At 37.3% G+C, this 70878-nt stretch overlaps 9 protein-coding genes across 9 annotated transcripts; 8 read left to right on the top strand and 1 right to left on the bottom strand.

Moving 5' to 3' along the window:
• Positions 1–2536: 2536 nt before the first annotated feature.
• On the top strand, positions 2537–12956 carry LOC110376211 (pneumococcal serine-rich repeat protein). The gene is made up of 3 exons (XM_021334612.3): positions 2537–2628; positions 4164–4863; positions 6277–12956. Exons 1-3 carry the CDS (start codon positions 2620–2622, stop codon positions 12705–12707), a joined length of 7140 nt encoding a protein of 2379 aa, XP_021190287.3. The 5' UTR covers positions 2537–2619; the 3' UTR covers positions 12708–12956.
• A 15869-nt stretch (positions 12957–28825) lies between these two features.
• LOC110376234 (collagen alpha-1(I) chain) lies at positions 28826–33393 on the top strand. The gene is made up of 3 exons (XM_021334645.3): positions 28826–28905; positions 29269–30196; positions 31353–33393. Exons 1-3 carry the CDS (start codon positions 28897–28899, stop codon positions 33206–33208), a joined length of 2793 nt encoding a protein of 930 aa, XP_021190320.3. The 5' UTR covers positions 28826–28896; the 3' UTR covers positions 33209–33393.
• Positions 33394–42461: 9068 nt separating this feature from the next.
• On the top strand, positions 42462–43902 carry LOC110376227 (pupal cuticle protein 36a). The gene is made up of 4 exons (XM_064038183.1): positions 42462–42568; positions 42774–43240; positions 43329–43459; positions 43540–43902. Exons 1-4 carry the CDS (start codon positions 42560–42562, stop codon positions 43839–43841), a joined length of 909 nt encoding a protein of 302 aa, XP_063894253.1. The 5' UTR covers positions 42462–42559; the 3' UTR covers positions 43842–43902.
• Positions 43903–45744: 1842 nt separating this feature from the next.
• On the top strand, positions 45745–46962 carry LOC126055518 (cuticle protein 2-like). The gene is made up of 4 exons (XM_064038220.1): positions 45745–45809; positions 45894–46294; positions 46380–46510; positions 46594–46962. The coding sequence occupies exons 1-4, from the start codon at positions 45801–45803 to the stop codon at positions 46893–46895; spliced, it is 843 nt and encodes a 280-aa protein (XP_063894290.1). The 5' UTR covers positions 45745–45800; the 3' UTR covers positions 46896–46962.
• A 1781-nt stretch (positions 46963–48743) lies between these two features.
• LOC110376229 (cuticle protein 2-like) lies at positions 48744–49823 on the top strand. Its single transcript, XM_064038304.1, has 4 exons — positions 48744–48816; positions 48901–49301; positions 49389–49519; positions 49598–49823. The coding sequence occupies exons 1-4, from the start codon at positions 48808–48810 to the stop codon at positions 49798–49800; spliced, it is 744 nt and encodes a 247-aa protein (XP_063894374.1). The 5' UTR covers positions 48744–48807; the 3' UTR covers positions 49801–49823.
• Positions 49824–53038: 3215 nt separating this feature from the next.
• LOC135117899 (cuticle protein 2-like) lies at positions 53039–54099 on the top strand. Its single transcript, XM_064038331.1, has 4 exons — positions 53039–53108; positions 53193–53593; positions 53675–53805; positions 53897–54099. The coding sequence occupies exons 1-4, from the start codon at positions 53100–53102 to the stop codon at positions 54097–54099; spliced, it is 744 nt and encodes a 247-aa protein (XP_063894401.1). The 5' UTR covers positions 53039–53099.
• A 2374-nt stretch (positions 54100–56473) lies between these two features.
• On the top strand, positions 56474–57570 carry LOC126055521 (cuticle protein 2-like). Its single transcript, XM_049844990.2, has 4 exons — positions 56474–56540; positions 56625–57025; positions 57107–57237; positions 57328–57570. The coding sequence occupies exons 1-4, from the start codon at positions 56532–56534 to the stop codon at positions 57528–57530; spliced, it is 744 nt and encodes a 247-aa protein (XP_049700947.2). The 5' UTR covers positions 56474–56531; the 3' UTR covers positions 57531–57570.
• A 1577-nt stretch (positions 57571–59147) lies between these two features.
• Positions 59148–60277, top strand: LOC135117872 (uncharacterized). Its single transcript, XM_064038273.1, has 4 exons — positions 59148–59156; positions 59236–59648; positions 59726–59856; positions 59964–60277. The coding sequence occupies exons 1-4, from the start codon at positions 59148–59150 to the stop codon at positions 60236–60238; spliced, it is 828 nt and encodes a 275-aa protein (XP_063894343.1). The 3' UTR covers positions 60239–60277.
• A 4566-nt stretch (positions 60278–64843) lies between these two features.
• On the bottom strand, positions 64844–66505 carry LOC135117849 (pupal cuticle protein 27-like). Its single transcript, XM_064038185.1, has 4 exons — positions 66355–66505; positions 65695–66095; positions 65475–65605; positions 64844–65371 (listed from the first exon to the last, which is right to left on the bottom strand). The coding sequence occupies exons 1-4, from the start codon at positions 66361–66363 to the stop codon at positions 64953–64955; spliced, it is 960 nt and encodes a 319-aa protein (XP_063894255.1). The 5' UTR covers positions 66364–66505; the 3' UTR covers positions 64844–64952.
• Positions 66506–70878: the final 4373 nt, after the last annotated feature.

Here is a 70878-nt window from a genome sequence, read left to right as displayed (position 1 = left end):
AATAAATCGAAATCTTACAATCACCACCATAATTGCCGTGATCTTACAAAGTGTCCGTATCGGCGCGCGCGCACTGTCGGCACACGATAATTATGTAGTTAGCCGGTTGTTACCGCGTGTTACGCTACAATCGACGATCGCTAAGTATGTGAAGCGAGCTTATAATTAGGTGTGCTTTATTTGTAGTCTGCAAATATGGTACTAATATTGTAAGGTATGAATGTAAATGGATGGAGAGGGAGAAGAAGCACGAAGAAACATACCTAGATGGAGATGGCAGGAAATATAAGGGGATGATTGTTAGTCTGACAACAGAGGAACAATATATTGCACCCGTCTCTTGAATATATGGATATTATTGATGTGCATAACACACTTCATTTTAGGCAACGAGTCAATGCTTGACTTGAACATCAGCCTTTTTACAGTCCCTCTGCAAGGCAAATAAATACCTCTTCAGATATTGAATGAGCATCAATCACCGGTCGCTTGCTCAAACCTCATTGGCGATTGGTGGTTTACCCACTAGCCCACCATGACTTGAATGACATTAATTGGCAACTATCTAACAAGTGATAGATTAGTTTGTTTATATTTGGAAACTTTATAGTTTTATGACAACCGTTTAATTAAGTAGCAAATTGGTGCCGTAAATTAAATATTAAAGTTACGTTGTAAATTATGACTTATTTATATGCCATCTAACATGTAGTTAGCGTTTGATTTTAAGATGACCTTTCTCAGAAGTTTGAGCTTAAATCAAAATGCAATTTTGAAATTAAATACTTTTTGCTGTCTGTCAAAATTTTTGGTATTTATTTGGGATCCATTCAGCACCTGTTTATTTTATAAAGAAGGATCCTTATGTACATCATTGATACGATATATTAAACCTGAAAGATATTGACAGTTGCTGGGGAGTCAAAAAAAGTAATCAGTCTCAGAATTATCACAGCTGAATATTATAGTTTGTCACAATAAAATGCTGGGGAGTTTATTGCACCATGTCTTCTGCTTAGTGTAAACTTACAAAGTGCTGAAAGGCAGGCATTTTGGATGGCAGTCTTATGAAATTCTCAACGTTTAAACTTTACAATAGTTTTGCCTACTATTTATTTCAATTAAAACCTTTTGGGCCAGCAGAACTCTAAAATGAAAGTGTATCGTATAAGTCTGGCCTATTTATAAGTTTATTTACTAAGAAATGATTTCCTGCAGTCCTTGGTTGACGCCCTTACAATTCTTTTACGTATTTTTGTGATATTTAAAGACGAATTATTTCTGGTATTGAGTTTGTTGTCAGGATGCGGTAAGTCAACATAGGCAATCAAAAATGTGTCAAATTAAAATCTAAAAAAGTTAGTTGAAAATAAACGTTGGACATTTTATACATACGAAGAATCATTCAGAATTATACTGTGGTATTGACGAAGTACATTTAATTTGTATTTTGATGCTTTTATTAGTAGGTACCTATTATTGTGGCATCTCTGTAGCTCGAAATAATACATAGAGCAGAAACCAAACCACATAGATCCTGCAAAACGCCCATCATTTTTTATTGCAAACAAATGGCTATCAAATAAAAGGTTACCTTAAAAACAAAAGATTTAAAACCTGTATAACAATCTTAATTTAAAATCGAGCCTAGTCTCAATAAATTAACTTCTATACCATACTTTGTATAGCAGATTTATATTTCTGGGAAGTTGTAACTAGTCAGTGATTAATGTTCGCATTAGGTTCGTCTGAACGATATCTATTGAACGTCTTGTCTGACTCTATTGTCTTGACACTCTTTTGACTCAGGTATAATGTAATAGGGGTATTCACACGTTAAGTGAAAAGAATTTTGGCTAAAGGATGTTGATTTTATCTGGTACACAGGTTCAGTTCTCGCCGTGTTACCTTATTCCAGGATCTAGTTATGAAATAAAGCTTATAAGCAAGAAATAATATAACTTATCTTGGAAATATTGTATTATTTTCTAACACAGACTTCAGATAGATTTAAAATTGCTAATTTATTGTTAGTGGTATTTAATTAATGTGTTAGAATCCATTAATTAATCAATTAATATCAAAACTGCATAACACCTTCCGTATTAGGGCTGTATCGAATGCAAGTCATTAAAACATTGTTAAATATACATAAAAATCAAAACAAATTTGCCCCTGAACATTATCAATAGAAACAAAAGGTCAACTTCAAAGCCAGATACATAAATCCCTAATAAATATTATGTGAAGTTAATTGAAAAATGGCATAAAGCACACATATATTGTTTATTACATATATGGAATTTATAACAATCATATAAACGCGTAAACCACAAATTCGTTGGCACTTGAACTTGGAACTATATGCGCATCTTTGCCACGATAACTTTGCCTTCCAAAAAGTGTAGACCAAAGAAATTTCGACCGTATGTAGTTGAAAGAAGAGTTGCGAAAACAGTTGGAGGTGTTAGGGAGCGGTAAAGTTATGTATGTAAAATGATATAAGCACGTTTTTTAGAAGAGTTTTCAAACGCTATAAAAAGCAAAAGTTGCTTCATTGTACCACCAGTTTAAGTGGGATCAGCTGTGCACGCGCATCCCTCGAGAGGGATCAGGACGATGTTTTTGGTAATACTTTCTTTTGTGTCATTGTGTTGTGAATAAGTGCTCTTAGTAATTGTGTAATTATACAGTAATAACATATTGGATAATTAGGACTTTTTTAAGTTTAATTTTTTTTGTGTGTTTTCTGAATTATCCTGTGCTGCTTTCATCACTTTTACTTAAATTGTGTCAAATTGTTTTTTTTTTGCGTGTATATTTTAAATATTACTAATTTTTAATTAAACTTTTGAATGAGTAAAATAAAAACCATAATTTTGGAGTCAAAATCTTTATAATTAGCCATTAGCTCACAATAATGTTATCAAAAGAAGCCTTAACTGAAAAGCCGTTACGTTTAAAAATACTGATTCAGAAATTGTAAAAAAAGCCTTAACTTAGGGTTGATGTGATTTTTTTAATTGGTCTAAAAATATAGCTTTTGGTTAAGATAAATACCCCAAACATTGTCATGAAGGATGAACAAGAAATTGACATAGGATTTTCATTCTAAATATTTTATCGGCCAAAAGCTCCTTATTTGAAAAAATATAATAACAAAAACAGAATCATTTAATAATATTGGCAGATTCAGTGGTCTGTAATAATCAAAACCTATTTACATAATTTAATTCAAGAAAAACATGACTTAGTAAGAAATCAAAATATCAAAATATTATTGCTCTGCCAAAACATCTGAAAAAGTATAAAGTTTGCGTTTATGATTTGCGTGATCTATAGACATTACTAAAGAAATCGATCGCTTCCGACCAATTAATAACTGGACAGATCTACTCTATGCAAAAACGTTGCTCTTAATTGATAATACAGGAAACACTGATTTTAAAAATATTTCAAATCCAAAATCTGCACTACGCTCTTAAAAATTGAAAAAAAAAAATTTCTTTGATTAGAACTTATCTGCCTACCCATTTGACGAGAACAAGCTTGATGTTAGTTGCTATTCAATTAAAAACATCTAAAAATATTAATGGAAATGTCAAAGAAACGTATGAATATTCACTTAATTAATATGTAATCTAGTTTTTTCATTAAAAGCTTTAAAATTCCACCCACACGCATTCGTTACTTAAAACATCCATTATTTTCTCATTGTGATAAATTGCGTGAATCATGACTCAACACACTTATTTAGGATTCAAAGCTTGATACCGCCTTTTGCTATATTGACAAATATCTAACTTAAAAAAGTGGTAAAACAGGACTATATATTTTTTACCTCATTTACATATTATCACATGATGTTAACATTTGAACTTTAACCTTAACATTTTTCTTGACGTACGCATCCTGTCTGTGGGATAGTCCATCTTCAAAACTGGACACCTCGAGGTTGTCTTGAAACCTTTTTACACAGACTTACATACATAAAACTGCAAGCATGTTACGTTTTTTTCACGTCGTTTGATGCTATCGTATAAATCTTGATGCAGTGACAACTGGCACATTTTATTTTTAGCCAAATTCCGTAGAATGTTTCACTTATATTTCAACATGTATATATTCTTCTATGTGTATAATCAACAATGTTTTGTTTACAGGTAATATTAACCGCTTTAGCGGCGGTATGTGGCGCAGCGAAGCTCGACACGGGCTACCTGCCGCCAATCTCAGCCAGGACCGCTGGAGGTAGCCTCGGCGATTTGCTGGCTCCCTTAGACGGAGCCAACCAAGTCGCTGGTGGACTTCCCACTGGCAGCTACACTAATGACGTCCAAGGCGTGATTGTAGATGCAGCTAACCCTGGCAGTAGAACGTCAGGCCCTGAGCCTACTGGTCTAGGAGGACCTAGAGCTTCCTACGGTTCAAAAGACTCTAAAGTCGGAGATGCCGCATTCACTGGTTCTGTTACTGGATCGGGAAGCTTTGGAGCCAACACTAGAATAGCACCTGGCTTTGGATCATTTGTAGAAACAGCTGGTTCTGAAGCTGACAAAAAGAGTGGCAGCAACTTAAAGTTCACAAGTGACGTAGGATTAGAAAACTATAGCTATGGCTACGAGACCGACAATGGAATATCTGTTGGAGAAAATGGAGTTGCCTCAGGTGGTGTGCAAGCTCAGGGTGGTTATTCCTACAAAGGGGATGATGGCAAAACTTACAGTGTGACGTATACAGCTGATAAAGATGGCTACAAGCCACAAGGACAGCACTTGCCGACACCACACCCAATTCCTGAAGAGATCTTGAAGTCTTTGGAGAAAAATGCTAAAGAGGAAGCTGCCGGCCATGTAGATGATGGTAAGTGTTATTATTATTATTTTAATTTCTGTCATCCCTGGTTGATTCTGATTAGGTACCACGAACTGTAGCAAAAATTAGGCTAGTGTACCAATTTGAATTTTGATGTTTTGATATGCCACTTTTGGAACAAATGTAGGTACTATCATAGATGCACTTAATAGCGAATAACAACGTTCTACTATTTTTGGTTTTATAATCACAAACCGGTAGGTATGTCTAAATACCTGACTTGATATGTATAATTATGAATTTTAACTCAGTGTTTTGATGACTAAGTCTATTTTCGTGAATTTATTTAAATGCCAAACACACGTCTTCATTATTAGTGGTAAAATTGATTTAATTTAATTAATTCCATATCGGGTGATCTTTATTTTGCTTTTTCATTTACATAATTAGGAGAACCGGTTTAGCTTATTCTTCTTTCTCATCTGTCATTATTATTATTTATTGGGAATTTCCTAAATAGAATGTTTGTACACTTATAGATATTTTACATTCATGCCAGCATCCAGTACTTAATTCTTATCATTCACAAAATTAACATGAATGGGATTGTGGTTCAATTTATCCCTCAAGGCTAAAACCACCGAAAATACATAATATGCAATCTCAATTCAAACCAACAATAAAAGTTGATCCCAGAAATGTGTGATAAATTTAAAATTTTTATGCGCCAACTGACGTGACTAGACAATTTACATTATTACATCTTTATCTTCACGAATATTGCATAACAATTCGATTTTGTTTAAAACATATATTTTATTGAAATTCTTACTACTACTATTATTATTTATTTATTCATCTGTTGTTGGAACTGCATTATTATTTGAAGCACAGATATTAAGTTAACCTATTCTGTGATTGTTGTTAACATAACAATTTAAGTTCCTGATATCACGGAAGTTTTAAGCGGAAGATTGGCGTCTGCCTCAGATTGCATACCAGTGCGTAATATTTACCTCACCGCATCATTCAAAATTGAGGTTTACGGTTATTGCAATTTATATGGCTGTTTTTTTTTTGTTTTTTCCTGGTTTAATCTTTTCAGTTGATGTCTCGTTATTTTTGTATTCATTGCTTTTAAGTACATCTAGTTTTGGTTAGTGATAGTGACCTACATTATAATGTTTGTTTGTTTGTTAAAAAGTTCATTTTTCATTTTTAAAGTAGGTGTGAGTCACATGGACACAATAACATGTGTCAAAATATGCTCTCAAAAAGATCAGTTCAAATAATATGAAAGAGCCGACAAATCATTACGTCAATGCAGCTCACCAAAAAACTTTTCATTCACAAATTCGGTATCGTCACACATGTAAGGCTTTTGTGTGAGTTGATAAATGTTCCAGTGACATACGAATCAGTCATTGACAAATTGCTTACAACTTTCATTTTTATTTACAGGCTCGTACGATGCGCAGAAATACAATGATGAAGGCGATTACTCAAGCAATGGTGACAACAATAGTAGGCCGACAGCAAACGGCGGAGTCTCAACTTCTTCAAGTAGTGCGTACGCCAGTCAGTCTAGCCAAGCAACTAGACCAACATCTGGGGTACTCATTGGATCTTACAAACCCGAAGCAGGTTTGAGTCAGTCTGCACAAGGAGGCGTTGCCCAAGGGTTTGGCCAAGTATCTGGAAGCAAGGATCAAAGTCAAATTTCAGGACACAGCTCCTCTTTTGAAGCACAATTTGGACAGTCTGGTTCTCCTAACCTTCAGGCTAGCCATACTTTAGGAAGCTTTGGACCAGGTGGTGCAATAAAGTCTCAAACTGAATTTGAAAAAAAAACTGGAATAGGTCAACAGGGTGGTCAGAAATTTTTAGAATCAGGATTCGGTTCTCCATTAAGGATACCTAATTTTGACAACTCGCCTAACTCAGCCTTCAGTTCCGCGGTTGCTACGGGATCAGGTAGTGCAAGTGCTTTCGCTTCTACCGGTAGTGTAGGATCAGGACTTAAGAATGAATTCAATGCTCCGTCAAACTCTTTCGGATTAGCTGGCCAGCAAGCATATGGCTTACAATCCGGATCTCAGTCGTTTGCGGGTGAATCGCTCTCTGCGCCATCAACTGCTAGTGCGTCAGCGTCTGTCTCAGGCTCTCAGACTCAACAGCATACTTATCCATCATCTCAACTCTCAGGCAATTCCCCATCAGCTCACGAGCACGGTCAGTCACCGTCGAGTGCATCTGCTTCTGCTGTCGTATCTGGAAGCGAAAGTGGGCAATTAAATGGAGTTAACACAGGATTAAATTCAAATACTTTCCCAAGTCGATTTGGGGAAGGGCAACAATCTGGAAATTCCCCTTCAAGTGGCAAATATGATTCAACTGGTAAACTAAACCTTAATTCAAAACCCAATGGTTTTGATTCGTCATCTGCTGCGTCTTCTGCACAAGGAGCCCAACCCTTGAGTTCAGTAGCTTCAGCTAGTGTTTCCGGATCTTCCACTTTCGGGGCTTCATCTCAACAAAGTGGATTTGAATCCCAAAAGACTCAAGTCGGAAGCTCTAACACTCAATTCTTGGGCGTTAAACCTACTAAACCTTCTTTTGGTTTTGAAAGTAACCTAGGTTCAGGTCAAGCTTCTGCTTTAAGCTCTTTTGGATCCAGCAGCGTTCCTGCTTCATCAGCAGTTGCCTCATCATCATCCCAAACTGGACCAATTGATGCCGCATTCGCGTCTAGTACTCAGAAACCCTCTATTACCCAACAACAGGGTGCAGATGATTCGTATTACTACAACCAACCATCGAAACCTTTTGTAATCCCAATCTCTAATAACCGCCAGCCAAATATCCCCGTGAGTTCTTCTTCCCCGCAGGGATCAAAATACCCCAGTACTCAGACTACGTCAATAACTGGACAATATCAAGGCTCGAGCTTTTCATCAAACAGCGGTATCACTCAAGCTGCCGTATCTCCTTTTGCGTCCGGTACTTCATCATCGTCTGCGCAATTCGCATCCCAGTCTAGTCAACTTGATTCCAAACCAGCTCAATCAACACAGTTCGGTCAATCATCATCTAGTCAACAAACTACTGCACAATTTGGAGTCACTGGAGCTCAAATAAGCCAGAAACCTATTGTCCAAAGTCAAGCACAGTTTTCCCAGTCGTCTACAAGTCAAACTACTGGCAGTGCTCAGGCACCAACACAGCAATACCAAGGCACTGTTTACCAATACAACAAACCAGAAGTGACCCTGTCTCCCCAGGCAAACAAAGATAGTTCTTCTGCATCTGCACAAGTTAAGCCAGTCCAGGTATCGAGCGACAACAGGTTTGGAGCTCAACAAAGTACATCACAATTTGGTACTCAGTCTTCGTTCCAGCAGACGCAAACAAATGTAGGTTCTAATGTTTTAAGTTCCCAAATTGGTCAAAAACCAATAGTTAGCTCTCAAAGTACCGGATCAAATTATCAACAGACTCTGGTTAGTTCCGGATTACAGTACAACCAAAAACCTCAGACTGTTCAATCTAGCTTCACTTCAACCACAAACACACAAAATCAGCAGTTTACTAAACCACAATCTGTTGCTTTTGGAAACGCGTTCGCTCAAAACCAAAATCAATTCGGCAAGAAGCCTTCTGCTACCACACAAACAGGTTCTGCTTTCCAACAATCGCAGTTTGGGTTAGCTAGCTCTCAATTGGGTCAGAAGCCTCAAACTCAAGGTTCCAGCTTCTCTTCGACCCAATACCAACAAACACAGTTTACGAAACCTCAATCAACGGTAGGTTCTAGCGCCACTGCAAATGCATTCTCTCAAGGCCAGACTCAGTTTGGTAAAAAGCCCCTGTCAACCACACAAACAGGATCCACTTTCCAACAATCACAGTTTGGATCTGCCGGTTCTCAATTCAACCAAAAGCCTCAGAGCACTCAAGGATCTACCTCCGGTCAAGCAACATTTGGTCAAAAACCAGTTGGTACTACTCAAACTGGTTCTTACCAGCAATCACAATTTGGATTAGCTAGCTCTCAGTTTGGTCAAAAGCCCCAAACTCAAGGGTCTAGTTTCACTTCGACTACAAACACACAATACCAACAAACTCAGTTCACAAAGCCACAGACATCTGCTGGTTCTAGCTTAACTGGTAACACATTAACTCAAAGCCAGACTCAGTTTGGTAAGAAACCCTCTGGAACTACTTTTGGACAAAAACCTGTCGGTACCACACAAACGGGATCTTCATTCCAACAGTCTCAGTTTGGATCAACTGTCTCTCAAGTCAAGCCTCAGACAACTCAGAGTAGTGGTTTAGCATCTACCTCGGGTCAAACAACATTTAGTCAAAAACCAGTTGGCACTACTCAAACTGGTTCTTACCAGCAATCACAGTTTGGATTAGCTAGCTCTCAGTTTGGTCAAAAACCTCAAACTCAAGGGTCTAGTTTCACTTCAACGACAAACACGCAATACCAACAAACACAGTTCACAAAGCCCCAATCAACTGTAGGTTCAACTGCAACTGCTAACGCGTTTTCTCAAAGCCAGTCTCAGTTTGGTAAGAAACCCTCTGGTACTACTTTTGGACAGAAACCTGTTGGTACCACACAAACGGGATCTTCCTTCCAACAGTCACAATTTGGATCAACCGTCTCTCAAGTCAAGCCTCAAATAACTCAAGGTTTAGCTTCAACTTCGGGTCAAACGACATTTGATCAAAAACCCGTTGGTACCGTGCAAACTGGTTCTTCTTACCAACAGTCACAGTTTGGATCAACTACTTCTCAGTTTGGCCAAAAGCCGCAAAGTCAAGGTTCTAGTTTTACTTCCAATAAATACTCTCAAGGCAGCACATTCCAAAACAAGCCTGTTGTAAACACTCAAACAAGCACAACATCACAGCAGACGCAATTTGGTTCAACTGCGTCCCAATTCGGCCAGTCTCAGACAGTCCAAGGTTTTGGTTCAACTACAGTTAAACCATCATATGTACAAAAACCGTTCGGTTCTTCATTCCAACAAAGCCAGGTAGGATCTACTGTCTCTCAATATGGTCAAAATTCTCAATCTACCCAAGGTTCAAGTTTGACATCCGTTAATTCTCAAACGTCATATGGCAAGAAACCTGTTTCATCACAAACACAGTTTGGTGTAGGTAGTTCCCAGTTTACTCAGGCTCAATCTACTCAATTTGGCAACAAACCCAGCACCACACAAACTGGATCAACATTCCAGCAAACTCAGTCAGGGTCTGTTAGCTCACAATTTGGTCAAAAGCCACTGAATACTCAATTTGGATCAACTTCCTCACAGTTCGGTCTGAATTCTCAAACATCTCAAACCGGTGCAGTGTCAACTGCCTCTCAAACATCGTTTGGCTCGAAACCAGTAAATCAACAGAACCAATTCGGATCAGTAGGTTCTCAATTTTCTCAGACATCCCAATACGGTAAGAAACCGACGCAAACATTCCAACAGACTCAATCTAATCAAGGTTTCGGCGTATCTTCGACTACTGCCAAACCCTCAATTGGCAATCGACCTTCCCTAAGCTCTCAATTTGGTCAGAAGCCGCTAACTTCCCAATTCGGATCAACTACCCAGTTTGGTCAGAATTCTCAATCATCGCAAGGCTCAAGTTTGACTTCGACTGCGTCTCAAACGTCTTTTGGTTCAAAACCTGTAAACCAGCAGACCCAATTTGGATCAACTGGATCTCAGTTCTCCCAGACCTTCCAAAGTTCCCAGTTTGGTAAAAAGCCAACAAGTACCAGTACCACTAGTCAAACTGGATCCGTATCCCAACAGTCTAGCACTCAGTTTGGACAGAAACCACAAACAACTCAAGGCTTTAACTCAAACACTTTCTCCCAAGGCCAAACTACACAATTCGTTAATAAGCCTGTCCAAATTAGTTCAACATTCCAGCAGTCACAATTAGCTGGCTCTCAATTCAATCAAAAGCCCCAAATAAGTACCGGATCAACGTCGACTTTCGGTCAGTCTACATTTGCTCAAAAACCTTCAAGCACTGTGCAGACTAGTTCTTTTAACCAACATTCACAAACATCATCCAGTTTCAGTAGCTTACAAGCCGGTCAAAAACCAGTATCATCGTCCCAAGGATTCTCTTACACAACAAACACAGGATCTAAAGGACAAGCTGTGCAGACCTCACAGTCTGGCCTGACTGGTTTCGGTCAGAACACTCAATTCAGTAATTCGCAGTATGGACAGAAACCACAGTTAAGCGCAGGTGTAGCTTCTCAAACCCAATTAGGACAAACTTCTCAATCCGGTAACAAAATTTCTGGATCTTCATCAACCTCGGGGTCCGGCTTCCAATCTCAGTTCTCTAGTTCTTCTGGATCTCAGCTTGGTCAGTCTACTCAAGGTAGCTCTCAAGGTCAAGTTATTCAGTCTACTCAATCCGGAATAAAACCTGTAGGAAGTTCTCAAAGCTCTCAAGCATCAGCGCAGTTTGGTTCAACATCATCACAGTTTGGCCAGACATCACAACTATCTCAAGGTAATGTTCCTGCCTTAACAACAGTTTCCCAAAGTGTTAAGCCACTGAACATTGGTTCAGGCTTCCAGACCATTAGTACGACAGCTACCCCGGTCCGTTTCGGTTCCACACCAGCACACTTTGGGCAAAAGCCACAGGCTGAAGCAAGCGCATTCGCGTCTAGCTCAGGCTCGAACAACGTAGCGTCATTTGGCAACACGCAAACAGGCCAAGTCTCTCAGTTTGGAGTACAAAACCAAGCTGTTTCGACTACCCAAAAACCATTAGTAAGTTCCCTATCTCAAAACAACTACCAACAGTCGCAATACACACAATCTTCAGAAAAGCTAAATAGCCAATCTCAATTTGGTCAGGGTACACAGTCTAATGTAGGCACAGGACAGTTCGGTGTTCAGAGCTCATTTGGTTTAGCGTCTCAAAAACCTGTTGGGTTCCAATCAACACAATCTACTTTCCAACAAACTCAGTTTAACCAGCCCCAAAAACCTGTAGCCAGCTCTCAGGGATCTGCCTTCCAGGCCGGACAGTCAGTCGGAATCCAATCAAGTCAAAGTAGCGTTCAAAGTTCAAGTCTAACCACTGGACAAGGTTCCCAAAGCTTATTGGGTAGTGGACAATCTGGCTACAACTACCAACAACCACAATCTGTGTTCACCACCCAATTCGGATCCCAAGGTAATGCTCAGGGCCAAAAAGTGCAGCAAGGTCAATCAAACTTTAACTCAGTAGTGTCCACAGTACAAACACCTATCAACAGCGGGCCTCTTAACTCCTTTGGCATCTCTTCAACCCAGGGTAGTTTCCAACAGACCCAGGGCTCAACACAATTTGGTGTTCAGTCTACCAAACCAGTAGTCAATGGTCCAGTTCTATCGACTTTCAACAATGGTCAATCTTTCAAGCCAGCGAGTGCTGGGTCTTCACAGGGATCAAGTTCCCAGAGTCAGTCTTCAGCGGTCATTACTTCTCAATTCGGAATTCAACCGAGTCAGCCAAGTGGCTTAGCACAGTTTAATGGACAGCAGTTCCATTCTTCGTTCAATTCTGGCAGCCAATCGGTTGTAGGATCTACGCCTGAATACACTATTCAGCAAGCTCCTGGTGTTTTCATAGGCACTCAGCAGCCCGTTGCTTCTAGCTCAGCTCAAGCCAGCTTACCTTCTAGTGTAGGAGGTAATCTTAACGGTCAATCAGAGAGTTTTGCCGTTTCGACTGTTCAAACGCCTGTAGCTATCCAAGGGTACGAAATACTTAGCAACCAAGGATTTGTAGGTCAATCAGAAGAGTTCGGAGGTCCAAGGGATCCTCCTAGGTTCGATGATAAAACTGGATATCATTATTGAACAGTGCCATATAGACTGGATATTATGTAACGTTTGAAAACTTCAATGTGAATATGAACTGATAGAAACTGAAAATAATATAACAAGATAAATATGTACTTCTATTAAAAATGATATAATGATGAATGAAAATGATGTTTCTTTTTTGTAACATAGTATAATTCGGTTTTTAACAGTTCATAAATTAGATTTTAAATAATATAGTACTTTTTGTGAAATGAAGTGGACACCAAGAAATGAATTAAGAATTCAAAATAAATGTTATAAATAAATTATTAAAAAATGTAAATAATAAAAGGTTGTCGTTTCATTTTTGCCAAACATTATCCAAAAATAAAATTTAAGTGGTTTATCCGAGTTTGAAACAGACTGCAATATAATTATAGATCCGAAAATAAACTAGTATGCCAATACAATAATATAAAATGCACTAAGCTAAAAGTTCTAACAAATATGGCTTTACTGATAATAAGGAATGTAATACTAAAACCTGATCGAATGATTGAGTCAACCTTAGCAGAGGGTTGACGAGATCAGATAGGCTCTATGCAAAAGACTGGTAGTCAGCTCCTTTCAGCTACACTGGAAGCCGACCCCAGTATAGCAAGAAAAAGGCTAGACAGATGACGAATGATTGAGAGTGCTGAAGTTTCTTCAGGCTACAGGGAACATTACACAACTTTTTTTATCTACAGGAAAGTACATAACTATTGTTGACACCCACGCATTACCTGACCCTCCCGGATCTAAATTTCTGTTCATCCAATATAAAAATTATTAATATAAAAATCAAATTATTTAAATGTTTCTAGGTAAACATCTCAGACAAGTTTTATCGATCATCCCGGATACATAAATTATCGAACCGAAGATGAATTTTATGACAAGTTAGACAATGGTTAGCTAGTTAGTTTTAGCTAAGCTGCATCGTTTATTATTATTGCCATCTGAGTGAACTATGAATAATACTATGACCTTACATATATTAACTTTTGATCTGGTCTAATAAATAGATCTTGCTTAAAGCTACCCGACCATGTCAGAGTTTTTGAAGGACCGAGACAATTAAGATTCTTTTTCTATTGTTAATGTAATGAAATTTTACTAAAGATGTATTCCTCACACGAGAAGCTCTATGTAATCATCATCAGCCTTTATACTGCCCCACTGTAGGGCACAGGTATATTCTTATTCAGAGAAAGAGTGACCGTTTATCACCACGCTTGCTCAACGCTGATTGGCGAAATTACATTTTAAAGTCCAGGTTTCTTCAAGATGTTTTCCTTAACCTTCTCAGTAAATGTTCTATAAGTTATACATGGAAAGAATATAAACATTAGAAAACTCGTACTAGAGAGGCTGGAGATTTAACTATGCACCACGAGATTATTATTTTAATTGGTTTTAATTACCTCGTCGCAGTATGGATCGCACATAATTAGTCAACAAGGCTATATAGTCAATAATGATTATACGCCCACCATGTTCTTTTTGGAGCCCTTTGTATACCAGGGCTTCGGCCCGGTGCGAACTGGAATCGGTTCACGTCGATAGAGTTTGAGTTCAAACAAACTCGCGGCATATCTTAATTGGGTTATTGCCGTTTAATTTTTTTTGAAACGATACCCTAATACACATAGTTTAAGGACCCCTGTTACAGGCAAAAACGATATAAATAATCACAAACAATTAATAATTCAAACACTCAATAATGAAGATCACGGCTACACATTATAAACAATATTAATAACATTTGTCGAGGTTAATAACACCATGTCTTCTACATAGAGATGTAATCAGCGGGTGATCGATCACACCCAGGCTGTTCAGACAAATTATTACATTTCTGATAAAATCTTAAATAACCATAAATATGTCTTGAAATTATATTATTTTATTTATCTTTGAATCCAGAAAAATTAATTAGATAATAAATTAAAGTAAGCTTTTTCTAGCCATGGTCAGATAGGCTGAAGAGCCTGTGTCATGAAAAAAGGTAGCTGCCGAAAAAAAATAAGCAGTCATCGACCTTTAGTTATGGCTTGGCAGAGTTCACTATTTGATTGTAAATAAGAGTTTTCAGGACCTATAGTGTAAAATATTCTAAATATACATTCATTTTCAATAAGAATTAAGAAGTCCACCGCCTTTACCTACAGTCGATTGCTGAACGATTGTTCTGCTCACGTTCTTTGCACGTGCGTGCCCTTAATTAACGTAACTAAATCATACCACTTTGTTTCGTAAATATTCATGGACCTTATTATTTAATTAGCATTATTTATTGTTTTGTCAATCTTAAGTATGTACACCAATACTTTCACAAAATGATAAAAGTGCAGTGTACATTCTATCGAAAGCCAACAGGATTCTTTTAGGTAAACGAAATCACTGATAGAATGTATGGTTAGATACGATTTTGTCGTAAAATTACTGAACCGATCTAAATTGAATTGAGATTATTTTTTTAGATTTCATTGAGTTTGTAAAAGCAATATACCTAGCTACACTTAGAAAGCGCGCGAACTCGTGGTGACAGCATCGAGATATTGAAGCCTTTTAAACCTATCTTATCTCAGAAAGTATTTGTCAGCATAACATTACAATTAATAAAAGTTGTTAACTCTAGTACCTTGTCACCAATTACATAGAAACCCCATAATGATTCTATCGATCTTTCGACTTGCCAACACCAAATTAACATTATTATCTAATTTCCAACAAATAGAAAAAACTAAACAGAACGGATATAAAAAGTAAAAAAGGAATAATATAAATTGAAAAGAGTCGTTTCTTTGTAAATAACAGTTACTTAATTATTATTATAAAACAAACGTGATCTAGTCAGGGTCAAACTATCATCATTTATATTATGTTGATGATAGTGTAATAAAAATTATCGTGTCTGTATGTGTTGCAGGATACTAAAGCTTATTTTTCTTTGGGCTATAAAATCATCAAGTGAATACTGCAATTCTGGGTGAACAACCTTAATTATTAAATCTGTTTTTTATTCATAATTAAATCCGCTAGCGATTTCACCCGCATCCCGTAGGGACAACACGTAGTCTTCAGCCCTCCTTTATAAATGGACTAACATGAAATAAAATAATTGTTCAAATAGTTCAACTTCAGATATTCACTTTTTCAAATAAACAAACATTATCTAACTATTGCAGTGCTTGCTGCAGTGTTTTAATAACCTCGTAATCTCTTTTCCTTCTTAAATATTTTTCAGCGTCAGATATAAAGATTATACAGATATTTTTTTATCCACGAGTGCGATGTAGTAAGATTAGTATCCGGGTGCGGGACGAGGGTGAAGCCACCGGCAGAAGCTCGTTTAAACTACATGATAAAGTAGTCTAAGTTGCATCTCAACTAATAATACTTTATATATCTTAATATCAGTAAAGCACGTTGCGAAACTGGTTCAATAAAACTGATCTAGTTTCTATAAAAATATTCAGAGCTGTTTGGTGAATCCGCATTATGACATTTGAGATTTATATTTTGAAAACGAAGTATAAAAGTTACAACCGCTAGCTCATATCAACCCTTCTGGACAGTCAGTAAAAAATTGCATTAGAGCTACGAGCCTATAAAACTTTTTATGCAATTTTAGACGTGAAATGTGCGTTTATTACAAATTAAACTATTACATTATAGCCTAATTTGGATTAGCGTGTTTGACTGCAAATATTATAATGGACAGAGGTCTAATTAAAATAAAATAGCAATAGAACCTAAAACCTGCATCAAAATTACAACAAAAAATTAATAGAAATATCAGTCAGTTAATATTTTATCTGTCCATTTGGGCGTTGTCTGGGTGGGGCACTTCGGCCGTTCACTGTAGAGAACTTAATTGTGGAAACGTGCTCTATAAGGAACCCTGTGCTGGAAATATATTTATCTACGTAGATTTATTAGTCGCATTTACTTAAATATGGTACTTTTTACATTTCGCAATAAGTTACTCTAATTCAAATTCTTTATTGTGAACTAAGTGTAAAAGGATCTTACAACTAGGTACGTTCTTGGAACTTATTTGCCTTAGGTATTCACTATATTATCACCTTCATGTTTTGCCCTTATCGCAATTTTATTTGAGGTCCACATAGCATGTCTTCTTCCACATCCTTCTATTTGAAGTCATCTTACAAAGTAAGATGATTTCTTCCCTAAGTTTTAAGTAAGCAACTACATAGTAACGACTGCCAAAGATGCTCAAATGACAGGTCCGTTCCGACATAGATAGTCACTAATCCAAGAACTGACCGCACCAAACATTGCTTAACTTTACGATCGATATCGATCGACCTGTGCAGCTGTTACCGAGCACATGAACTTCCCAAAAAAGCGATGTAAAACCAAAAATACATACAAAAATGACATAATATTATTTATAGCTTACAACTCATTAAGTTCGTCGCTATATTATTTAAAAGTATTTAACGTCAGTTTACGAATTTGTGAATAGTCGCGAAATGCTATTAGAATATATTATTATTAAAAAAATACAAGTTTCTTTCACGTTTTTTATGTAGCCTTGGACTTGAACTTCAAAAGTATAAAGGCGCTCACTGATGTCTGTGAACTGCACCGACTGCGAACATACAAAAGTAGGTTCTGTGTTTGACTTCCATTTTTTAAATTATTTTTTGGCTTTTTTGTACGAAATTCTTATGTATACAAAAGCAGACTTAATTTTAAATTCGTATGATGTTTAATTAGTTGAAATGAACAAATGGACAACAGTTGGTTATAAATAATCATTTATTCAAAGTAGGCTGGAAATCAGCCCTTTTGCAGGTCAACTTTACAAAAGACAGCCCCCTGAAAACGCCCGCCCTTTACCACTTCTTATGTGTTTTTGCTGGGAAGAAGAATTGGTACAAAATGTTAAAAACATTATACAAAATGTATATACGAATTATATTATATTTTCTTTTCTTACAGCCGCTTTTGTAGAAAATCTTTGGTTTCTATAACTTCTACAATATCAATATTTATTAACCATTGATTTTAAGGCACACACATGACTTACAATATTAACTCATTATGTATGTGACGTCTGCGTCTAGCCGTTATAAAGGGTGAGTCAAATAATTGCGCCTGTTGCGATGCCGTCCATAAACCTTAGATAGATAATTAACTTGTAGAGCAATTAAAGCTGTTTAATTACATAAGACGTCATCCTTAAATAGTTAAGTCGAAAATATGTTGAATAGTAAAGTAATGCCTTAATAAAGAACAATTTTATTTCTTAATTTTGTAATTTATATTAAGGTAGGCGATGAAAAAGCCCATTGAAAAAAGTTTTGTGATGTAAGTATAAAAAAACTTTTAAAACGTAAATAAAATAAAAATATTAAACAATGTAAAATAATAAATGAAAGTCGACATCTGAGTGCGCCTTTACAACGACCCTGAACTTGGTTGAACTTTACAATATTGTTGATATTTTTGTTTCAAAATATTTCGCAAGCATTATTAAGAGCTATTTTCTATACAGACTAGACTAAAATTGACTGCTACAATTCCTAGATTTTAGACTAAAGTCAAGGTCAACGCAATTACGGGTCATATTGTACGATTTTATCCATGCAAGGTACTTATAATTTGCTGCGGCATTGTTCGAAAGAGTTACCGCGGTCCTGGTACATAAAGGGCTTAAAAAGGAACATGATGGGATTTAGTCAGCAAGAGCCTGACACTCCCTCACGCTTCTAACCCACAGCGGGAGGGGTCATTTGATTTCCCATCAAAAAAGCTGTATCTGGGTAGACTGAATGTCTCACCCAAATAACCAGGAAAAGGCTAGACAGATAATAGAGATATGTATATTCATTAATCAATTCAAGTATGACCGCTTGACAACTAAACTACTCATCTGCCTAGTTTTGTAAAAAAATCTAAAGGTAATTAGCATTTGACATGCATCATATTCTTTTTGGAAATAAACCCAACTTGCCAGCTCGCTATTTCGTGTCATTCGATTTATACTTGGGTCCATACATATTTGGACAGAGGAATCTGAGAATTTTTTAAATGTCAGCTTAATGATTGAATGGTTCTAGAGTAAATTTGCATTAATACCTTTTTAAGTAATGATGAGCTTAGGATTGTTGAATATTCTGTGTCAATGACAGTGCCAATAGTGATTTTGGGAGTGGTTGGAGCTCTGTGTGTTTGATTCGAATCTCGTGAGTAGCAAGTTGAGGGACCCATATATTCCTTTTATCTTTTTTAATTGCCTACTTATTGCCTTCTATTACTATTAATACTCATAGAAAAAAACAGGATCAATTAAAAAGAAATATTTTTATCTAGGAAATTATATTTTTTGCTTTAAACCTTATCCCTGAGTTAGCAGTTGTCTGTATCCGTAACTGAACTAGATAGATTGCAGACTGCGATAATAGTTCGATACCCATATAAAAACGCCTATGCAATAGAAATGCCTTGTCTCTATGCCAGTATTTTATATGAAAAAATATTTGTTTCCATACTACTAAAAACCGGCCAAGTGCGAGTCGGACTCGCGCACCGAGGGTTCCGTACAAATCCTGTATAGATAAAAAGTGAGTCTTGCGCCAACCGTTCAGTTTAGAACAAACATAGTTATGGTAATTTCGTGAGAGTCAAAATAGTTAATATTTTTTATTTTACAATATAACTAAAATAGTAGGCCAGTACCTTGTAAAAGTTATTTATATAAAACATTTTATTGTCATCATTCAGAAATCTGATTGAAAATAACTAATTATGTTTTAAAGGTCATTGGGCATATCTGACCCGCTTTGTAAAAAGTGGCGGACATGAATCAAAGTAGTTTTAAATCGTGGAGAATGGTATGACGTTTCTTTGAATATAAATATTTTATTAAAATTCCATGGAGACGAATGTCCAGGATCGTTTGAAAAATATAAAAGACAAGCAGTTTCAGAGGATTGTAGAGGTTGCAATGCTAGTTTTTATTGTTAAAGACTTTTCATAAAGAAGGAAGATGCCAATTCGGATGACCAGGATCTGATGAGGATCTGGAAACCCTGAGATATCGAGGGCAACTCTTGAATATTGTAGGCACGCATCGAATCAAAACCAGACATGTAACTGTATTTTTGAGGGTACTGGTAAACAGTAAAGGTTTGAAGCTGATTTGATTATGGAGACTACAGAGAGTCGAGGGAACTCCTGAACGGTATGTTGCAACTACCACGTGTTTGGGCTTATTTTATTCGTATTGACGAGAACTTTTCACAAAAGTTAAAAATAAAAACTTTTTACAAAAAAAAAAACAACTTCCAAAACAACAAGAAAACTGTTTATATGCATCGGTCTAGATCTAGGTGGTTAAATAAATATAGATGCATCCTCTAGACACCGACTTCTAGACCTAATCGCATTGGGGTTACCTGTAATGGTAAATGTATGTAGATAAATAAATAAATATGAGCCCAAACACGACGTAACTAAAACATGCCGTTGAGGAGTACTCTCGACTTTCTCACGTCTCCATCATCAGGTAAGCTCTAAACCTTCACTGTTTGATAGTATCACCAGACATACATCTGAGAATCAAGTTTTAATCCTATGCATGCCTACAATTTCTGATAGTTGCCCTCGATTTCTCAGGATTTCCATCATCAGATCCTGACCTGATGACAATGGAAATAAAAGGCGAGTATACTCTTTCACTACAAAGAAATGATTTCTCAAATCCGTCAAACTTGGTCGTTTAAATTCTCCATTGAAATGAGGAAAATATTTGATGTTTACACCTGATGTTTTAATGTTTTATGTAACTTCAAATTTATCATTTTCGCAATTTTTCCTTTAACTGTACTTTATAACGTTGCTTCTTGCCGAATTTCAAGATTCTGAGTTCACGGGAAGTACCTTGTAGGTTTTGATTCCCTAGCGTGTGACGGAAATTCGTCTAAGGTGTCGGTATAACTGCTGTATCTTTTGATCGCGTTAACTTAGAAGTTTGATTTTTTCACTACCTAAAGGGACAATAGACCTAAGTATTTGGTATAAATTTCAATTTGATACCTTTATTCGTTCGTGAGAAATAAGGTAGTAAGTTTCATTTTATTAAAATATTTTTTTTTATGTTATATAACTAAAAAAATGAGATTTTCGGAATTTTTCCTATATTTGCATTATATGACAATGCTTCATGCCAAATTTCAAGACTCTGAGTTTACGGGAAGTATCCTGTAGGTTTTGATTCCTTTGCGAGTGTCGAAAATTTGTTGAAAATATCGACATAATCGGCTGTATCTTTTGATTGGCTTGGCTTAGAAGTTTGATATTTTCACAGCTTAAAGAGGCAATAGACCTGAGTATTTCATGTGAATTTCAGCTTCAGATAAAGTGTCTTGACAGACAGACAGACAGACAGACAGACAGAAGGACAACAAAGTGATCCTATAAGGGTTCCGTTTTTTCCTTTTGAGGTACGGAACCCTAAAAAATGAAATAAGATTTGTTTGTTTACTATAGATATAGTAAGAAACCCAGCTAATACCCCAAATAAAAATTAAGTTCTGTTTCGAAATTCGTTTACATACCTGGTAATTTTTCATAGTGCTTTAAACTAGGTTACAGTTCTATTTTTAATAACATTAGTGTGAAACAGATGATTAGACTAATGATTATTGTCTTGTGATTTGTTATGCTCAATCTTGTTAAAATTACCTAACTATCCTTTCCTTAAAGTTATTTGTTTATTGTGAAATCTAGTGTTATAGATAATGATTACCTTTTTCTATTTAATTTAGCTGAGTTTAGCTATTCAAATAATATCAATGCATGGTACAATTTGGAAAAAAAAATAGTTTGCAGATTAAACGCATCAATGGCCTGACTAAATCCTTATATAAATCAAGTTTTAGAAAGATTAAATAAAGCTTTAATTAGTGATGATGCTTTTAAGACCAAATCCAGTTTAAATATGAAATAAATAATGAAATTCAATATACCCACTTCATGACGCAAAACGCTGCGGGATACAAACAATTTAAATGTTTTTTTTACAAATTGATTTACGCGTAATCTTAAACATAACCTGAGGGCAAACACATGTACACTACACTACCACTTAAATCTATGATATATTACTTACTCATATAAACCACTAGTCGTTTTCCCTCGGTTTCACCCGCGTCCCGTGGGAACCACTGCCCCTACTGGGATAAAATATAGTTTATGTTATTTGGGAAGAGTGTAGCTTTCCAGTAGTGCAAGAATGTTTCAAATCGGCCCAGTAGTTGGAGCGTTCAGAGTTCGCGCTCCCTACAAACTTTTAGTCGGCTGATAGTTGGTTTGGGCTCATAAATCAATATGAAGATGGATGCAAGTACACACGGTAAAACGATCAGGTATTTGGCCAGTATCAGACCGACTAAAAACTTTGGTTGTAACTACGACTGCCTAAAAAAAAAACCAACGACCGTACCTCCAATGTGCGCGTAGGCTTAAGGTACAAACAAACAAACAAAAAAAAATGTTTCCTATTTATTACATTAGTACAGAAAACATCTGTAATGATGATAGATGGCTTTATAATCATATATTTTTGCACTACAAAAATGAGCTCATTATATTTCACACATAGTTTCAAGGATGACACGACTTGTATTGCAATTGACGCATGATTGAAGGCTGAAGTTAATATTAACGTTAAATATTAACTAAGTCTTAAAGTAATTAAGTTTGCGTAGCTTTTACTACGAGGTCAGATGTTGTTTTTTAGGGTTCCGTACCCAAAGGGTAAAACGGGATATTGATTTCGCTCCTCTATCCGTCCGTCTGTATCTCATGAACCGTGATAGTGAGAGATAGAGAATAAAATAAATATTTGGAGGCTCCCATGATTTTGTCCGTTTAATAAATAATGGTACGGAACCCTTCGTGCGCGAGTCTGACTCGCACTTGGCCGGTTTCTTTTTTAAATATTTTTGATTGATGTGTTTGAATACTGTTGCGAAAGTTAAGTTTTATAAAATCTGTCTTGGAACACGATTTTATTCACGTTTTGAGGAAATTACTTCCGTATAAGAAATTAACAGGATGCTTTCCCGTATATAATGTGTAAACGATATATAGGTAAATGTTGTATGAAGTTTACTTCTTTTATATGCCAATAAATTAGATTACATCATCATATACAATAAAGTTATACCCATTAAGTATTTAGTTTCTGTGAAAACTTAACTGTCGTAACAATAGCGAGTAATAACATGAGTTAACTGTATCAATAACAATTAAGCTAAATACAGCAAAACGTTCTAATCTTTTAATTTGTATTTGTTCTTCATAAACTTATTCTATAGTAGGCAGTCGCTCCTTGTAAAACACTGGTACTCAGCTGCATCCGGTAAGACTGGAAGCCGACCCCAACATAATTGGGAGAAGGCTCAGCAGATGATGGTATCAATCAGTCTCTTATTCAAACTAAAGTTTTAGCAAAAAAACTGAAGCTAATTGTTTTGCAATTTGCGATAATTATTAAAGCATCCAAATTTCTTCTATTTATTGGACACGAATTTAATAATACCTAAGTGATCACGATTCTATCGTTTCAAAGGCAGGACATTTTATTGTTACATAAAAACATCAGACACATACAATTTCCTGACTACGCATAGTAATCATAAACTAGAATCGATTCATAGAAAAACATCAATTATGAAATATTTAATCGAAAAATGTCTAAAAATAAGTTTATTATTTCAGTCTGACATTTGAAATATTTAGACAAGAAAGAAGCCTTTCTTTTTATCAAATTATGTGGAATAAATCTTATTTTATGTTTTCTATGCAATATTTCCTACTTTGTACATTTAAGACTCTTCAATATATTTCTGTATTTGAACGGCAAGACTGGCATACTTACAATATTGCATATATTGTAAGTATGCCAGTCTTGATATGCAAAAATAAATTGGTCCTTTTTGCTTCAAACATGGAGAAAAAAATGAAGAGCCGAAATGTCTTAACACAAAATCTCCTAAGAAAGTAGGCAAAGCCCCGCTTTTTCTGTTTCTTAGGAGAAAAAGCGGGTGTTTGGAATATTATTTTCAAAATAAAATCACCAATCAATCAGGACCAATCTTTGACAGATTGATTTTGATTTGAGAAGGAACCCGAACGTCTCGTTAGTTCTAGTAATTGATCACGCCTACCGTAATCTACAAGAAGACGCTCGACCTACTTTCCTTGTGGCATCTCCGCTATCTCTACTCCGTGCCTTTAAAGGATTCTAGTAAACAGGTAAATTGACATTGTCAGCAAATGGAATAGGTATGTACGATCTCATGAAAAATCGCTATTGTAGAACAAAGGTCATAGGCCTATCAAATAGAGTCCGTCACTCTATTTCTTTGTCTATGTCTTTGTCAATAATCTTTTTGTATTGTAATTTTATCTTTTTGTGATCATTTTAAGCATTTGTTCGTTCAAACGGTTGCACCATCATTAATCACAATAACCTTTCTTTGAATACCTGAATAGTTAGAAACGTGATAATCTTTCTTTTGATTGCGATCAGACCAAATGTTGGAACTAGATACTTTTGACTGATAGCTCATTTTAAAACGAACATCAAGGTTGGTTATATATTTGCTGTTATAGATTTTTTTTACGGTGATTGATAGGGATCGACCATAATTTATTTTTCCACTTTTCTCCCCAATTTTACAGGGTTGACGCAATATATTTTGTTTCCCGCTTCCATTTCTGACTAAATATGACTAGCTAACTAATGACTGCGTATAAATTGTGGCTGACCTAAAAAAAAATTGTAATTTTTTGAGACATTTGACCAATTAAAATCTTTCATCTAAGATCGCAGAATATCAAGGTTTTACCTACACTTTCTTATAAAGAACAATTAGATCAAACGCTATTGCAACTTCATTTAAATTAAACTCTTTTAATGCAGCTAAAAGACAATAACTAAAATTAAACGGTAACATTGTTCCGATCAGTGTTGCCACACTATTGAATCCTCTGGACTAAACAATCAGTACTTTATAATGGCGTGTCAGTCAGATTTGACTGATGGCTCGCATTCAATTTGTCCACGTCTTTTGATGACTGACTAATGGACTTTGAGCTACCTTTTGACAACCTGATGACGTCATGAAGACTGGTTTGTGAGATAATTGTTAAAGCGCATGCGTGTCCGGTTTAAACGCATAGCGGCTTTTACGGATACAAAAGCTTGTAGGCTTGAAAGTTATGGAGGAAAAGAAATGGTATGACATGATTAATGTAGATCATCATTTGAGACCAGAACCCATAGTTGCATCTACTGAGAGAGTCGCAAGTTCATCGAAGTAAGATTTTATTTTAGGCACTTAAAAATTGAAAAAAAAGCATTTTATTAATTTAAATATTTTTTGTCAATGATGAAAAATTATAAAATTACAGTTTTATTTTGCAGTGTATTTTCAGAGTCTACATTCTCATCTTAGAGCTTACAAACCAAGGTCAATCGTCATCCTTCTACCCTTCCGAGGTCAACTTTGGTAAAAACAAAAGCTGATCTACAAACCACAATAAACAATACACATAGTAACCTTAAGAGTAATTAAACTCGATCATAATCAGGCGACAGGACGGCACAAAATCACGGTTTTGATAATCAAAATATAATAAAAAGAATAGGTACTTATCCACCGTCACGAAAATGCGTGGTCGTGGTACAAATGACCTGGACTGTTCAGATCAATGTATTGGTTTTGATAATACGATGGATGATTGAACTGAGGAGTAAGTGGTTCTGTATGTTATATTTTTTACCAACTGTAATAAAATATGTAAAATCCTTCACCGAGTCTGCCTTGAAAAACTGTGCTCAGTTTTTCATTTGTTTTCACCAACAGGTAAAGTGTTTCATGAGAAAATTGAAAGTAGGAACTGAAAGTAGAAAGTTACAATTATTTTATAGACAATTAAGCATATCAAATCTTCATCGCTCTCCGATTTTTTACTAACCTATAGAATGAACCTATATCATTTCATGAAAATAATGTTATGTTATCGCTAAGCTACTCAAACAAATCTAGAATTGTCAATTGATATGACTTTCTAAGCCGATTTTAGGCATTTTTAAAAGATTACTGAACCGAATATTTCAACACAAAGCTTGATAAAGAACATAGGCTACTTTTTATCCAGACGCGAGTAGTTTCTTTGGGATGCGAGTGGAACCGAGGGAAACATCTAGTCAAACATGATATTACCTAATTCCTTAATAGAAAGTCATTTATTCTGATTTCGAAGTGATGTACTCTTAATAGCCTAATTTACTTTAACGATCCGCGTTATTTTTCAAATATCTATGGTAAAAGGTTTTCTCACGTAAATCGTCTCGTCTCACAGTTTCTAAATGTGCCTGTACTCGTACTATTAACTCGTTTTTAAAAGCTTTTTTTAAGATACCTACAGATAAATATGTAGTTTTTGTAGGCATTCGTTTTGTAGTAATTATTTGGTAACCGTAATTATTTAATGAGTAGATTACTGGCAAGTTATATTTACAATACTGTAAATGTCTTTCGTGTTCCGTACACATAATACTTACCTACTTTACCACGGACTATAGCTATACTTTGTATATTCTTTCAAAATGAAAATACCCACAAAATTTAAGTTTTTTTTTAATAGAACTAAATAACTTTTTAACAACTTACCTTCAACAGTGTCTAGTTTAAAATTTAAATAGGTATTTTCGGTTTTACCAATATGATTCCTAAGTATTCGCTAGTTTTGAAAATAAAAAAAAAAGCTTTTAATAGAACTACTTATTAGTGCATTGATGCAGTTGATGCAGTGTTAAGAAATCGGCTGACACTCAAAATGCACGAATAATTTTCGTGACCAATAGCCGTTCAATGTAATTATGCTCTTATGCTAAATAGTGCTTACCACGGCCAAGACATGGGTGGTTCCTATCACACTTTGGAATGTTATAATGATAAATTCTGATGTATCAATCTATACATAATTTAGGTTGTATTTTTACCTCTTGTACTCTTATATAGTTTATTTATATTGTAAAATAAATATCAGTTAAATAAAATACTTAGTATACGCTGTAAAATTAAATAAAAAGGCGTAAAAAACGTACCCAATATGTCACAACAAAAAAAAAAATACTTACGAAAGCAAAGTATTTGTAAAACGAATTTTCTGACCTAAAAATTACATTTTACTATGTACTTACTGTCTATTTTATAGTTCAACACCAAACACATAATACCTACAGCTAGCCTTTTATTAAGGTTCTAGTAATATTCTCAATTATAAATAATGCATTTAATATCCACTGTTAAGCTGACTCATGGTATACAAGTACAAATTTCTCATGAACTCATCTATTACAAAAACCAGATAAATAGCGGAAATGTCTTAATATGGCAAATTGTCTACAATTTCAACTAACTATAATAAGATATACCATAATTTGCCTTTCGATAGGCACATGTGCTTTATAAGTATTTTGTAGGTAACGGCTGTAATTTCATATGATAATCTGTAGTTGGTTTTGGATTACTTTATTAGACGGATGTTAATTTCGATCCTGTTATTGTTGCTAATGAGCTAATTCGGCTAGACTTGCTACTTTAGGTACTATTAGGCACAAGTTTAAATATAACTTTGAAGAATAGATTTTTTTCTTTACATTTAAGGTAAGGACTGAAGTCTTCAACTGAAAAAAGGGATATATTATTATTAAAATTACTGTCTATTCGTAGTGACGATGGTACCTTTTTAGTTAAAATAATCACTTCTTAAGGGCACAAAAAGTTAGTAAATATGCATTACACAATAATAATTATTAAAGTGGTTAAACGTCTCTCTAGTACACTGCAGTAAGATACAAGTTTCATTTACGCACACTTTTTCAATTTATTCTAATAAAAATTTCAGTTGTTCACGCACACAAATAAAGGGCAAATTAAACTAAACAAATGACATTACACGTCTAGTTATTTATCAAGAAAGAATTCAAATGGGAATCGTGGTTCTCAGTACATTAAACTATTAAACCCGGATGCCGACAGTTCTATATTACTAATAATCTCGCAATTAAAAACAATAATTAAAAAATAAAGGAACCCAACAAGTACCGACAAGCAAACACATAGAGTGTGCACAGCAATTAAAAAAAAATCTGTTTATATGTATGTATGTTAAATGTTATTAAATTGTTTTTTATTGTTTGTAATTATACTTAATATATACATGTTGTATATAATTTGTATATGCTGGATGCGTAATGAATATATTTAAGTTACGATTTGTCCGTGAAAACAAAACCTTTAGGTAAAATATAGTGAAGTTAGATATGACATCATTATGGTCAAAGTATGTATTATAAGCCTACAGAACTTTACTAGATATAATTATAGAGCTCCATATGCTTTATCTTTAAATTGTGTAAATAAGTCCTATTAACTTACAGTAGGTAATTAAGTTTTTACTGAAACTGAAAAGTAATTTTATTTCTAAGTACTAGTAGATACTAATGTTGGTGGCCCTAAGTCATAGTAATCTTAATTAACAATAACCTCTTAACCAGACATTTATGAGAAATAATTAATTCTTAAATGATAGCAAATTAAATTGAGATTTCATTATCTTATTTCAGAGTAGCTACTTAAATCAAATGCTTAGCAAGCGTAAATCTTACATTAGCATTGCTTTTAATTCCCGCTAAAACACTAGTAAAATACTGCTGTTTTTGCTACTAGACATGTTGGAGCCCTTCACAAAGATACCACATAAGATGTTTATTCCAAGTATTTTACAAAAAAGAAACTGTTTCCGAATGGCTATCTATATGTACTACAGACTTAAAAAAATCTCCACGGATCCCTAATAATAAAATAAACAAAGTAAATCCCACCATACATGGGTGATCACACACACACACGTCACGCTCACAGTAATTAGAGTATCAGTAATATTGATCGAGTTATTGAGTAACCACACACACATACAAACATCGTGGAATCTTCACTATTAGTACTGTCAAAGGTTAGCTCCGTGAGCACAATTTTGAGTAACTTAGCATGGTGAACGAATTAACTTCATATAAATAGGATGCAGTTACTGTGATATGCACATTCGGTGATCATCCCGTGGTAGCACAACAGCTTTAGATATGAAGCTGGTAATATATTCTATATTTATAGTTAAAAATAAATAATAAACATCTTAAAGAACATAGAAATTCAAATAAAAAAAAGTCTTCAAAAATTTTTCAGTGTTAATTATTCAGAAGTTTTCAAAAAATGGATTGCAGTGAAAGTTTCAATAAATAAAAGTGCAATTAAAAGTTTAATAAATAAAATTTAAAAGTAAACATTGACCTATGACATGGCAGGAGTATTCCGTAAACTAGATGATTCGTTAAAATCAAGGGCTTGCCTTTCTAACTGTGACTCAATCTATCATGACAAATCTGTGCCTTCAATTTGCCGTGGAATACAAACGTTTATTTTAAGTCTAATTCATTGAAATTTTATCTTTTCAGCTTATTATTTTATCAGTGATAGCATGCAGCTATGCTGACAAGTTGGACAGGACGTACTTGCCTCCCGCAAGTGCGGGCTCTGCTGGTGGAAGCCCAGGGTCTCTGACGGCCCCCGGAAGCGAACCTGCCTTTGGCCTACCTAAAGGTCCTTCATCGTTTGGCCAGCCTGCTTCTCAGTACAACGCACCTGGAAGTCCTGCGGCCGGACAAGGCCCTAGTGGTTTTGGACAGCCCTCAGCTTCTGGACAGGCTGGATTTGGGCAACCTACCTCGCAGTACGGTGCTCCTTCTGGTGCCGGCCCCGCCGGACAGGGCTCTGCGGGCAGACAGCCTGCTTCCCAATACGGTGCTCCTTCAGGTGCTGGCCCAGCCGGACAGGGCTCTGCAGGAATCAGACAGCCTAATTCCCAATACGGTGCCCCTGCTAGTGGTGCAAGCCCTGCGCCCGGACAAGGCCCCGCTGGATTTGGCCAACCCTCTCAATACAACGCTCCTAGTGACGCTAGCTCTGCTCCCAGCCAAGGTTCTGCTACATTTGGCCAAGCACCTTTCGGAAGCCAAGGATCTCAAGACGCGGCTGCCTACGCTAGCCAGCCTCAGCCCGAACGTGAACGCGCTTCCATCGACAAGAACGCTGAAATCCTCAGATACGAAAACCAGAATGACGGTGAAACCTTCTCGTACAGTTTCGAGACTTCGAACGGAATTTCTGCTGAAGAATCTGGTGTGGCTACTAACGGTGTTCAGGCTCAGGGTGCCTTTTCTTACACTGGTGATGATGGCCAGCAATACAGCGTGACGTACACTGCTGACGAGAACGGCTACCAACCCCAGGGTGATCACCTTCCTACTCCTCCCCCGATCCCTGAAGAGATCTTGAAGTCTCTGGAAGAGAACGCGAGGGCCGCGGCTGCAGGCACACAAGAAGGTTAGTCCATTGTTTCTCAACATTTACTTTTATGCTATTATATTAGTTATTGTCATATTTGTGGGAAGTTCTCTTGATCGTTCAAGTGATTATATGAAGCGATTGAATAACTTTTTTATTGATACAATGTAAAATCACGGGTTATAATCACGCGTGTTTTATATAAATTCGTTATCAGTTCCTATTAGTTGTTCCGTGTGAAACCGCTTGCAAAACTGTGACACACTGCACGAATCGATGAGTTAAATCAGAAAGGAATCTAGAACCCGAAACTCGACTCATCGTTGATTGAGAATTCCTATTTGTAAGGTTCAGTTTTTAAGTTAATACATATTTGGTATCTGGTATAATACCTATGCTTATTTAAATACATATGTACGAGGAAATCGAATACATTGAATGAAAAGCCTGTTTGTCCGAAATAAATTGGATACTATTGGAACATGCAAAGTGGCCCCTATGTGAAGCATTAGATAACTAACATCATTTAGTGACTATAAGTAGAGCTTAAAATACTGAAAATATGAATTTCTTGACTATGTTTTGTGATACACGAATGAACTCTGACACTTTAATTTCATGAGACCTTCGATATGATCTCATCAGTAATTCACATTATTATAATTACAATTTATTGAGTTACCAATGTTCAAGAAGACATTGACTGACATTGATCTGACATCATTTTTGAACCTTATGTTGGGTAACTATAATTATAGCTATTAATATTTTAATAGCAGTTAAATCGCCTCTGTACTAATATGTTTTTTTGCTAAATTACTGTTACTTTTAGTTGGCACGATTTTTATGAGAAAATGATCCGTGATGGCGTAAATGTATGTCCGCAATTATATGTAGTAGTTACAAGTTCAAAAGTCAAAGTTAAAATATTGCAATACAGGTACTACGTGTATGTAACGTATGTAACTTACTGATTGTGAGGAACTAATTTAATATTTTTTTTGTACCAAGCATAGGTTTTTGCTCCACATTGTTTTTGTTAATTTACTAACAAATTGGCTTGTATTCAATTGTTTTTGTACCATTAAAAATTATTTGAGAAGATGGATCTTAATAAAACTTCGCAACGTAGAAATGAGTGCTAGGAATAAATTTCTACGACCATTAAACTAATCAATTCTTACTTATGTTTCAGGCGCCTACAACCCAGAAGAAGTCAACAGCCCAGTATCCCAGCAGTACTACGGTGGAGCCTCTCCATCCTACCAGGGTCAAGGCCAGCCCGGCCAAGGTCCTGCCTCTCAATACGGAGCCCCCGCTCAATCCGGCCCCGCTGCCAGTGGATCAGGATTCCCAGCTCAACGTGGTCAGTCACCAGCTTCCCAGTACGGCGCCCCTGGTCAAAATGAACCTGCTTCAGCTTCATCAGGACCCCAAGGTTATGCTACCCAGCCTGGTCAAGGACCCACTTCTCAGTATAGCGCTCCTTCTCAAGCTGGAGCTGTAGGCACAAATGGAATTGCTGGTTTCCCTGCTCAGCGTGGTCAGTCTTCCACTCCTCAGTTTGGTGCCCCTGCTTCGTCTGGATCTCAGGGTCCTTCTTCACAGTTTGGTGCCCCATCTGCTTCCGGCCCGTCTAAAACTGGAGCTCAGGGTGGAAGGGACTCAGGTTATCAGTACAATACACCTGGAAGCGCTCCTTCTGGATCTTCTTCTGGACCTGCCCAATCAGGACCTGCCTCTCAATATGGCGCTCCTTCTCAATCTGCTTCATCTGGTTCCAACAGGCCTTCTGGGTCAAGATTCCCGGCTCAGGGTGATCAGTCTCCTGCCTCTCAGTACAATGCTCCTGTCTTTTCTGCATCTCAAGGTCCATCCTCTCAGTTTGGTGCCCCAGCATCCTCATCTTCTGGTCCAGCTAGGCCTTCTGGAGCCCAAGGTGGTCGTGATTCGGGCTACCAATACAATGCTCCTGGTGCGTCCCCTTCTGGATCTCAAGGTTTCCAAGGTAATCAGGCTCCCGGTAACCAGTATGGTGCTCCTAAACCCTCTGGATCACCCAGGCTCTCAGGTGCTCAAGGTTTCGCCCCTCAAGGCAGCCAATCTCCAGCTTCTCAATATGGTGCTCCCTCTGCCACTTCTGGCCCCGCTAGGCCAAGTGGACCTCAAGGTTTCCCCACTCAGGGCAGTCAAACTCCCTCTTCCCAGTATGGTGCTCCTAGTGCCTCTCCTTCTGGTTCAAACAGACCCACTGGAGCTCAAGGGTTCCCATCTCAGCCTTCAGGAATAAACCAAGCTTCTCCATTCGCCCCTGCTGGACCTTCTGGCAACAATGGGCCTGCTCGTTTCGGAGCCCAAGGTCAGTCAGGACAAGGTCAGGATGACGGATACCAATACAACAGACCTCAAACCCAATTTGGTGGACCTCAAGGATTAGGAGCTAGGCCCAACGCCCAAGGTTTTGCCCCATCAGGTCAACCTGGCTTTGGTAATGGACCTGCTCAAGGATCAAGGCCTTCATCTGGTCCCGCTTCCAGACCCAGTGCAGGATTCCCCTCCGGTTCTCCTTCTGGCAATGGACCATCTGGTGCTGCTCCCGGTCCCATCGGCCAGGGCTCGCCTTTCTCCAAGCCTAGCTCAGTAGGACAGTACACACCCTCAGGTCCAAGTGGTCCAACTAGCCCCGCTGGCTCAGGATTCCCCAGGCCAAGCGGCCCTGCTGGATCAGCTGCCGGACCCGCTCAGGGACCTTTCGGATCTCAACGTCAGCCTTCGATGCCTGGCTCCGGCTACGACTACAGCCGTCCTGGATCTCAGGGCTCTCAGGCTGGACCCGCTCAGGGAGCTCAACCCGGTTTCGGTCCTTCAGGCCAGAACAGACCCGGACAAACTGGTGCTCAGGCTGGTTTTGGACCTTCTGGCCAAAATAGGCCAGGTCAGACCGGCTCACCATCTGGCTTCGGACCTGCTGGACAGAACAGGCCCAGCGAAAACTTCGGTGGACCTCGCCAGCCCCCAAGCTTCAGCCCCGAGGAAGGATACAAATACTAAACCAAGGATAGATTAATTAATTTATGATTAAGAGACAAGCAAATAGATAAAATGTAAAAAAAAAAAACTACGTAGTACGCTTATAAAAATATTTTGTACATATTTATACGAAATGTATAGAATATAATGTGGAGTCACTATGTGATTGAAATGTTAATGTAAATTAAATAAATGATGCAAAGCTAACACTAGCTTTTATTACATTTAAGAAACAAAGTGTTTCAATGAAGGAATCCTTATTTTAGTCAAACTACCTCCCGGTATGATTTTTCATGACATTTTATTATTATTTATCTGTACGATACACAACACTTAAATAAATAACTTTTCGATAGCCGTATCGTATCCATCAAAATAGTGAATGAAGAATATCATACATTTTTATTTCACGATATTATATAATCAATAATCCAAACTTATAATATCAGAAATAAATAGTCTTAAATAATGACATTGCTAAGCTTTTTCTGAAGACAATACTTATTGTAACAAGAAATCATTTAATTTTAATCAGTACCTAGCCGATTCCTAAGCTCCTTTTTCATCTTCCTTTTCCTGTAAAAATAAAAAAAATAGACTTAGGTATCTGATAATCGTAATTTTTGTAATACTTACGTCGGTAAACCAGAAAACTTAGAAAAGCTCATCTCTTTATAGTTTCGCATGTAAATTTTTCATTAGTTTTAAATTTGCTATGCATGATATGATCTATCTATCTAATATATATATTATATGATTGGGTAAGAATCTTACCTAAAGCACTTTCATACTAGCGATTCTGAGCCGCAAATAATCTTATCGGTGTCATCTTCATATTGCGCTGAGCAATTTCGCACGAAAACCTAGTGGGAAATCCTCTAGTGTGTAAGAGCTTTTACGCCAGTAAAGACTACGTAGAAACATACATACATGTCGTCATAGCATGCACGCTGGTATTATATCAAGATACTCTAATAGGTGTGTGATCATCGAAGTCTATGGACTACAGAATAAATGAATAATACATGTATTACCAAGGAGACTGTTACAAACTTGGTGGATGTAAGGATCTCAGAGAATGTGGCAAACCGGGAACTGGTAAGCTTCACATGACATTTGAACGCACTATCTTGTAATGTCATTTTTATTTCGATGTGCATCGGCCTAGAAGTCGGTGTCTAATGGATGTTAGGTACTAAGTTAATTTTGCCACCGACTTCTAGGCCGATGCACCTAACATTTTTTTTTTTGCTTTTTACTGTTATTTATTTATTTTTATTATATAATACAGTAAATAAGGAAGTAGATAAGAAAGTTCATAAGGTAAGTACATAATGGGAGTATATAAGGGGAGTACATAATACAGTATATAAGGAAGTACATAAGAAAGTTCATAAGGTAAGTACACAATGGGAGTATATAAGGGGAGTACATAATTTATATAAGGAAGTACATAAGAAAGTTCATAAGATAAGTACATAATGGGAGTATATAAGGGGAGTACATAATACAGTATATAAGGAAGTACATAAGAAAGTTCATATGGTAAATACATAAGGGAAGTACATAAGGAAGTAGTTTAGTTAGTTATAGTAGTTTAGTTTTAGCGTAAATAGGCTATCTAACACTTAAAGAATTTTTCAAATCGGATAGGTAGTTTCCGAGACTAGCGCGATCAAACAAACTCTTCAGCTTTATAATATCAATAATATAATATAAATATTATTAGTATAGCTGACTGCACTCGCACAGACGCACAAGAGTGTAACTGCCAACTAACTTAAGTACGACTGCCAATTGACAAACCGTGTCAAACGCCACCGAGAGCTTTAAAGACAACTTTATCACTAAGCCTTATTACGTCAGCAAATCTGCAGTGTGCGTGATAAGAAGAAGTGCATTAATTCTTTAATAACATTGAACCTGCAAGTCATAGCGCCTCAGGCAACAATTTAATCTACTAACGCTAATGAAGGCTACCAAAAACTTTACAACGCAAAAACAGCATCATAAAAATCACTAAGCAAAAATAAAATATGACTTATGAACACTAAAAATCACTTTAAACAGTAAACTACGTCAATAAAGGCCTATAACCAATTGATGGTCCACTAAAAGCTCAATAAACGTTTAAAAAAAACACGTAAAAGTAATAACAAGCCCAATAATGGTTAGTAAACTAATTTAAACTAAATAATGTGTGAACTAAAGTGTTAGGAAACGGTTCAGTTGCATCACGAGCACAGTCGTGTGAAGATGGCTCGGTATAGTGGGGACAGCGAGGCGTGGCATCATGATTAATCTGTACTCAATATAATGAAAATAAAACATTTTTTTCTTTGTTTGTTTATTTGTAAACCACTGAACCGATTTGAAAAATTCTTTCAATATTGGAAAGCTACACTCTTCCCAAATAATATAGGCTATATTTTATCCCAGTACGGGTAGTAGTTTCTACAGGACGTGGGTAAACCCGCGGGAAGTCGGCTAGTGATTAATATTTTATTTATTGAGTTCAAATATTCGGTGATTTATGACTTTATGTGGGGTGTAATTACATTGATATTTATGAAGGTTTCGACGTATTGAGTGATGTATGGTCTTGATTGTGGCCTGCGGGTTAATGTTGGTTATTTATCACAATTACTTATGCGTGCTCAAACATAATACGAGTGTATTACATGTTTATTTTTTTTAAGTTGTCTAGTTGATATAGGTATCTTTTTTATTCATTTTTCCTATATTTTTCTATTTTATTACAAATATTTTTGAAATTGTTTTTTTTTGTTATAATAGGTGGTTTTTTTTTCAAAATTGGATTTTTCTGTAATAATTAACTCTCCTCAGTTATGCCAGTATAAATAGTTTAATAGAGTAAAAGTTTACTAACATATTTTATTTAAGTGAAGCTGTATCTTTAAAGCTAAAATATAAGTCAAACGTAGGGCAATGTACCTCATCACGAGTATATAGTTAAAACTTAAAAGGTAATTGTGCAAAGGCGCACTAATAACAGTGATCACGCTATCGACTGTGACGTTGATTGCACAGATACAGATAAGTGTTCACATACACGGTCCAACATTATTTTAACTGCCTTTATTTTATTCTGATTATGGGCTTTTGTCGGGGTTAATATTTATGTATTTTGGTTTACATGAAGGTAATGTTGCTATCAATGTAGAATTTTGAAAATAAATAATATAATATAAAATATAATATAGATTTAGAAACTACTTTACTTTGTACATGTCTTCTCTGTATTGTGTTTGCTTGAAATATTTTGTGTAAAATAAAGAATAATAGAAATAACACAGTTCTTAGTTCTAAAAACGAATAGAATAGCTGTGCCTTAAGGAGCTTTGAATACCTCTTCTGCATAAATACTTATTATTTATTGACTAGCTTCCACGTGCAGATTTCCGATTTCTACGAAAACTAAAACATACCTCGATGAATATCTTATTTAATACTGTTGAAAGAATGTGAAACCAGTAGGTAACTGAGATAAGTGCGGTCAAGCAAACACGTAACAAGTACAGAAAATTAAATGGAAATATTTATTTATTTCTAAAACTACTACATCATACATAACAGCTAAGAAAACTTTAATGCAAAATATTACAACATCAAATATATTCGCAACACCACAATGTGGGTTCATGTATCGACACTCTAATGTTACGACCCAAACATCACACGTTGTTCTCCAAATGACGATAATAATAATAATACAATGATGCGCATAACCTGTGCTTTATGTACCTAACATAATACTCTACTAGCTGTGTTCCGTGGTTTCACGCGTCTGTAGGAAACTTACTGGCCCACTAAGTCAAAATGTAGCCTTTTTGAACAAACGGGCCGTCTAACACAAAAAAAATAATTAGCGCATCCAACCAAACTAAGATTTTTTTAATCAATTCAGCCTTATGTCTTAACAAATCTGAGTGTCTGACTACTTCGCTCACTTGGATAATAGCTTATACCTACCCTTCTCAATAAATGAGCTGTATAAAATTTAAAGAATTTATCAAATCAGACCAAGTTCCTGAAATAATCACATTCATCCAAAGTAATCCAAACAAACAGACTCGTCAGCTTAATTCTATCAGCACAGACAGCAAAACTTGTGTGCGCGTGATACTTTCAATTAGACCGTCTTGTAGGGTTAAATGTACTCGTAAATACAACGGTTTGTTCATCGACAATATTAGAAGGTGTTGCCAGGATTTGAGCACAATGAGAACTGAAACTTTGCAACACACGTTGCATGATGTCATCGGCATCTATTTCCTATATGGACCAATAGTTCGAAGCTTTAGAGTGCATGTAAGACCTTATAAATAATGTAAAACGCATCCCATGATAAATAATTTATATTTCTACTATGCAGTAAGTAATAAAAACTGGTAGGCTTTGGAAATGATTTAGGTGTTTCTAAATGTGCCTGTACTAATACATATGTATTATTAAGCTGGACAGTTTGTTTGTTTAACAGATTTTTGAAACTACTAGTACGAATGAAATGAAATCTTTCAGTACCCACATAAAATAACAACAATTACCTATTATTATTTATAGCTAACTAAGGTACAAAGTGGACTGTGATAGGCTGATGATGATGATGAGGTACAAAGTCCATTTTTCGATGATTTTCATCAGTATGTGTACAGTTGTCATGAAATACGGGCGAAACGGAGAGGAAACACTAGTATTTAAAAAGTGCTTATAAAATCGGTTATTCCTAATGAGTGTACCTATTGGCTTGACATAAACATGTTGTACCTTCTTCATTTGGTCCCCGAGATGAGCAATTATTTATTCCTTTTTTACTTTGAATAGGTTTTCGTTCGTCGTATCGTTTTTTCGTAAGCAGCTTATTAATAGTACCTTATATGCACACAAGTAACATACCTACCAATATTTGTGTCACATAACTGAGCCCAGCGAGTACCAATGTACTTTTAAAATTCTATCTCGCAATCAGCTCTCGGGCCTTTTCTCAACTATGTTGAGATCGGCTTCCAGGCTAACCGGACGCAGCTGAGTTCCAGTGTTTAACAAGGAGCGACTACCTATCTGACCTCCTCAACCCAGTTACCCGGGCAACCTGATACTCCTTGGTTAGACTGGTTATCAGCCTTACCGCCTTCTGACTACCCCTAACGACTGCTACAGGGTATTAATGATAGCCGGGACCTACAGTTAACGTGCCCCCAAACACATTGGTGTCCAAGATATACTTAGATAGTACATACAAACTTAGAAAAGTTGCGTTGGTACATGCCTGACCTGGACTCGAACCCACACATTCATACTTTTTAACCTAATAAGTACCTATCAATTTGCTTGTTAATCCTATCTCGCAATATAGCCCAAAAACTATTAAAAATAATGGCCAACTAACACGTGTCTCAGTGTGATCTCTATTTATTCACAAAGATGAAGACATAAGGCGTTATTAACTAACGTTGCCCCCTGGGCGGCGCGCGCGCATCACGCCGCAATATGAACCTATCACGTTTAGCTGTGGGTGCTTTGATTTAGTTAGCTTCTAAATTATCCGGGTGTTGGAAATGTAGTTCGAATATGAAGATGATTTCATGGTTGATGTTTGTATTTAGTAGTAATTAAATATTGCTGAAAACGTTTGCGAAAGATGGGTTGTTGGTGATGTGATAGTTAATACTTACGCTATATTATTATAGGCCTTGTAATAGCAGTATTTTTGTTTGGAGGGAAATTATCAAGTGACTCGCGCTCTTTTAATGGGCTGCAACCATTGTGGAAGGGAGTATCAGATTCTCTCTGACTAATATCCTCCCATGTTTCCCCTGGAGATCTTTATGTTCCAGGGCTGCGGTTACGCATCTAAACAATATCGCAGAATCACGATTCATGAAGTAGTATTTTGTCAAGGGATAATAAAATTATGTGCTATTAGCTTCTGTCGCGAGTTTCATCAGCGTCCCGTGGAAACTATTTTGCGCACCCGAAATAATAAGTAGCCATGCAGTCCTTGATAAGTAGGTTATGTATGTACCTGTAAAGCCAGCTGGTGTTGAAAGTAATCATAAACAAACATTTCAGCTTATTAGCTTAGATATAGATTTTGAGATTTTGATTTTTAGATCAGATATAGATTTTGATTTGGGTAAAGAAAATGAAAAATTACCAAAAATGCATGAGTAAAAATCAAATGTTTGTTGTAACTCAATTTAAACTGCTTAACTGAGGCAGTAGCTTCATAAATCGCTTTGCAGCTTTATAGACATGCATTGCATGACTGACTATTGTAGTTTCAACTAAGTTAAATGAGATCGAAAATCCTTACATTTAAAGCAACAAAACATGATTTAAATGGTACCTAATATTCACAATACCCATATTTATCTTCAGATTTATGTCACGCTATTCTCCGGCCATGATCTCTGAAAACGGATGCTGGGTAACTGTTTATTTAGGTCAACGCGAGATGTCTGATCTGTATCTAAATGTTTTGAGTTAACGATGGATTAGACAATAGAACTTTAAGTTAAACTTGTAGGTATGTTGTAAATAATAATGGTTGGTTGAGTCGAATTGTATAGGGTTTACTAGTGACCCCTAGCAGTTTCACACGGGAAGTTTTTCTTACTAATGCTTTTTACAAGTGAGGAAGACAGTGTGTAAAATTACTGAACCAGATATACCTACCGATAGTTTGAAGCCTGAGAAAGTACCTACATTCGTTCTATCCGGGTTTTTAAAAGGGTACTGGAAGTACTTCCCTAACTAGGCCAGTGGAACCCCAGAAAATAGCTAGTAAATATAAACGTTTTCTTTGAATCGCTGTAGGTAACTGGAGATTATAGTTTTAATTTAATTTTTTTACTATGCTCTATTAATATTAAAACCAAAATAGATTTGCATACTAACAAGATAGTTGGCAAAATATATGGCTATATTTAATCAGCAATAGCAAATCAAAACAAATTATATTTGTTATTAGTTACGTGTATCTATATTGACGTTTGCGTTATTAAGAGCTTTTGAACGATTTTTCTATAAGACCTTTGTGGGGCTTTTGGACCCCACATGAGCATAATTACTTGAATCTGAAATTCATTGTTGAAGCGCTTCTAATCTACAAAGATACAGCCATTTTTTAATGATTTTCCATCATCAGGGGGACCCGCTGTGGGTGCAGCGTGAGGGAATTTCAGACCCTTACTGGCTAAAACCCACCATGCTCCTTCTAAAGCCCTTTATGTACCAGGGTCACGGTAACTCGTTCGAACCATCCCGCAGCCCCGGCAGGCATCAATGGTATAGCCTAAGGTGCTACAATTACGAACATTTCGCCATAATTACTTACAACAGCAATTAAAACCCATACAATACAAAATCTAAAGATTCACTAATTAACTTAATTGAATTCTTTACAAAAGTCGAACAGTATTAACCTTTTAGAACATGATCTAAAAATCTGAATATTACGCAAAAACTCCAATTACTTTGTACTCACTTATGTGTATTTAAATATTGCTGTAAATCGATATAAGTTTATTATTTGGTCGATATTATTTGGCAAAAGTTAATTAATCACGATTTGGTCTGCTATCACAACGATCTTCGGAAGCCGATCCATATTGTAAGGTCATATCGGTGTAGGGTGACCATGTGTTGTTTATTATAGAGACTTTCTTAAAAAAAAACTTCACAGTACTTATATATATTTTTTTTGAGGTACGTTCTCTCTGACTTATGAATAAATCAAGGTAATAAAATTGATGAATGATGATTGATGTATGATTTGTTAAAATTGACAGATAATTTCAATGAAATAATTATAATTAATTTCTATTGTTGCATAATTATTTATTTGTTTTGTGGGTACATACATGGGATTACATTACGTAGGTACATTCATGCCCTTGAAAATTCAAAATAAAAAATCGTTTTGCCCTTAAGAAGCCACATAATCGCTTACAATAATTAAACAATACATTATTAACAATGAAACTCGTAATAAACCTATTATAAATTCATAATTATGACTTCTATAAATGAAGAATTTAATTGCTGATTGATGCTTAAACAATGACAGAGCTTTCCGTCTCAATAGGATCTTGATGTCACATACAATAAAAGGTATTAATAAGAGATCTCTTGAGATTTCAAGGTCTATTTTAAACCCTTCTCACGTCCAAAATGTCAATGATATGTCATGTGAGCATTGTAGCATTATTGCAGTACAATGGATGGTTTTTATTCAAAGGATTTATTGATGTGTCATTAAAATACCTACATAAGTTCTAAGAACTTTATTATAAACGTTTTTGTATATTTTGTAGCTTCAGCTTTAATATAGGATTCTATTGATAATGATGGATGTTAATCTGAGAAAGTATATTGTAACCCGAGCAAACAAGACCAAAAATCTATTTTGAAAAAAAAAAATATATATACTATATACTTTTCATATTTCTTGATTATTTAATTCTCGTCCACTTACTTTCTATTAGGAGTATAATTATGGTAATATTATAAAGTCACTCCAAAACAGACGTACAAGTTTCTGAAATGTGTTTATAGATTTAATTATTTTTTTCTAAAAAAGCTCTCCGCCCATATGATGGTCACCCTACAAAAGAAGCTCGCAATGGAATTTGTAAGTGGGCAAGGTCGAAAATTGATGCGCGATCGAGACTAAGTGTCCGTATGCACGGTAATACGACCATTCAAATAGGATTTGTGTGTCAAGCGCACTATGTGGGAAGGAACCAAGCTTTGATGTTAATATTCGTAGCCAATGCGTAATGTTTGTGGAGTTCAAGTTTAATATAATGTAGCTGTATGAGTAAACGAACGATCTAAAATATATAACTGATGATACTCATCGACTAAAAACTAAGTGAAATAGTTTACCTACAAATATTTCTGATAATAGCAGCATTGAAAAACTTGCAAAGAATACACAGAGCCTTACGAGAAAGCTTAGAGCAAATATGTTAATTCTTAGTAATATTTGAGCTGGTATATAAATAAAAGTGATAGACACTTTTTAATGGACCCTAGAAATATTATTAAAAGATACCATTGTTAAACCAGCTACAATAATCACCCATCCATCAAGATCTGCAGATACACTCAAAGTGCAAAAGATGACCTAACGAGGTATCTTGCATAAAGCGATCCCCGACAATTATACAAGTCCATCCTCGAAGTCATAATATCGTGATGATGAAACATCGACCACGACTTGAGAAGAAGTAGATCGACCTACAACAAACTATATATACTGTACTGACGTTGTAAGGTTATCAGTTGCATCCACAGCTTCTGGGTAGCAAGTTCATCTTACCAACAGCAAAACAAATAATAACAATGAAATTGGTAAGATAAAAGTTGCTTTGGATAGTAAAACAAATATTAATTGTATCAATAAAGAATAACAAATATTTGGGAGATGTCAATAAATAGTTTTATCTTGATCTAATAATTACCAGGATTAAAATGATCATGATTAAATTAGAAACCCACAAACAATACTTAAATAGATACGTTTAATAATCATACTTATCAATTTTTTTTGTTGTAGTTCATCGTGTTAGCCGCCGTCGCATTGGCCCAGGCCGCCAAATTGGACAAGACCTACCTCCCACCCAACGCTCAATCTTCAGCTGGATCTGCCTTCCTCGAAACTCCTCGTCTGTCTAACGGATTCCAAGACCAAACTGGTGCCTTCTCCAATGGATTCTCCAACACTGATGCTTACTCCCAGAATGGTGCTAACTCCCAGAATGATGCCTACTCCCAGAACGGTGCTTACTCCCAGACTGGTGCTTACTCAGGTTTCGAAGCTCGTCCCGAGCGCGCTCAGGCTGCCTTCGAGAGGAACGCTGCTATCCTCCGTCAGGACAACTCCAATGATGGAGAGACTTACGCGTACGCTTATGAAACTGAGAACGGCATCTCCGCCGAGGAGAACGGAGTGGCGACCAATGGAGTCCAGGCTCAGGGCGGTTACTCCTACACTGGTGACGACGGCCAGGTCTACTCTGTGAGGTAAAGATTTATTTATCCAGACTGATAGGTATATTACGAAAAACAAAATTAGAACTTGGACATGTTTAAAAACTATTGATATTAACAGGTACACCGCTGACGAGAACGGATTCCAGCCCCAGGGTGACCACCTCCCCACTCCCCCTCCTATCCCTGAAGAGATCCTGAAGGCTCTGGAACAGAACGCCCGCGATGAGGCTGCCGGTATCTACGATGACGGTAAGGATCTTAATTAACAATTCAGTTGGTTCCCGGCCTAGCTTTAGCTAATGATTTAAATATTTTTTTTTTGTGCGCAGGTTCTTACAGCGAAGGCAAATACGAGGGCACCAACCAACAACAGTACTACAACGATAACGCTCAAGCTATTAACTACAACAACGCTCCGTCTAACAACTACAATGACGCTCAGTCTAACAACTACAACAATGCTGATGCCGTCGTCACCAACAACGCTTTCCTCGGCAACGACGCTACTGGAAGCGGCAGCTCCGTCGCCGGCGTGCAGAAAGCGTACCTCCCTCCCTTCGCTCAGCGCAACAACCAGAGGAGCGGAGCGAGGCAATCCTCCTTCAACGCGAGAGACGGATACCGTTACTAGAGACTGTAGAATTATGATTGTTAAGACGACTTATTAAAATTAAATAATGTATTTATGACTAAACTGATTTAGATGTTTGATTTATCAATTTTTTACACCTTACCTAACCACAAACAAAATATTTAGAAATGTATAAATGCAAAGAGGCTTTAGAGAATTAGAAATGATTGAAATAGTGACACACATAACATATGCAATATAATAGCAAACAAAAGTCTCGAAGTATGATTAGACACGAAGATCTTTAGAAATTTTGTTACTGTGGACTCTAGACCTGGACGATTCCGCAGTTTTCCTGCCATTTTACAAAACACACGCTCAACCTGAAGTATTTACAATTCATCGACGGCAGAGGGCCACAAAACTTCCGCTCCTAGGCAAAGGCCTTCTCCAAGCTGTGGATTTGCCCATATTAACTGCACTGGGCATGCCTGTTGATGAGCACAGTGCGTAATGTCTTAGCTTCGGAGATACCACTACCCACATCTGATTGACCCCTCTTCCCTATTCAGAATATAAAAATCCTCAAAAAAGCGTAAATAGAAAAGAGATTTTTATGCTCTGCAAATTAATGCAACACGCATTAATAACGGCCGAGTATTTAAAACTAGAGTAACTATTGAGTAAAAGTTATAAGTTATTTTAGAATTACTTAACTAAGAAGATATGTGGAAGTAAAAACCAAATATGGTTTTTAAATTTCTAAGAATAATTTCCAAACGTTTTCCTAATACTCTTTATATTAATTTTGAATGACTCTTTTCATGAAAAGCGAACAGAGAAATAGGTCTTTGTCCTAATGTATTGGACTTTGTAGATAATCTGATTACAGAAAACAAAAGAGCTGCATATTGTTTTGATAAAGACCTCATTCGATATCAGGTCTTTGCTCAGGACACGCACACAGGCAGACACAGCATCCTACAACCCTAGTTTCATGCCAATCTCCCAAGATACAACACCCATAAAACATTACACCCCTGAAGTATGCAAAAACAACACCAAAATATGGAAAAGTAGCATTATACGATTTTGCGACTTAGCGTATTATGGAAACATACAATCATAGCTATAATATAGTGTCTATACTAACTTTAACTCTAACTTTAACTTAATTTTTTTGGGACTAAAAGCTGACCCCAACACTGTTTGGAAAAGGCTAGGTGAGATTCTATCTATAGCGACTTTTCACAGTTTTATTTCACAGTCTCCGTGGGCTGTATGCTTGACATTCATTCCAAAGTTTCATCATAGCATCAACTATTAATCTCAATAACTTTTGAATCAGTAATTTCCTTGACTCGAAGTATTGCTACGGAAACTCATCAACCCAATCATTAGAGAAATATTTTCTTATATTTTGATGACATAATTTCCGTTTAACTTCATTAATTAACTTAAGACTGCTAACCGCAATGAATGACCTATATGTATATGACGTTACATCTAACAGTCACTTGGTCAAGGTGAACTAATGTTTCCGGTAACTACGTTCCAGTTATTGACCCATCTACTTTTTGCGCACATCACGATGTTACAGTTTAAATCGGACAAGGTAATATTACATACCAATCAAAATACATCATGATTAAGTAGCATAAAATGAATTATCCGGAAAAAAACTCTGGCCATTTAAAGATGGTTAAATTACCATTAATGCAAACTTTGGCATATTATACGACGTATACGCTTGTCCTAAACAATGTACTAAGTAATACCTGTTCGCTTTGCTATATGTACCGAAACTTTCTTATCGATGAGCTTCAGTAAAGGTCAACCGCAATAGAACAAGTTCATCCCCGAGCATCGCATCGTCATTAAGAAACATTGCCGCTACTTGCGATGTTACTAATTGATCTGCACCTGACTATATATACTGTGATAACGCGCAGAGGTCATCAGTTGCATCCACAGCTTCTGGGCAGCAGGTTCAATACAACAATAAATAAAAATATAAAAATGAAATTGGTAAGCTGACGTAGTGAAAGTGATCTAGTGAGTGCTACTGTGTATCGAATGTCAAGTGTTGTAAAATATTATATTATTTTTCAGTTTATCATTTTAGCTTCAGTCGCTCTGGCCCAGGCTGCCAAACTGGACAGAACCTACCTCCCACCCAACGCACAAGCTGCCGCAGGATCTGCCTTCCTCGAGACTCCTCGTCAGTCCAACGGATTCCGTGATCAATCCGGTGCTTACTCCAACCCCAACGCGTATGCCCAGACTGGTGCTTACTCAGGCTCCGAAGCTCGTCCCGAGCGCGCTCAGGCTGCCTTCGAGAGGAACGCTGCTATCCTCCGTCAGGACAACTCCAATGATGGAGAGACTTACGCGTACGCTTATGAAACTGAGAACGGCATCTCCGCCGAGGAGAACGGAGTGGCGACCAATGGAGTCCAGGCTCAGGGCGGTTACTCCTACACTGGTGATGACGGCCAGGTCTACTCTGTGAGGTGAGAATTTATTTATCCAGACTGATATATGACTAGAATTAAAATTCGAACTTGGACATGTTTAAAAACTATTGATTATTAACAGGTACACCGCTGACGAGAACGGATTCCAGCCCCAGGGTGACCACCTCCCCACTCCTCCCCCCATCCCAGAAGAGATCCTGAAGGCTCTGGAACAGAACGCTCGCGATGAGGCTGCTGGCATTTACGATGACGGTAAGGATCCCAAAAACATATTGTTTTCTGTTACAGCTTATCAAAAGGTTACAATAACACATTTTCTTGATTTTTGTACGCAGGTTCTTACAGCGAGGGCAAATACGAGGGCACCAACCAACAACAGTACTACAACGATAACGCTCAAGCTATCAACTACAACAACGCTCCGTCTAACAACTACAATGACGCTCAGTCCAACAACTATAACAACGCCGACGCAGTCGTCACCAACAACGCTTTCCTCGGCAACGACGCTACTGGAAGCGGCAGCTCCGTCGCCGGCGTGCAGAAAGCGTACCTCCCTCCCTTCGCTCAGCGCAACAACCAGAGGAGCGGAGCGAGGCAATCCTCCTTCAACGCGAGAGACGGATACCGTTACTAGATACTGCAGAATTATGATTGTTAAAACGACTTATTAAAATTAAATAATGTATTTATGACTAAACTGATTCAGTAGTTTGCTTTATCAATAAAACCTTATTTAACCAACAAAAATAGGTCGATGTATAAGAGGCTTTAGAGTACCAGAAAAGATGAAAATAATGACACATAAAACACATGAATTATGTATAATAACAAACGAACGTCAAAGGAAAGATGTTTGTAACTTTGGATTCTGGTCTTTGACGTTTACGCAGTTTTCGGCCGTTTTACAAGACACATTCAACCCGAGAAATATTTACAATTCATCGTCGACAATGAGTCGCAAAAGTTCCGTTGCTGTACAAAGGCCTTCAATATGTAGTTACCGCACCGGGCTTCTGCAAATCAAGAAATTGGGGCAGAACAATGTTGGTTTACATCCAAACATCTTCTTCAAAATTCAGAAATTATTAAATTTCCCATAATATACGTAAGTATAAAAGTGTTTTTTATGCATTACAAATAGGAACAACATCAACGACGGACGAATATTTCCACTAAATTAACTTTCATGTCAAAATTAGATGTTATTTTGGAATGAGCTAAGTACTAAGATATGCTCGTAGAACAAAAATCACCTCATGGATTCCACACACATTTTCTAGGAATCATTTACAAACGTTTTACTAATTCTCTAATCATCAATGTTGGATGGCTCTTTTTCAGAAATGGCGAATCGAGAAAATACGAGTCTTAATTACCTATGTAGGGAATCAGATTTCTGAAAAAACCGTTTAACAAAGTATAGGTAGCTGCAAATTGATTTGATAAAAATTTAGGTCAACTCTTTGCTCAAAACACGCACAACATTTTAACACCATATCTACAAGATACAGCAGCCATGATTCATAACAACACGTATGAAAAAAAAACAAAATATGATAAAACCATACCACAATATGTGTTTTATGTCAACGGCCATTTTATGTTTTATGTAAGTTTTAGGTTATTGCGTATTATGGAAACATGCAAATTCGTATCTGTGATTCGATTTGAAATTGGTGTCTACTGATAAATATCAAAAAACGAATTCTGAAGACTTAGACTTTGTTTTTTGATGATTAGAAGCTGATCCCAACATTGTTCGGAAAAGGCTAGGTGAGATGCTGTCTATAGCGATGATTTGACTTGTATGCTTGACATTGATTAAAGTTTCACCACTTATCAATCTCAATAGTTTTAGAGTAAGTCATTTCCTTGACTCGACGTATTGCTGCGGAAACTCCGCTGTCATCGCAATCATCAGAAAAATATTTTCATATACTTTGATGACATCATTTCCGTTTTACGTAATTAATTAACTTAAAGCAATACTATCCGTAGCAAATGACCTATATATGACGTTACATCTAACAGTCACTTGGTCAAGGTGAACTAACGTTTCCGGTAACTGCGTTCCAGTTATTGACCCATCTACTTTTTGCTCACATCACGATGTTACAGTTAAAATCGGACAAGGTAATATTATTACATTCCAATCAAAATACATCATAGTTAAGAAACATAAAATTACCGTTCCAGATCTAGAAAAAGCCTTGCCCATTTATAGATTGCTAATTGAAAAAAGATACAAATATTTGATAAATCATACAACGTATATTTGACCCTAACAATATACTCATACCAGTACATTTTGCTTATAATATGTACCGAAACTTTCTTATCGGTGAGCTTCAGTAAAGGTCAACCGCAATAGAACAAGTTCATCCCCGAGCATCGCATCGTCATTAAGAAACATTGCCGCTACTTGCGATGTTACTAATTGATCTGCACCTGACTATATATACTGTGATAACGCGCAGAGGTCATCAGTTGCATCCACAGCTTCTGGGCAGCAGGTTCAAAACAATAATAAATAAAAAATATTAAAAATGAAATTGGTAAGCTGACGTAGTGAGAGTGATCTAGTGAGTGCTACTGTGTATCGAATGAAAAGTGTTGTAAAATATTAAATTATTTTTCAGTTTATCATCTTAGCTTCAGTAGCTCTGGCTCAGGCCGCCAAACTGGACAGGACCTACCTCCCACCCAACGCACAAGCTGCCGCAGGATCTGCCTTCCTCGAGATTCCTCGTCAGTCCAACGGATTCCGCGACCAATCCGGTGCTTACTCCAACCCCAGCGCGTATGCCCAGACTGGTGCTTACTCAGGCTTCGAAGCTCGTCCCGAGCGCGCTCAGGCTGCCTTCGAGAGGAACGCTGCTATCCTCCGTCAGGACAACTCCAATGATGGAGAGACTTACGCGTACGCTTATGAAACTGAGAACGGCATCTCCGCCGAGGAGAACGGAGTGGCGACCAATGGAGTCCAGGCTCAGGGTGGTTACTCCTACACTGGTGATGACGGCCAGGTCTACTCTGTGAGGTGAGAATTTATACGGTCTAATGAGCTAGCTTTGCTATCATGTTGGCCTATGAAAACCTTTCAATAACTCAATATTGTTTCGTTTAGGTACACCGCTGACGAAAACGGTTTCCAACCCCAAGGTGATCATCTCCCCACTCCCCCTCCCATCCCTGAAGAGATCCTGAAAGCTCTGGAACAGAACGCTCGCGATGAGGCTGCTGGCATCTTCGATGACGGTAAGCCTTCGGTTTCCTTGGACTTTGGTATAAGATACCTAAATGAACATCTCAATAAATATTGACATTGTGTTCCAGGATCTTACAGCGAAGGTAAATACGCCACTGACAACCAACAACAGTACTACAACAACGCTGCTCTCGGCAACGACGCTACTGGAAGCGGCAGCTCCGTCGCCGGCGTGCAGAAAGCGTACCTCCCTCCCTTCGCTCAGCGCAACAACCAGAGGAGCGGAGCGAGGCAATCCTCCTTCAACGCGAGAGACGGATACCGTTACTAGAGACTGTGAAATGACTTGTTAAAATAAATTATATTTATAGCTAAAATTTCTTTTATATTGTCATTACGAATCCCTTTCAAGACAATTGCATTAGATTAATTAAACTGAGATTTTTTTTTGCCCAAAGGTCATTCAAAAAAATCACCTTGTGCCTTGAAAAATCACAAAACTTGCACAAAAATGTTTGCCCTTCATATCACTACACTATCCACCACGTGCGTACACCGTGCACCTGCCAGTCTGATTATTATGCCGTGTCGTTATTTGTTGGACATTTTTTTCAGACTGGAATAACTTTGAATATATACGAATTCGCTAAAAGCATATTTGGAATACACTGAGCCATTTATTTTTAAATTATAATTGTGTACTTGTGATGAATAATGCATTAATTTGGACAAGGATTCATCCTTTGATGTAATTTTGTTACCAACAATTATTATACATTCGTCCAACTCTAAACTACTGTTATTTGGAGTTTTCCCATTATGATTCATCATGATTTACTCTACACGAGTGTTCCAATTGTTTATATAATTCCATACCCTCCACCCCATTAAACATTTTTATTATTTCCTTACTACGTAGCTTTCTCACAACCATTTTTGAGTCCACTTTCGGTCTTATCGACTGTAGCTGAGTACTTTCAAGTAATTTCCATGGAGCCACTGCCTATCTCACTTCCTCAACTCAGTTTTCTAGGCAACCCGATACCCCTTGGTCGACACACCCATTTAGATAAAGAATAATAAATGTCATGAAGAAATTATATCCTGTACCCGGATAAAAAGTACTGTATTCGTGCCTTTCATCATCGTCAATCGTTTCAAGCGTTATAACGTGAAAACTTAACAAACATACAAATAAATCACATCTATGAGTAAGGATTCACGGTCGTATTATTTTTCGATCATGACATTTGATGGTATGCTCTAATTTGCCTTTCAAGGGTACCCATACCTGATGACCGTTTAAGATGATGTTCATATATGTAATTACTAGCTTTTGCCCGCAACTTCGTTCGCGTGGAATAGTGACTACCAGCAGATTTTTGATTTGACCAATAGATGGCGCTATATGTCCGGAATAATTCTTTTTTTTTTTTTTTGTAATAAAAACTATCCTATGTCCTTTCTCAAGTTTCAAACTATGTCTGTACCAAATTACACACAAATCGGTTCAGTAGTTTAGGCGTGAAGAAAAGACAGACAGACAGACAGACAGAAAGACAGACAGACAGACAGAGTTACTTTCGCATTTATAATATTAGTTTGGATTTGTTACATCTTACAATTAATAAATTGGTCAAGGTGAACTAATGGTTCCGGTAACTGCGATCCAGTTATTGACCCATCTACTTCTGGTGTATATAACGAAGTTATAAAGGGCCATTTGTTAATTATTTTATAAGTTATGGAACTGCATGGAAGGATAGCTTATCTTTTGTTGTCAATAAAGGTCTAGAAAGTTACCTGTGAGAAGTTCAAGTTTTTGGGGCTTTGGGAAATTCATGATCTATCTATCAACTCAACAGTTGCGTCCTTGAAAAAGAAAAGAAACAGCAAAAAGAAATTGCTCCTTAAACGATCATTACAATACGTTCTTATGAAATGAACATGGATTTAGAGACTTTATATTGAATGGAATCTCAAATATTCTACCAAATTGGTGTACAAAATATTTGGCTTAATATCTACTTATCTACTTGGAAATGCATTTATTTTTATAATCTATTTCTACAATACATTACTGATACATTAACCAGAAAGATATTGTCGTCTTCTGCACTGGTTGATGTTGAAGTACCGTGTTTGACCGATGCGCTGGATGCCTGGAAAATGGCTACTCCCAATACGGATTTACCCGGCAACCGCTGCTCTCAGAGACAATGGGACGGGCCGCTCTGTAGCACTATACGGAATAATCTATTAAATACGTGTAATAGTGCTGCTGAGCGTGCCCGTTTGTTGGCTGTGGGAGAGTGGGAGTCGGGCCTCTGATTACAGGCGATCCCGTCATCTAGCATAGGCACTATGCTGGATGACACAACGTTCCGCATCGCTACATGCTTACGGTTAGGCGCTCCCTGTGTTGCTCCGCATCGCTGTCATTGCGGTGAAGCCGTCGACAGCCTCGGGCACCATGGTCTGTCGTGCTGCAGAAGTGCTGGTCGTATTGCACGGCATGCCAGCATTAACGACATTATCCGTCGTGCTCTTTCCACCGCCGGCGTACCAGCCGTGTTAGAGCCTAATGGACTGGTACGTGACGATGGAAAGAGGCCAGATGGTATGACGTTGTTGCCATGGAAGTTGGGTAGGCCCTTGTGTGGGATGCAACGTGCGTCGACACCTGGCGCCATCGCATCTTCCCTGCACGGCAGGTCATGCTGGTGCGGCTGCTGCTTCTGCTGAGACCACAAGCGACGCAAGTATAGTAACCTTATTGGGAACTATACTTTTGAGCCGTTTGGGGTCGAAACGCTCGGACCATGGGGCCCGAGTACGCGGTTACTTTATAAGGACATCGCGAAAAGGCTTGTCGACGCTTCGCGTGACCAGAGGGCTGGCTTATTCTTCGGACAAAGAATTAGCATTGCCATTCAACGTGGCAATGCAGCCAGTCTTCTGGGCACGTTTCCGGAGGACAGTGATGCGGAGGAATTCTTCGACGCCTGATCGATGCTCTTTTATATTTTATGTTTTATGTTTATATATATTTTGTAAATAGTATTTTATTTTTAGTTTTGTATAAAGATAAGTAGTTTAAGTTTGTATATATGTATAGTGTGTACATTGTAGAAATAGATTATAAAAATAAATGCATTTCCATTTAGAGACTATATTTTTAATTCACTAGCATCTATTTTTTGTAAAAGAACTTAATTTCTATATGAAAAAAAATCACGGCATGCAAAACGTCGTCCATTCACCGAATCTTATGTATTTTCACTAAAAAGCAGTAGTGCAACAAACTCCCCTGATCTCTGTCTGATAGATTTGAAAAACATTTCTATATTATCTTAGGTCATTTTAATTACGAAGCTAAATAACTTCCATGTGTTGTATTACATATACCTAGTTACACTTTCTTATCGGTAAGCTTCAGTAAAGGTCAACCGCAATAGAACAAGTTCATCCCCGAGCATCGCATCGTCATTAAGAAACATTGCCGCTACTTGCGATGTTACTAATTGATCTGCACCTGACTATATATACTGTGATAACGCGCAGAGGTCATCAGTTGCATCCACGGCTTCTGGGCAGCAGGTTTAATACAACAATAAAAAATAAATAAAAATGAAATTGGTAAGCTGAAGTAGTGAAAGTTATGTAGTGAGTGCTACTGTTTATCGAATGTTTAGTGTGGTTAAATATTAAATTATTTTTCAGTTTATCATCTTAGCTTCAGTGGCTCTAGCCCAGGCTGCCAAATTGGACAGGACCTACCTCCCACCCAACGCACAAGCTGCCGCAGGATCTGCCTTCCTCGAGACTCCTCGTCAGTCCAACGGATTCCGAGACCAATCCGGTGCTTACTCCAATCCCAACGCGTATGCCCAGACTGGTGCTTACTCAGGCTTCGAAGCTCGTCCCGAGCGCGCTCAGGCTGCCTTCGAGAGGAACGCTGCTATCCTCCGTCAGGACAACTCCAATGATGGAGAGACTTACGCGTACGCTTATGAAACTGAGAACGGCATCTCCGCCGAGGAGAACGGAGTGGCGACCAATGGAGTCCAGGCTCAGGGCGGTTACTCCTACACTGGTGATGACGGCCAGGTCTACTCCGTGAGGTGAGAATCCATCAATCCGGATAGCAATATGATTGCCAAATTCTACCACAGAAACAATGTTAAAATTATTGTTTTTAACAGATACACAGCTGACGAGAACGGATTCCAGCCCCAGGGCGACCAGCTCCCCACTCCTCCCCCCATCCCTGAAGAGATCCTGAAGGCTCTGGAACAAAACGCTCGTGATGAGGCTGCTGGCATCTTCGATGACGGTAACGGCTTCGGCTTCTAACATGGTTTCCTTGGACTTTGGTATAAGATACCTAAATGAACATCTCAATAAATATTGACATTGTGTTCCAGGATCTTACAGCGAAGGTAAATACGCCACTGACAACCAACAACAGTACTACAACAATGCTGCTCTCGGCAACGACGCTGCTGGAAGCGGCAGCTCCGTCGCCGGCGTCCAGAAAGCGTACCTCCCTCCCTTCGCTCAGCGCAACAACCAGAGGAGCGGAGCGAGGCAATCCTCCTTCAATGCGAGAGACGGGTACCGATACTAGAGACTGCAAAATTACTTGTTAAAATAAATAATAATATTTATTTCTAAATATATTTGTTTTTATATTGTTATTACGAATCCCTTTCAAGACAATTACCTTATATTAAATTGAGATAGACATTTTTGCCCACCAGCTGTGATTTAAATTGTATGATGTCCTTTAGCGTTACATTTTAGTCCAGAACATAGATTAAAAGATCCCTGAATGTGAAGATTATCACGCAAATAGTCGACAAGTTACCGAGTTCAAAACTTGTAATCATAAAAATTAAATATTAAATAAGTCTTCCGGCGACCTTCACAAGGTCGTCTGTCCACCTTGCTGGTGGACGTCCTACGCTGCGCTTTCGACCCCATCGGCGATCCGCTCTGCGAGCAATATGGCCTGCCTGTCTACGGATCTCCTCATTTCGGATTCGATCACGTAGAGAAATCCCGAGCATAGCCCTCTCCATAGCTCGTTGAGCGATTTTGAGCTTTGAGATGAGGCCGATAGTGAGAGACCATGTCCACTGGACGCAGGTCGCCTCCAACAGGTATCTGTGGAGATCTAAGGGGGAGGCCTATGTTCAGCAGTGGAAGTCCTATGGCTGAGATGATGATGATGATGATGATTAAATAAGTAACTTCATTACTTAGGTAACTAGCTTCTGCCTCCGATTTCAAGCACGTCAAACAATAAATACGAGCCCATCCAATTTGACATTAATGCGAAATTATCACTAAGCCATTTAAAAAAAAATCGTAAAAATCTTCTAATTACTACTGCATCCACCACGTCCACCTGCCAGTCTGATCATTATGCCGCGTCATTGTTATTTGTTGGGCATTATTTTTTGACTGGAAAATCTTTAAATCTATACGCATTCGCTAAAAGCATATTTGAAATACACTGAGCCATTTTGTTTTAAATTATAACGATTTACTTGTGATAAATAATGTATTAATTTGGACAAGGATTCATCCTTTGATGCAATTATGTTCGAAAAACAAAATTCTAAAGAATGCTTTTAGACATCATAATCCACAATTACCAATTATTATCCATTCGTCTAACTCTAGACTTCTGTTATTTGGAGTTTTCCCATCATGATTCATCATGATTTACTCTGGACGTAGTGCTCCAATTGGTTAAATCGTTCCATACCCTTCACTACAATAAACATTTTTATCATTTACTTACTCGTAGCTTTTACCCAACTATCTTTGGGTCCACATTCAATCTGACTGGCTGCAGCTGAGTATATTCAAGTGATTATCGTGGAGCGACTGCCTATCTCACTTCCTCCCCCAGTTTCTTGGGCGACCCAAAACCCCATGATATGATACTCATTGAGATAAAGAAAAGTAAATTTCATGAAAGAATTATGTTCTGTACCCGGAATAAAAGTACCGTTTTCATGCATTTCATCATCGTCATCAATCGGTTCAAGCGTTATAGCGTAAACGCGTAACAAACATACAAATAAACCAACTCTATAAGTAAGGATTCACGGCCGTATTATTTTTCGATCATGACATTTGATGGTATGCTCTAATTTGCCTTTCAAGGATACCCATACCTGATGACCGTTTAAGATGATGTTCATATATGTAATTATTTGTTACATCTTACAATTAATAAATTGTTCAAGGTGAACTAATGCTTCCGGTAACTGCGATCCAGTTATTGACCCATCTACTTCTGGTGTATATCAAGAAATTACACTTACATACGTTATACAGAGTCATTTTTTAATCATTTCTAAGTTATGGAACTGCATAGAAGGACTCAACAGTAGCGTCATTAAAAAAGGAAGGCACAGCTCAAGAAGAAGTGTCATAAAAATTGTTTAATGAAATGAAATGTTCCATCCAAAAAGAAATTGCTCCTACAACGATCCTTGCAATACGATCTTATGAAATGAACGTGTATTTAGACTTAAAATTCAAGAGCTTTTATTTTTTGTAACAGCTATATTTCAATATTATCCTTTTTTTATTGTAAATTTATTTAGGGGCTTTTATCATTGTATGTCAGCCCCTTCATGTAACAAAAAAACACGGATTGCAAAACGCCGAATTCCATTCACCGAATCTTATGTATTTTCACTAAAAAGCAGTGGTGCAACAGACTTTTCTGATCTCTGTCTGCTAAAAAACGTTTCAACAATCTTGGTCATATTGATTACTATGCTAAATAACTTCCATGTGTTGTATTACATATACCTAGTTAAACTTTCTTATCGGTGAGCTTCAGTAAAGGTCAACCGCAATAGAACAAGTTCATCCCCGAGCATCGCATCGTCATTAAGAAACATTGCCGCTACTTGCGATGTTACTAATTGATCTGCACCTGACTATATATACTGTGATAACGCGCTGAGGTTATCAGTTGCATACACGGCTTCTGGGCAGCAGGTTCAATACAACAATAAATCAAAAATATTAAAAATGAAATTGGTAAGCTGACGTAGTGAAAGTGATCCAGTGAGTGCTAATGTGTATCGAATGTAAAGTGTTGTTAAATATTAAATTATTTTTCAGTTTATCATCTTAGCTTCGATCGCTCTGGCTCAGGCCGCCAAACTGGACAGGACCTACCTCCCACCCAACGCACAAGCTGCCGCAGGATCTGCCTTCCTCGAGACTCCTCGTCAGTCCAACGGATTCCGCGACCAATCTGGAGCTTACTCCAACCCCAACGCGTATGCTCAGACTGGTGCTTACTCAGGCTTCGAAGCTCGTCCCGAGCGCGCTCAGGCTGCCTTCGAGAGGAACGCTGCTATCCTCCGTCAGGACAACTCCAATGATGGAGAGACTTACGCGTACGCTTATGAAACTGAGAACGGCATCTCCGCCGAGGAAAACGGAGTGGCGACCAATGGAGTCCAGGCTCAGGGCGGTTACTCCTACACTGGTGACGACGGCCAGGTCTACTCTGTGAGGTGAGAATCCATCAATCCAGATAGCAATATGATTGCCAAATTCAACCACAGAAACAATGTTAAAATTATTGTTTTTAACAGATACACAGCTGACGAGAACGGATTCCAGCCCCAGGGCGACCACCTCCCCACTCCTCCCCCCATCCCTGAAGAGATCCTGAAGGCTCTGGAACAGAACGCTCGCGATGAGGCTGCTGGCATCTTCGATGACGGTAAGCCTTCGGCTTCTAACATGGTTTCCTTGGACTTTGGTATAAGATACCTAAATGAACATCTCAATAAATATTGACATTGTGTTCCAGGATCTTACAGCGAAGGTAAATACGCCACTGACAACCAACAACAGTACTACAACAACGCTGCTCTCGGCAACGACGCTACTGGAAGCGGCAGCTCCGTCGCCGGCGTGCAGAAAGCGTACCTCCCTCCCTTCGCTCAGCGCAACAACCAGAGGAGCGGAGCGAGGCAATCCTCCTTCAACGCGAGAGACGGATACCGTTACTAGAGACTGTGAACTGACTTTGTTGAAATAAATTATATTTATTACTACCTAAATGTGTTACATTTCTTTATCACTCATGAACCCCTTTGAAAGCAGAATATTTTGAATTTCAGTAGACTAAAACTCAGATTTTTTTTATGTCCACCAGCGGTGATTCGACTAATAAAATGTCTTCCAGTTTAACCTGGGTTCAAAATAACTTATACAATCAAAAAATACGAAGAATATCAATAGTCTACGAGTTTAAGTCTACGAGTTTTCTAATGGGTTTAGAAAAGATTACTCTTAAAAATCAGTCATCAAAATCAAAACACTAAGAACCTTCATGACTTTATTAGATTCTGACCACTTCTTCTTCAATTTAAGAGCCCAGTTCTTGTCGGTGCAGCTCCTTCCATTTACGCCTATCTAGACTCCTGAACTTCCTTATACGTCACAACATTCACCTTCTCTTTAATTTGCTCGATGTAGCTATATTATTTACTAGCTGTTGCCCGCAACTTCGTCTGCGTGGGCAAGTTTCATACAAACTTTCATCCCCTATTTTATCCCCTTGGGGGTAGAATTGATCAAAATCCTTTCTTAGCGGATGCCTACGTCATAACATCTACCTGCATGCCAAATTTCAGCCCGATCCGTCCAGTGGTTTCAGCTGTGCGTTGATAGATCACTATGTCAGTCAGTCAGTCACCTTTGAGTTTTATATATTTAGATTTTGACCACTGATCTGTATTATATTTAAATCATGACTTTTTGATGATACGCTCTAATTTACCTTTCAAGGATATCCATACCTGATGACCGTTTAAGATGATATTCACATAATATTTATTACATTTTACAATCAATTGGTCAAGGGGAACTAATGTTTCCGGTACTTACCTAACTGCGTCCCAGTTATTGACACATTTGTTTTTTCATTCATAAAGAAAATCTATTTTGAAATTATTTCACAAGTTATGGGAAAACATCACAGGATTGCTTGTGAAAAGTTGAATGCAGTCGTACGATTTAATAATATTTGTGTGAACCAAGGAAATACACGATCTTTTTAATTGCGTCATTATAATAATAATCATTACTAGAGAACTATGAAATGTTCCAGACAAACCAGCAATTATTGTTACTTAAACAACCCTTAGGAATATCACGATCTTATGAAAATAACATGGGTATGGATAAATATATTCAAAAAGTTCAAAGGCATTTATTCAAAACAACACTTTACAATGTCAAAAAATAATTGATTCCCTGGCGCCCTTTTTCCTAGTGGTGATTTTATGTCAAAAATTCACCATAATCCTAGGTATTTTTACGAAGAAGTAGTAGTGCAACAAATTCCTTTGTAACATAAATCTGTTCGGTAGATTTCAAGAACGTTGTTCTATCTTAGGTTTTCTTAATAACTTCCAGGTATTACATATACATACATACCTAGTTAATATAAGCTAGCGTACTATATTTGTAAAGGTCGATCGCAGCACCCCCGAGAATCGTATTGTCATTAAGAAACTTAGGCCGCTAATTGATCTGCACCTCATATATTATTGTGATACGCAGAGGTTGTTGCATACAGACCTTCTGGTCAAGGGCCAATACAAAATAATTAAAAATAATAAAATGAAATTGGTAAGCTGACGTAGTGGGAGTGATCTAGTGAGTGATACTGTGTATGAATGTGTGTTGTAAAATATCATTTATTTTTCAGTTCGTAATTTTAGCTTCAGTGGCTCTGGCCCAGGCCGCCAAATTGGTCAGGTCTTACCTAACTCCCTACGCACGAGCAGCCGCTGGATCTGACTTCCTCGGCACTCCTCGAGAGTCCACCAGATTCCTAGACGAAAGTGGTTCGTTATCCAATGTTTTTGCCGAAACCGATGTTTACGCCCAGACTGATGCTTTCTCAAGCTTGGAAAGTCGTCCCGACCGCGGTCAGGCTGCTTTCGAGAGGAACGCTGCTATCCTCAATCAGGAGATCCAAAATGCTGAAGAGACTTACGCGTACGCTTATGAAACTGAGAACGGCATCTCCGCCGAGGAGCACGGAGTGGCGTCCAATGGAGTCAAGGCTCAGGGCAGTTACTCTTTCATTGGTGTTGACGGCCAGATCTATTCTGTGAGGTAAGAAAAAGAAACTTAACTTTGAATTGACACCTAAAGGTGATATTTGTCATGTAACTCAAAAATTTTTTTATCAGGTACACCGCTGACGAGAACGGCTTCCAGCCTAAGGGTGACCACCTCCCCATTTCTTCTCCCATCCCTGAAGAGATTCTAAAGGCTCTGGAACAGAACGCTCGTGATGAGGCCGCCGGTATTTACGATGATGGTAAGCTTTCAACTATTATATTTCCCATGCCATTAGACATTTCCCTGCCTTTAGTATTTAGGTATTGATTAATATACTTATCTCTCTTCTCCTTTATCTTTTCCCAGGTTCTTACAGAGAAGGCAAATACGCCAACGAATACCAACAACAGTACTACAATGCTGATGCCATCGTCACCGACAATGCTCTCCTCGTGCCGAAAGCGTACATCCCTCCCTTCGCTCAGCACAACAACCACAGGAGCGGAGCGAGGCAATTCTCCTTCAACAACGCTGTTCCCCGCTATGACGCTTCCGAAAGTGTTAGCCCCATTTATGGAGTCCAGAAGGCGTATCTTCCACCTGTAGCTCGAAGACATTCTTTTATCGCGAGAGACGGCTAGCGTTATTGAGACCGAGACTGATGTTTGTAACCTGTAAAATAAATTATTGAACATAAAACTTTTGTTCTTACCCCGATTTTACTTCGAGTCGGCGCAATTAGCCGTCTTCTAGTATTCTTCTAATATGGCATAAGTGACATAGTTTTTCGTATTTTAATTTTCATTGCACCTAAAACATAAATATGTAGTACATAAACACCTAACCTCATACATAAATAATATCCAGAAATAAAATGTGTATGGTACATTTTCCGACGCCATGTCCTATAGCATACAGTGTAAGTGACTTATACTTCAAAGTACAAACTAAAAATAAAGAATCGTATCTACTTCAAATAAATGGTATTGTACTTAATTTACTTCATTAAAACAAAAGGCAAAGCACAGAACTACGTGAAGTTATCAATGCCCTTGAAATTAATGTTCCAGTTCAACTATCTTGAGCGAACTGTTTCACAAGGATCTTCATCATTAGACTACCCGCACACTGACAACTGTTAGTCGGTCGATAGTTTGTTTGGGCTCATAAATCCGTATGGTAACTAACACATAACAACGATCAGTAGCAGAATGGCCGATATGGTTAAAGGTGCTATTGCGATTCAATTTCTATTCAATTTTGACATTATTAACTTAGGAGAATCGGGCCCCAGGTATTTGGACTGTATCAGACCGACTAAAACTTTGATTGAATTCACGAATTTCTTAAAAAATATTTTCTTCCAACCATCGAGCCAGCTGTCAGCCAGTTGCGTTGGTAGCAATACTTTTGAATATATTTCGTGAATTCAATTAAAGTTTTTAGTTGGTTTGATACCAAATAAATACCTGATTGTAGTTACGTATGTACTTCTATTCATCTTCATACTGATTTATGACAACAAATCAACTATCGGGCGACTAAAATTTGTAGTGTGCGCGTACTCTTACTATACAGGGTGTTTGGCGCATGGACCGACAAAAATTTTTGGGGGATTCGTGAGGCCATGTACTAGTTTTCACTCATAGACCCAATGTCCTATATGTCACTGTATTCGAGATACGATTTTTTTTGTTTGTTTTTAAAAATTACCGGAACTATCACCTTTAAAACGCTATAACTTTTCAGTCTGTTGTCGAATTTACACCAAATCACTTTCATTGCGTTCTCTGATGTATTATTATTCCAAATAAAACATAAATTCATAGCACTAGATGGAAAAAAAATACTTGTTGAGCTTCCAAACTCTTAAAATGAAAAACGTATGAAAATGTCAAATTCAAAATTAATTATAAAAAAAAGTAAAAGCTTTTATGAACTTCGTTTAATAAAAAAAAATTGCCTACTTAATACCCTTTCCAACGATATGCCACATGGGTGTGAAATCATTAATAATGTCGTCAAAATCAGAGCAGGAACGAACACGCACTCTAACGTCTCTAACAACGAACCCGTTTGATAGAACAATGGTAAGCAGGTAATTGGCAGGTAAACTGCCTGTCTCTTTCTTACGCATGAAAAATATCTCTTGTCTTTGTCTATCATTGGGTTGGAGTTTGTTATGTGATCCTTGTTTAGTCGAGATTTGACTATCTCTGCTATCGGAAGTGTCCGTGTATTTCACGTTTTCCTATTTCGTTGTTTTTTGTTAAAGTTTGTTTTTGTTAAGTTTTGTTTGTTGAACTTTTCTGTTAAACTGTTGGTGTATTCACCGTGCTTGTTACAATGCCTAACTTCAGCAACGAAGAGTATGCTGACATGTTGTTGGCATATGGCAGCGCTAATTGTAACGCTCGTGAAGCGCGTAGAATTTACCAGCAGCGTTATCCTAACCGGCGTATACCACACCACGAGACGTTTGCTACAACCTATCGACGTCTGAGGGAGACTGGAAACATAAATTTCCAAGAGCCTCGCGTTAATGTGAGGCAACATAATGTTGTAATTGATGAAAGCATTTTGCAAGCTTTTGATGAGGATCCAACGACAAGTATTCGAGTTGTAGCTGAAAGACTTCACTTGTCGGTTTGGAAAGTTTGGTCAGTTCTTCGGGAAATGGAAAGCATGCGTATCACTACACTTCTGTTCAAGGTACGTTAAGTACTTTATTTATTTTATCAGGCGAAATCGTAAAACTAAATTTTGAACCAGTTATCTTCGACCTTATTGTGCTGAAATTTTGCACCCAAAAAACTTGTATTTTAAAATGGTTTTAACCATACACTTATTTTAAACGTTTACAAATATCCTTGTAGCTTTACTGGTTCGTTTTTCAAATAAATACCTAGTAACTTTTATTTTTCTAATTTTATCTTTTAAATTTATGTTAGTTTTGCCATTCAAAAGTGAATTTTTACCAGTCTTTAATGGATTGTTCTAGGTCTCATAGATGATGATCACAGGAGACGCTCGATTTTTGCCGATTTATGATGCATACGGACGTAGATGATACAAATTTTTAAAAGAATTTTGTGGACTGATGAATCAATTTTAATCACGAGGGAATTGTGAATCTCACAACCTTCACCATTGGGCAAAAAGACAAAATCCCCGCAAGAAAAGACAAAGTTCCTTTCAAACTAAGTTTAGTGTAAACGTTTGGGGGGGTTATTGGAAGACACCTGATCGGTCCACATTTCTTACCAGAGCGCCTGACCGGAGAAAATTATTTGAATTTTTACTCGAAGATTTACCTGAATTGGTATTACCAGTATTAGATGGAGAACCAATTATTTTCCAAAATGATGGCTGTCCAGCACATTACCAGCGAGACGTGCGAGAACATTTGGACAACTGTTTTCCAAATTCATGGATCGGAAGAGGCGGCCCAATTTTGGCCTGCACGTTCACCAGACCTGACGCCCTTGGATTTTATGTCTGGGGCCGTGCAAAAGAAATTGTGTATGCGACTGAAGTACCCACAAGAGAATTTTAATCGAAAGAATAAATTGCGCCTTTGAAATTATGAAAGCAGAAATGCGACTGAGGACGACGACTGTAGAAATTAGAAAAAGATGTGCATGCATTCGCAACAGGAACATAATTTATAACTTAAAATTAAAACATTTTACATTTTTGTGTTTTCAACCCTGGCATGGTTAATGGTAAGAATGGATTTCACACCCATGTGGCATATCGTGGAAAGGGTATTAAGTAGGCATTTTTTTTATTAAATGGATAAAAGCTTTTACTTTTTTATAATTAATTTTGATTTTTTTTCATTTTTTCATAAGACTTTGGAAGCTCAACAAGTATTTTTTTCCATCTAGTGCTATGAATTTATGTTTTATTTGGAATAATAATACATCAGAGAACGCAATGAAAGTGATTTGGTGTAAATTCGACAACAGACTGAAAAGTTATAGCGTTTTAAAGGTGATAGTTCCGGTAATTTTTAAAAACAAACAAAAAAAATCGTATCTCGAATACAGTGACATATAGGACATTGGGTCTATGAGTGAAAACTAGTACATGGCCTCACGAATCCCCCAAAAAATTGTGTCGGTCCATGCGCCAAACACCCTGTATATTACTACAAATTACTTAAAGATAACGTGTCGTGATGTGTAGCAATTGAAGTTGCGTGTATTAAGATTAAATTGAATTTTAAGACAGCATTGCACAAATGGATGAGTAGGCTGCTGTCTAGTGTCTAGATCTGTTTGTATCGGGTAACCTTGTGCAATGATCTGATTTGATGTATTTGTAGTTCATGAAGTTTGCGCAATTCAAGCTCTTTCTTTGGGAACTTTTTGATTACAAATGAAATAATAATTGAAATTGGATGTTAAATGAGTTGATTCATTAGGCATTGTTATTGTCATGTGACCGAAGTATTAGCCTTTGTTCATTTAAAGGGACCAAATATTGATTTAGGTTTTCAGCCCTACAAATCCCGATTCAACAGTTTAAAAGACAAATCTTAGTTCTGACTTAAAAACCACAAAGGAAGATGTGGACCACAATAGAGGTGTTTTATTTTTAGAATATTTGTGCGATTATAATAAAAACTGAGAACAGTCCTCCCTCAAATGACTCAATATTGAAAAATCTAAAGCAATTTGTTTTACTGATCCCACGATAAGCGTGGGATGGGAAAGACTATTTACTTTATCATGACAACTTTCAGATTTTAACTAAGAATTTAATGCCTGATAAGGATTTTATAATATTTCGTTTTATTTTGTTCTTGTTAGCACACTTAGCAGTCTTTTTAATCATTTGTCTTGATCTGTTTTAATTTTTAAGACTAAGGTGTTTTTAGATGATGTCAGTCACAACAATTATTCTCGTATCAGCTTGTAGTTGTTATGGCAAACGTCATAATGTTGTGATAAAGGATATGTACTCGGAAGAATAAAGAAAATAACATAAAATCTAAAGAGGTACTACTCTTTACAGGTATTCAAGCTATGCGAGTTTAAATGTACTAAATACAAAACAGTTTCAAACCTCTTTAATTATGTACCTCTATACTGAACCTGATCAGTATTTAAAATAAGTTTTCTAAGTTTGCTAAAATACAGATTATCTTATATGCAAGAGAAATGAAAATTTGTGAAGTTTCCTCATATGTAGTTGTGGAAGTTATTTTATTACATTAAAATGACGGGTATATTTGGAACTGTTCAACTTAAACAAACAAACTTAAAGAACAATTAAACAATACAAAATGTCGTAAAAAATATGTATAATTTATTTTCAGATCATTTAACAATCATAATTCAACAGTCTCTAGTAACGGTATCCGTCTCTCGCGTTGAAGGAGGATTGCCTCGCTCCGCTCCTCTGGTTGTTGCGCTGAGCGAAGGGAGGGAGGTACGCTTTCTGGACGCCGGCGACGGAGCTGCCGCTTCCAGTAGCGTCGTTGCGGGCAAAAGCGTTCCTGTTGAAGGCAGGTTGCTGGGCTCTGATTCCTTGGTTGTTGCGTTGAGCGAAGGGAGGGAGGTACGCCTTCTGGACTCCGTTGATAGAGCTACCGCTGCCAGCGTTGTTGCGGGCGAAAGCGTTGTTGTTGAAGGCGGGTTGTTGGTTGTTGCGCTGAGCGAAGGGAGGAAGGTATGCCTTCTGGACTCCGGCGATGGGGGCTTGAGCGTTTTGGCTGTAGTACTGTTGTTGGTTGTTGCTGGCGTATGACGCATCACGGTATGATCCTGGGAAAATAAAATTTATATAATCTATGTTGTATTTTTTAACGTAGAATCGTGAATATAGGAATACAATTATGTTACGTATGTAACGAAACGTTTTGCTCACCATCGTCAGATTTGCCGGCGGCAGCAGCACGGGCGTTAATTTCCAGAGACTTCAAGATCTCTTCGGGGATGGGAGGGGGAGTGGGGAGATGATCACCCTGGGGCTGGAAACCGTTCTCGTCAGCGGTGTACCTGATAAAGAAATAATGGAGTTATAGCACAATTAGGTATCGTAGGTCACATTTAGGGTTTTGAGTCAAAGTTCAGTTTAATTTTCTCACCTCACAGAGTAGACCTGGCCGTCATCACCAGTGTAGGAGTAGCCGCCCTGAGCCTGGACTCCATTGGTCGCCACTCCATTCTCCTCGGCGGAGATGCCGTTCTCGGTTTCATAAGCGTACGCGTAAGTTTCTCCATCATTGGAGTTGTCCTGACGGAGGATAGCAGCGTTCCTCTCGAAGGCAGCCTGAGCGCGCTCGGGACGAGCTTCGAAGCCTGAGTAAGCACCAGTCTGGGCATACGCGTTGGGGTTCGAGTAAGCACCGGATTGGTCGCGGAATCCGTTGGACTGACGAGGAGTCTGGAGGAAGGCAGATCCTGCGGCAGCTTGTGCGTTGGGTGGGAGGTAGGTCCTGTCCAGTTTGGCGGCCTGAGCCAAAGTGACGGCGGCTAATACGATGAACTGGAAAACACAATACAGATAGTTTTAATTTCCTTATACACTTTTGATAGTTAATCAAGTCAAAGAATATTTTTTGAATTTTACTGATATGTTTTGTTTTTCTCAAATATAATCTTATAATTTCACGATGTTGTATAAGTACAATTTTAAGTAGTAATTTAGAATATTTTTTGCTTCCTATAACATCCTTTTCCATTATTTTCAGTTTTGTTTTATTTAAAGTACATTTTTTTTGCTCCAAATACTTTTAGTAGCTCACCAATTTCATTTTTGCTGTTTGTAAGATGAATTTGCTACCCAGAAGCTGTGGATGCAACTGATAACTCTTCAATGTCAGTTCACTATATATAGTTGTGTGTAAGTCGATCTACTTCTTATTTACAAGCACATAATATTTCATAATCGAGATTCTTGCTCGAGGATGGTTCAGTCTAATTGTAGATGGCCTTAGCCAACTGATTGAGATAGCTCTGATATTAAAAGGTGTAATCATGCTATTGAACTAGATAATGATCTGGTTTTCTATTAGGTTTGGGAGGTCAGAAGTCAGACGCTATAAATCAAATATATTCAATCCAAATTCTAATGGAGTAATGAGGTAAAAGTAAGGTCTGTATGTTATGAGGATAGCCGTCTTGTATCATATTTTGGACGTTTATTACCATAATTAGCCGAAGATGTGTAAACTTTATTAAATGGGTGTGGAAACTTCTTAAAACTAGAAGCTTTGTTTTTCTTATTACTACAAGTATCATCATTATCATCTTCCATTATTGTATTTTATATCGAGACCGGTTCAGCACTTAGGTAATCTTCTTCAACAGTTTGGTGTCTAATGTCATCTCACAAGTAATATTATATTATTTCTTTGTTTTTGCTATAACTACTCAAATAAAACCCTAACGATACAACAATAAATAAGACATCAACGTCAAAGCCACCGTTAAACAAACACCTGAACAAATCTTTTTCTGCAAATCTAAATTACCTTTGTGGTTTATGCATAAAATCATAAAATAAAGTAGTACCAGTGATCAATTATATCATTATCTCGACAGTCTCGTTAGTCTAGTGGTCTAGAAGAACTGACTTATTATGAAAGGAACTGTGGGTTCAATTTAAATATAACAATGGTCGGCAATGTTTGTAATCTTACAAGACTCTATAAAAACCGCTGAAATTGACAAAAATTGAAGATGAACTGATTGAAAATGAAATTCTCCTTTTTTTGCAAAATCGATGAAGAAGTTTGAAACCCGAATTCTAAACTAAACTTGTTTCCTAATGCATTGTTATATTCCTCTAAGATAGGGGCAAACATTGGCCTCATTCGAAGATATACTATTTGTATGTCAAAACCTTTAAGATGCACCTATCAAAAAAATCCTGAATCATTCTTGACTGGCACATAAACAAAACATCTAGACGCACATCAATTTAGTATCAACAAATCTACATACAAATACGCATATCTAAACCTAACATCAAATAGCCATCATTCACATTTTACAACAGTTATAACATTACTTTTACTGAAACTATTGAACATTGCTACATAGAGCTTTTGATAGCATTCGGAACATGGAGAACAAAATAACGGAGATGCCATAAAGCAAAATCTGCTAAGAAAGTAGCGCGCCAAAATGCGGGTGATTTTACGACCAGGAATTTTACTGTCTCTGCCCTTGTACGCCATCTTTGAACCTGTCCATTTTTTGTAATACCAAAAATCGTTGGCAGATTTGTCAAAGAAACCGGACTCCTCGTTTATATTCACTCATATCATTTATTTGAATTCCACAGTTTTTCAGGGTATTGTTTCACATTTGGCTTAAGCTAAAAACAATGTGTGGAACATATTAGGGGAGAGCAACATTAGGCATTTAAGGGATATTATAAATTGCATATCAAATAAATAATCGCCTATCAATTAATACTCATCATTTATATTCTTTTTTACATCAAATAACTTAGTTCACTACAAATAAACTAAATGTTTAACAACACTCAAACTGCAGATAATTCGAAATTATACATCAATATGACATTGCTTTTTTTATTATAATGCAATACACTTAAATTTATTCTTGTACAAAAATACTACATACATAGCATTAATACTGACTGCACAGCAAATTTTCCATATTTCATAGCAAAATAACTATCCCAGTCGCATATTAACCAGTAAGTACAACAAAACCTGTTCATCATATTTGTCTTAATTTTCAAGAAGCCATGCTCGACAAATTAAATGATTATTATAACAAAAAAATCCTGTCACATTGCATTATTTCTAAAAACAGAACAAATTAACTGAAAAAGGTTCGCGGCTTCGCGCGCTTTTTCGTCACTGGAGTGCAGAGTGGCGCGAGTGAGTAAGATAGAGTTCAATTAAAAAATATTGTATTAAAATTGAAGCTAGTAACGAAAACAAATCGCTGCAAAACCGACTCCACGTAGTCTTGTCTGCCCTACCCTAGAGTGCAATTCAAAACCGCGTAGGCGCGGAGGGCGAGGCGGCCTGCGAGCTGAGGAGCAGGTAATTTTAACGCTCGCCAACGCGGTTGAGGCTGGCCGGCTCGGCCGGCCAGTAAGCCGAAGCTGCGGTGGTGAGCGTGAAAATCATCTGCGACGATAAGCTCGCATTTGACCGCCGGAGCCACGAAGCGCCGGAGCCGTGACAGAAGTGATGCTTGCTGCATGTTGCATGCTTACTTCCATGTTGCATGCCTGGTTACATGTTGCATGCCTGCTTTCATGCTTCAGGCTTGTTTGCATGCTTCTTACAGGAAAATAAAAATTCCAAAACTATGCCAAAAGATGATTCTGACTATAAACATTCTGAAATATGATATTATAGTAGTAGCCTTTTAATGACTACTTATATGAAATGTATGCCAAAAGGAAATACTGACAATGACTGACAATGCACCAGCCCTATTTTTTTAAAGAACTATAGTATGTATATGCAAGCATATCATCGGACTTGCGATCCGACTCAAGTACGTGGCGCCAGCTGCAGAAGCTAAAAATGTTGCCTATTATTATTAGGGCAAAAAAGGAAACGTGTACGCCCCGCGAAAGCAAGACGCGCTTTAATAATTCAATAAATTACAATTTTGTATTTAATTTTATATTTTTTTGCTGGTCTCATTATGCCGTAATTAATAAATAATAAGATGACTGAGACAAATAAAATGCTGTTTCATTCTGAAAAACTGCTGTAAATAATATAAAATAGAAGCTATATTTAAAAAAAAGAGTTAACATGTATAATGTGCATTAAGATTATTAGCTGTGCATTGATGAAAAAGCTTTTGCTTTAGGAAAAATCGCTGTACGCTGCGAAAATAAATTGTAGTGTGTTTAGTGATATTTTGAGTTGAATATTTTGCTGTGCAATCAGTAATTTTGATGGGAATTCGGAATCTTATTGCATAGAAAAGGGATATTTTTTGATTTGCGTTTAAATACTACCCGGCATTTAATGCCAGTTCATAATACCTAAGTCTTATTCTAAATTACTATGGCATCAGTAAAACATTATAATATTTATCAGTTAATTTACTCGTGACTGATCATTTTGACCTAGATGAAGGCGCCTGACCTACCTGCCTTATGGCATCTCCGTTCATATTTCCTTTCTCCGTGATTCGAAGCTATTTATTTTAGTGCTGTATCATCGCGAGTATTGAGTTTAGGAGAGTAAGATATCGAGGTGAAGGTCAGACATTATTGTAGCGTTAGTTCTGAATTGGATATGTAGGTGGCGCTATATAGATATCGATGTGTCTAAAATCTTTTGTAGTGCTTTAGTTGGTATTAGGACTTTTTTGTAGCGCTTCTTTGTATTTTCCCTCTTTATAGTTTTGTGCTTTTGTGATTATGTGTTTCCTAAACTTAAATATAATTAAGAGTTTTGCAATTGAATAATTTGTCTCCACGAGATAAAATTTCTATTTTCGTGTGTCTCATTAAATGTCTGCATACAAGTAGAATTTTTAATACAATGGATTATCTTTTATTCATATCGTTGACCTGAAACTAATAAAAATTTATGGTTATTTGGGCATCACACACAGTTACAAACTTGGTATCATAGCACCTAAAGCAAGTAAGTATCGTGGTATCATCCTAAATCGATATAGTTCTCGCAGCATTATGACATGGATCGGTATTATAATCGAATGATTCGTTTCATCACTGACCGCACAATTTTATAATGGCCGCCCATTCATAGCGTTAAGGTCAAGCCGTATTGAAGAAAATTTGTAGAAAATATCGTAGATCGTAAATTAGAAAATTTTGTAGTTTGGAAGCAAGATTTTGAAGGGATGAAATATTATCAAATAACTCCTCAAAATTATGTGAGAAACAAGTTAACAAAAAAAAATAATTAATAAGTAGGTACAGTCAACTTCAGGTCAGTAACAGTTTTATAAGAAAATCGTACTTTATCGTACTACTACCATTGAGTTAAGGTGCATGACAGTTACCACTGATGTGCAGTCTACCGTACTAAGTAATATTATAGAGCTGCATGTTCTTCCGCTTGAAGGCGCTAATCTATGGAGTGCCGGGACCGATTTGAAATGTTGTTTCAGATCCTTCTGGATCCAATATTTAAAATGACTAATATATTTACCTTCATGGAGCAAAGTAGCCTCATTTTATGGTAAATACATGATAAAATGTATTTAAATATTCGCAAAAAAGCTTTTTAAAAGCACACAATATACCCCTTAACCAGCAGTGCAGAGTTCACGGTCGACAAAGTAATTAT

Source organism: Helicoverpa armigera, chromosome 15 (assembly GCF_030705265.1).
Source record: "Helicoverpa armigera isolate CAAS_96S chromosome 15, ASM3070526v1, whole genome shotgun sequence".
Taxonomy (NCBI): domain Eukaryota; kingdom Metazoa; phylum Arthropoda; class Insecta; order Lepidoptera; family Noctuidae; genus Helicoverpa; species Helicoverpa armigera.
Note: the sequence above shows the minus strand (reverse complement) of the source record. Positions and strands in the feature narration are given on the sequence as shown.

Bases quoted from the DNA above. Each gene is read 5' to 3' on its own strand.
- LOC110376211 (XM_021334612.3), top strand. The intron at 4,864-6,276 runs GTAAGTGTTATT...TTTTATTTACAG, and splicing joins TGCCGGCCATGTAGATGATG to GCTCGTACGATGCGCAGAAA.
- LOC110376234 (XM_021334645.3), top strand. The intron at 30,197-31,352 runs GTTAGTCCATTG...CTTATGTTTCAG, and splicing joins GGCTGCAGGCACACAAGAAG to GCGCCTACAACCCAGAAGAA.
- LOC110376227 (XM_064038183.1), top strand. The intron at 43,241-43,328 runs GTAAAGATTTAT...TGATATTAACAG, and splicing joins GGCCAGGTCTACTCTGTGAG to GTACACCGCTGACGAGAACG. The intron at 43,460-43,539 runs GTAAGGATCTTA...TTTTGTGCGCAG, and splicing joins TGCCGGTATCTACGATGACG to GTTCTTACAGCGAAGGCAAA.
- LOC126055518 (XM_064038220.1), top strand. The intron at 46,295-46,379 runs GTGAGAATTTAT...GATTATTAACAG, and splicing joins GGCCAGGTCTACTCTGTGAG to GTACACCGCTGACGAGAACG. The intron at 46,511-46,593 runs GTAAGGATCCCA...TTTTGTACGCAG, and splicing joins TGCTGGCATTTACGATGACG to GTTCTTACAGCGAGGGCAAA.
- LOC110376229 (XM_064038304.1), top strand. The intron at 49,302-49,388 runs GTGAGAATTTAT...TGTTTCGTTTAG, and splicing joins GGCCAGGTCTACTCTGTGAG to GTACACCGCTGACGAAAACG. The intron at 49,520-49,597 runs GTAAGCCTTCGG...ATTGTGTTCCAG, and splicing joins TGCTGGCATCTTCGATGACG to GATCTTACAGCGAAGGTAAA.
- LOC135117899 (XM_064038331.1), top strand. The intron at 53,594-53,674 runs GTGAGAATCCAT...TGTTTTTAACAG, and splicing joins GGCCAGGTCTACTCCGTGAG to ATACACAGCTGACGAGAACG. The intron at 53,806-53,896 runs GTAACGGCTTCG...ATTGTGTTCCAG, and splicing joins TGCTGGCATCTTCGATGACG to GATCTTACAGCGAAGGTAAA.
- LOC126055521 (XM_049844990.2), top strand. The intron at 57,026-57,106 runs GTGAGAATCCAT...TGTTTTTAACAG, and splicing joins GGCCAGGTCTACTCTGTGAG to ATACACAGCTGACGAGAACG. The intron at 57,238-57,327 runs GTAAGCCTTCGG...ATTGTGTTCCAG, and splicing joins TGCTGGCATCTTCGATGACG to GATCTTACAGCGAAGGTAAA.
- LOC135117872 (XM_064038273.1), top strand. The intron at 59,649-59,725 runs GTAAGAAAAAGA...TTTTTTTATCAG, and splicing joins GGCCAGATCTATTCTGTGAG to GTACACCGCTGACGAGAACG. The intron at 59,857-59,963 runs GTAAGCTTTCAA...ATCTTTTCCCAG, and splicing joins CGCCGGTATTTACGATGATG to GTTCTTACAGAGAAGGCAAA.
- LOC135117849 (XM_064038185.1), bottom strand. The intron at 65,606-65,694 runs GTGAGAAAATTA...TTTCTTTATCAG, and splicing joins GGCCAGGTCTACTCTGTGAG to GTACACCGCTGACGAGAACG. The intron at 65,372-65,474 runs GTGAGCAAAACG...TTATTTTCCCAG, and splicing joins CGCCGGCAAATCTGACGATG to GATCATACCGTGATGCGTCA.